The sequence below is a fragment of the Bidens hawaiensis genome, unplaced genomic scaffold, assembly GCF_021521415.1.
Source record: "Bidens hawaiensis isolate Kalapana, Puna unplaced genomic scaffold, B.hawaiensis_p1.1 tig00010199_1, whole genome shotgun sequence".
NCBI classification, from domain to species: Eukaryota; Viridiplantae; Streptophyta; class Magnoliopsida; order Asterales; family Asteraceae; genus Bidens; species Bidens hawaiensis.
The window spans coordinates 215,587-287,675 of NW_027491774.1; the positions used below are offsets into that span (position 1 = coordinate 215,587).

Here is a 72,089-nt window from a genome sequence, read left to right on the forward strand (position 1 = left end):
CACACGCAACGACTTCTTCACACTTATTTATGCGGTGAAGACCGGCATATCAGTGTGGAAAGTTCATAAGTATAAATGTAGATTATCAGCGTCAATGTGATAAGGAGAATCATTTCCATTAAAAGTGGCTCTGGGCCTTTTCTTTTACAAGTTTGGAATTGATCTACATGCACTGTGTAATTGAGCTCCCTTCCATGTTGTTTGGATGGGAGTGCCATCGAGCCGATATGCAGTTGGTTCGGAATCTCGTTGTTTACGCAGTATGTAGTCTCCAACATTGTAGCTGTAGTTTCGTGTTTTTCCCAACTGGGGTTCTACACGCGTTGGCCTGCTCAGCATCCTTTACGCCACGAGGTGTGCGAGTTCTCCATCTCTGACGAATGTCTCGATGATGTCTTTCAAGTCTATGCATTCGTCGGTGTTGTGGCCTTTTGTCCTGTGGAAGTCACAGAATTTGCTCTGATCAGCGTTGTGACGCTCTCGGATTATCGGAGCCTTTGGCCATGGGAGCCTTTCGGTGTCGAAAATCTCGGTGACGCTTTTGGTGAGCGGCGTCCACCGGGGGTTCCGGTTCGACGACTGCCTGTTGTCCTTTCCGCCTAACCGAGGGTGCGAGCCGGATGAGGTGTCGAAGTTTACCCTTGACTGCCAAATACCCAACTTCCTCTTTTTGTTTAGTCGGGCGGTAAGGACGTTATTTTCTCTTGTTTTCTGGGTGTAGAGGTTTGTGCTTTGGGGAATATCTCTACCTAGTTGCTTTTCCGTTTCCGCGAAGCGTTTAGCTGCTGTCATGATGGCATCCCATGTGGATGGCATGCCATCTTTACCCGTTAAGGTGCGGATGAGCTCTGGGTCTTTCGCGCCCTGGATGAAAGCAGCGCGAACAAGATCTTCGCTAATACTGCCCAGACTTAGCTTTTTTGAATTGAAGCGCGTGATGAAGTCTAGTAAAGACTCATCTTCCTCTCGGATGCAGTTGAGGATTGTCCATTGCTCTTCAGTGTACTTTCTTTGTTGACTGAAGTGTTGGCTGAACTTCTGTTGGAAGTCTGCCCAATCGTAGATGTGGTGGACCGGTAGACGGTCGAACCACGCTCTGGCTGCTCCAACCAACGTCATCTGGAACATATAACACCACGTGGGTTCCGTCCAGTTGCTGACGGTTGCCCCCGTTATGAATCTGTTCAAATGATCGTCTGGGTCGGATATACCATCATAGGTGCCGATGTTGGACATCTGTTTGGCACTTCTTGGGGCGATTGCTTCCACAATGTCCCTTGCAAACTTGGAGGTTCCCGCATTTGCAGCGGTTGGTCTGAAGGTTTTAGAGAAGTCACGTGGGTTTCCACCCGCGTTTTTTGGTTTGAAGGTTTCTCCAAATTTCCTTCTTGGTTGGAAGTCCGTTTCCTTACGCTTCCCTTTCGCCTTATGGCGAGGGTTTACGTCGGTGTCGGATTCCTCCGAATTATCGTCCAAGTACTCGCACTCATTGCTCATGTTGAGCTGTTGTCGAGTGCTTCCGAATTCGTCAGCCTGTTGGAGTGAACGTAAGCGTTCATCCAACTCAGCTTGGAATTCCCTTTGACGTTTTTCCGCCCACGCTTTAACTTGTTCAAGTGTTTGGCGGGGGGGGCCTCGTCTGTTGTCTTTCCACCTGGGTATCAATGAATCCCAGGGGAGGATTGTTTACTGCATTTGCCCCGGCTCGGGTAACCGGGGTAGTGTTTGTAAAATTTACTGCACTTGCCCCAGCTTGGGTAACCGGGGTAGTGTTCGTAAAATGTGTATATTCGCCGGTGTTCCCCCCAGTAGCTGGGGTTGTGGTTACCGGGGTTTCTTGGTTACTCCCTGGCCTGGGGACCGGAGTAACGTTAACCATCTTTTCGGAGGTTTTGAAAAAACTGAGAGAATTAGTTCTGGCTTTTATGCACGGATGGCGCCAATGAAGAAACACTAATTGACCCCGGGCAGATTACGGATAATCTGGGGGTTAAATAGATGTTTCCCACGAGGGGTTAGGTCCGGCAAAGATGGTTCTTCTGATGACCTGCAAAACAGACACCGTGAGCTCGTCACTGAGAAGGGGGGGTACCTCCTTGTGACCACCCTCCGGCGTGAGAATCAGACTAGATTGCTCTTGAATATAAGTGTATATTAAGAGATTGCTAGAGAAGATAAGATAATGAGATATCAGATAATGTAAGATAATGTAATGTCCATACCATTCCAAGGTGTTGGAGTATTTATAGCCGAAGGTAGGTTTCCAAGAAGGTACAGCCGGCTGAATAGTATTCCTGTTCTGCCAACTGTGGGCTACGCACATGCCATGCAAGTAGTTGGTGGGTAGGCAGCGGCTGATAGTGACCAGGCCGGCTGTGTACTATTCTTTTCCACCAACTGCAGGCTATGCACGTGCTACGACAGGTTGGTGAGTAGGCAGCGGCTAATAGTGACAGGGGTTGGTGAGTAGGTAGCGGCTGATAGTGACCAGGCCGGCTGTGTACTATTCCTTTGTCACAGTGAGCTGTCGCTGCTTTGGTCAGACCTTTTGTCCATACCTCGTCAGGTACAGTACAAAAGGTCCTCCAGTAGCGTACGGACTGGCTCATTTGGGCGGGAGTATTCCCGGCTTTGGGCGGGAGTGTTCCCGGCTTGCTCACTCCTTCAGGTGACATTACTGAATTATTTAAGAGTTAAGTGCCTTGTGCGTGTAGCCTTGCTGCGCGGGTAGCCTTCCCTGATGGCTAGTATCCGTTACTGCGGGAACAGGCGGAGTACGTCGACCATTGGGAGGCTTTTCCTGCGAGAACAGCTTGCGTACTGCGCGTAAGGACGTCACGTCTCTGAGCATGGTGGGTCCTGCGGATCCAGTTGGTTTCTGCGCAGACGTCTCTCTTCAAGGTGAGTCTTGCGAGTTTAGCCTTTGCGCAGACGTCCCTGTTGAAGGTGAGTCTTGCGGTTTCAACTGCGCAGACGTCCCTCTTTGAGGTGAGCCTTGCGGGTCCAACTGGGCTCTGCTGGGACCTACCTCTTCAAACATAAAAAATTATACCAACGCATTAATAATATTTATACAAATACATAATAAAAAAACAAAAATACAACTACAATATTTAGATTTAGTATTTGAAGTATTAGCAAAAACTAAACTAAATGTTAAACGAAAATTGAGAAACATATATATATATATATATATATATATATATTTGAATTTTTTTTTTTCGAGTTGTAACTATTTTATATAATTTACTATAAAACGATTACAATAAAGTGGCAGGCAAACGGGCAACAAGCTGTGTCGTATGTTAAATTGTTCAATGAGCACATGACCCGTATTTTTATTCTTGTAAAAAACATCAGCTCTAATCTACACACAATTAAAGTCATGCATCTTAAAAACAACACGTTTAACCCATATATCGAAACGAGTTGACGGGTAAGAATCAAGTTGTAAAACATGTTAACATGGTTAGCAGGCTATAAAAATGAGTTAAACACTTAAACGGGTCATAAATGCGTTAATGGCCGGTGAACCATTTGACTAAATAGATCTGACATGTTAAAGAAAATAGGTTAAATACGTTAACCTGAACACAAACCGTTAAATAAACAGGTTAACATGAACACATTCGTTTTATATATGGGTTAAATATGTTGACAGTTTAGAGAACAGCCGATCACCACCTAGTTCATGACGAAGTGCTGAAATGTCAACTATAATATGGGTTGGAACCAGGTTGGGCCTTACCAAACAAAAATACAGTAATTAATTAAGAATTGAGAAACTAAAACGCGTAGTAATTACATAAATATTCGTAATAATTCATGAATTTAAAAAAAAACTTATTCTAATTTAAAGAATGAGCTCGAAATAAGTAACTTTCGACGTAATAAGCAATATATTATAATATCAATTAACTAGTTTTAGAGCCCGTATAACACACGGATTATCCAAATAATAAAATTACAAGTAAAGAAAATAATTATATAACGTATATGAAAAAATGTATTGCATCTATATTTGTATCTATACTATGTGTGTATAAGTTGATTTTATTTATATTACAAAATGATTTTTTTTAAATGAACTTAATAAAAAAATACACGTGCAAAAGCGTACCCGATAATGCTCCTTTTATTGAAACTTTCATTGTCAGTATCATATGTGTATAATTGAAAGAATTTAGGAAGAATACTTCTTATACAATAGTCATACAATAGTAGTTCTAGCCACTCAGCCTAAATACTCAATGAGCGTTACCTTTATTGATATATTAATCAATTTACAACCTATAAAAGGAAAAAAGAACATTAAATTATAATGACGAATGTTATTCAAAAACTATGTTTTTCTGATCTAAACCATGAAAACGATTTTGATAAGTTTGACAACATGAATAATAACATGTTAACTCATTCAATTTTGTGAATATATTGCTTCATTTGAGCATAATTTTGCATAACATGTTTCCTATGCAACGTTCGGATCACCATTGAAGGAAAAGTTAATGGTGACACAAATGTTTATAACTTGATACAAGTTAGAAACATTGATAGGTTTAGGGTGGCATGTCGCAAGTGTTCACCATCTATCCTTAAATTTTAATAGTCGAGAGAAAATTAGTCAATTTATTAAATCCCGAACCTTTTGAGTTTTTCCAAAAATGTCTTTGAAAATAAATTTGAAACCCAAATCATGTTTAAAATTATAACTTTCATCCATTTGACATTTTCAAGTCAACACTTTGAACCCATAATAATTTTGACGATAAATCTATTTGTATTCTCAAACTTATAAAAATACTCATATTTCTCATTTTTTACCCATAACAAATTTTGAAAGTTTGTACCAAACAATCTATTTACCAATTTTTTATTGTAAAAATCAAATTTAAGTTTCACAAAACCCGAAATAATCCTTGATAAAAAATCAAAAAATTAAATATGATAAACTTTGTTATATATTAAAGTGATTGGTATATATATATACTAAATTAACCAAGAAAATATATACTTTACTAAATTAACCAAAAAAATAAATTAATAGATTTAACGCATATTTTATAATTTATAAATTTATATGATAATTTACAATAATAATAATAATAATAGGTAAATGGATTGATTTAAAAAAATGGATCACTTTTAAGCATAGATTTATTAATTTAATAATAAAAGAAATAACTTTGTAAAATGTAAGCATATTCGAGTTTTGTTTTTCTTTATAATCTTCAACAATAGACATAGTAGATGATACCATTTTAAATTACATGTTCTTTTCAATCTTTAATAAACATGGTTTGTTGTTAATTTTTGGATTTCACAAAGTATTTTAGAATATATAGTGAAATAATATGTTAATATTTATTTTTTTTCAATCTTTAACAAACATGATTTGTTGTTAATTTTTGGATTCACCAAATATTTTGGAATATATAGTAAAATAATATGTTAATATTTATTTATATAAAAATGTATAAATATAATATAAATAAAATATAAAAGGAAAGTGAATATAAATATATATTATGGTGAATTAAGATTTGGAGAAAAAAAATTTGTGAGTATTAAACATAAACTTACATGTGTCACAATTATTTTACTTTATTAGAATAGGTAGATGGAGAAACTAAAAGGTGTTTAATTAAAAAATTATAGAGCAAATAAAAACAAATTCTTTTGAATAGTTTAAAATTTCAAATTATGAAATAGGTCATTTATAAATTGGATGTGGTTAAATGATAGAGCACTCACTTTACTAGTTTACTATTACTAGTGAGAGGTAGAATGATCAAATCTCACTACAACCAATTTATATGGGAGATATGAGGGATGACCCTAGCTTGCCAGGGTTCGAGTCCTGATCTCACCCGGTTTTACCGGCTCCTCATTGTCGTGCCGTTTGGCGGGCGTGTGGGTCGGGTTTTATCCAGGGAATCCCTCAATAGGTGGACCGTTGGGGCTCCGTCCGTCCGGACTCGTGGTCGGCTCAGGCTACCTTAAGCCAATGAGATCCGCGTATAGAGTAGTGGAGTACCCAGCATTAATTAGTTGGTCGTTCCAAAAAAATAAAATTGGTCATTTATGAAAAAAATTTTCTCCATCAATCCTTTTACATATATTGTTGTTTCGCTTTTATTCCTTTATACTAAAAAATATTAATTTACTAAGTTTTTCAGTTAAATCACATGAGCCTTTTAGACTTTATCCTTTAAAGACTATTTGTGTAATAACTTAAATATTAGGATCATTGATATAACTATGATTAAATATAATTTAATTAATATTAAATAAAAACTAAATAAATATGTTGATCTATAAAGCACAAATGGTTTTAAACTTTTAATGCTATTTTAAAAGATAGATCCAATCCAAGTGGTAATGGGCATGGCTCAAATTAGTCCAGTCCAGTTTCTTTTTGGGCACAGACAACTAATTATTAAGGCTTAAATGAATGTTTAAATGCTTAAGAACTGGGCTAATGTTCAAGATAACAAACACTCTCATTACATATTGGACTTATTGGACACTTTTAGAGTGTGTTTTATAGCTCCAGTGGGTTGTAGACTTGTAGTGGGTTCAAGAAAGATGCCCCCCCCCCCCCCTGTTAAATTTAAGTAGGTAAAAACCATCACGTTGCGCGATGGAACAAGTGGCGACAGGAATTCGACTAGTATCGGTTCAATTCGTTACAACACTTGTACTAAATAAAACTATTAAATCTGTAAACACCCGGAACGGTATCAACACAAGTACAACTTATGACCAAAAGGACATAAATTCGTCGGTATCGGTTAGGCTCGCTATGCTACTGGCAAATGAAAATACACCCAAAAATAAATTAGTAAACGACCAGAATAGCATGACACAAAAACAACATATTTAAAAATCAGTCGGTAAAACCGAGTGTCATGGCGGTAAGTAGTAGGGGCGAATATCGAATTTTCAAGTTAATCGAATCGAATAATCCGAATAATTTATTTTTTTGCTAGTATTCGTATTCGAATAAAATTTGAACTATTCGATTTGAATTCGTATCATATACCATATTTGAAATTCGATTATATACGTATTTGAAACTTGAATTCGAATAAATTTGATTGGATTCAAGTTTTGTTAAAAATTTCAAAAACCAAAATCATAATAAACACACAAATATTAGTTTAAAGTTGCTACAACACCGTTCAAAACTGAAATACAAATAGTATGGGGTAAAAACTAATATTTGTGCTGTAGAGTTTAAATATTTTGTAATTGACATTTATTATTTATAGATTTGACTAAAACAAAAGAAAATTATATATGTGTATATATTAATTTGAATTCGAATTTTGAATCGAAACGAATAAAAAATCATAAATTCGTATTTGATTACTATACTCGAATACGAATTGAATTGAATTCAAATAACAAATTCGAAACTTAATAATCGAATTCGAATCAAATTTTGAATGTTCCGAATCCAAATCAAATTATGAACACTCCTAGTAAGTAGGGATGAGCTATCGATCCCGAAAATTTGAAATATTTGATACCGGTACCGATACCAAAATGTTTGGTTCGGTAGCCGTATTTCATGCAAAATTCGGGAAATACCAATATCGTACTGAATTGTACTGATGCCGAAAACTAAAAACTTGGTACCGAAAATGCTTACCCCTAGCGGTAAGTCGACGCGAATTCAGTCAGTATCAATTACGTTTGTTAAGGAACCATAACTAAATCCCGAAAACTAAAGTCGTCAAATTAACATATTTAAAATAGAAAGGAAACAAAAAAAAGGAGAAACCTATTTAAAAAAAACAATAAAATAATAAAAAAATGAATTATGGCACATACTTCTCCTTTAAATTTACAAAAATATTTAAACATAATTAACGTTCTATTATTATAAAAATAATTAAACTTTATTTTTTTAAGATAGTCCAGTGATAATATGATTAAAACAAGTTTTCCTTGTTCCATGATAATTCATAGTATTCCACCTACTCCATGAAAAAAAAACTCTCTAAAATAAAACCCAGAGATAGAAACACACACACATATATATATACAAAAATTTATATATCTATATATAGATACATATACCATATCTAACCTTCATGTGTTTGTGAAACAACACAACACAACCACTGAAACAGCTATTATTTGAACGGTTATATTCAAACCTCTTTTATTATTATTATTATTAATATTATTATTTAACCGCTATCTTTCAGTTATTTTTTGCACCACATATTCCTTCATATGCGCACGAACCGTCGCATTTGATCAGGGTTTTTACGACGACGAGTTAGCCGTCAGGATTGTGGAGGAAGGAAGGCTCAAATCTTAATATTGTTAATTGTTGATTTGAGCCTTCGTTCGTCATGCCTGCTGATGGTTATTCATCTTCTAAGAAGAAAGATGACAATTTGGACGACGATGTTTGTAGTCAGGTAATATTAATATTATTATTATTATTATTATTATTATTATGGGTGTTGTTTGATTATGGGGATTTTAATGGATTATTATTCATGTGAATGTTAATGTTGGATTTAAGCCTAATGGTTTTAGGATTAAACTTAGAAACTTAGAACTAGAACATTGATGTTGATGGATTCGAGATCGGCTCGTTTTGAGTTTTTCTTTTTTTAAGGTCGAGCTAGGCTCGTGAGTTGTTTTTTTTAAACGCAGGCTAGGCTTGTTTATTATTTTTAATTAGTTTAATACATATTTAAGTATTTTTATATATTTTGAGAAAACCTTAACGAGCCTAAGCTCGGCTCGAGCTCGTGTCGAGTACATTAAACGCGCCAAAGTTCGGTTAATGCTCGAAAACTAAACGAGCTTTATTTGAGGCTCAGACTCGATAACGCTCGGCTCGTTTTGAGCTTTTTATTGATTCGATCTCAAGTAGCTCGTGAGTATCTCGAGCTCGTGTTTGATACCATAAACGAGTCGAACCTTGGCTCTGGCTCAAAAACTAAAAGAGCTTTATCTGAGACTCGGTTTAGAAAAACAAGCTTTATTTGAAGCTCAGGCTTGAAAACGGACGAGCTTTATTTAAGGATCATTCTCAATAAGACTCAACTCGTTTCAAACTTTTTATTAATCCGATCTCGAGCAGCTTAGCTCGTTTACACTCCTACCTAGCAGATACTTAAATTTGGGGTGTCAATATGTGCATTTCATGACTAGTTATTGTAATTTAAATAATAATCATCATAAGATGATACATTCATACATTTTCTTTATTATTGCCACTTAAAGTCATATTTGTGTTATTACTTATTAGATTATTCAAGTTATAAGTTTTTTTATCATCAAACTACACTTTCATCTAATGCTTATAAGTTTCACTTACTACTTTGTAGGATGCAAGCCGAATGACCCGAATTCATTGCATGATGCAAACCTTACTCGACACACGATCATTCGTAATATTAATCCTAGTCATTCCAATCGGTTTCATGTTCGCATACTTCCACGGACAAAAGATCACATACTTTCTAAGACCATTATGGCAATCACCCCCTAAACCATTCACACACATCCCACATTATTATCACGAAAACGTCTCAATGGATTCGCTATGCAAACTCCACGGGTGGACGTTAAGAGACTACCCACGAAAAGTATACGACGCGGTTTTGTTTAATAATGAAATCGATATGTTAACGATTAGATGGAAGGAACTTAACCCGTATATTACTCAGTTTGTGCTTCTTGAAACTAATTCTACTTTCACAAGTATCCCAAAACCGCATTACTTTGCTATAAACCGTGAACGGTTAGAGTTTGTCGAGCCACGTTTAACGTATGGGACGATTGGTGGACGGTTCAAGAAAGGGGAGAACCCGTTTGTGGAAGAAGCGTATCAACGAGTTGCACTCGATCATCTTTTGAAGATTGCGGGTATAGAAGACGGTGATTTGTTGATAATGTCGGATGTTGATGAAATCCCGAGTGCGCATACGATTGATTTGTTGAGATGGTGTGACGGGCCGCCCCCGATTATTCATTTAAACTTGAATAATTATTTATACTCGTTCGAGTTTAATGTCGATCACGGTAGTTGGAGGGCTTCAGTGCATCGATACCAAAAGGGGAAAACGCGATATGCGCATTACCGACAGACGGATTACTTGTTGGCCGAGTCAGGGTGGCATTGTAGCTTTTGTTTTAGGAGAATTACGGATTTTGTGTTTAAAATGAAAGCGTATAGTCACACGGATCGTGTTCGGTTTTCTCACTTTCTTGACCCGAAAAGGATCCAGAATGTGATATGTAACGGGGATGACTTGTACGATATGTTTCCCGAGGAGTACACGTTTAAGGAAATTATAGCGAAGATGGGTCCGATTCCTCATTCTTATTCAGCGGTTCATCTTCCGTCGCATCTGTTAAATAATGCTGATGAATACGGGTATCTTTTGCCCGGTAATTGTATTCGAAAAGCGGGTTAAATTTTGGTTTAGTGTAAGTTTTCATGATATAAACATAGTTTTGTTGATTAGGGGGTGATTAAGTATTTAAGTTGTACATTATTTTTTCATCCTATGTAATGTACATCAACAGATATTTAAGTTTTTGTTACAAATCTTTTTTTCATGCGGTATGACTTGTACTGTACAAGTAGTCAATGGGGGGTGATTTTATATTTTTATGATATATGTTGAGTATATTGTTGATGGGGTTTTAGTGGTAAAAGCATGTTTGAGGTCAACTGGTGCATGGTGTGTTGATTGAAAGGTAAGTGCATGATAAATAAAGGTTGGTGCTTTTTGGAATTTTGTATGGAAATTTAAGAATTGTTATTATTATTATATGTGATGGGTGGACTTAGGAAAAGACTTTTTATAGAGGTGTATCTTGATTTTCCACCATATAATTAGCTTTTTTTGTGTGGTTTGTGTGATGTTGATGTTACAGTTATATTATGTTGTTATTTCTTAATATGCTCTATGCATTTGAGAAGCTAATAAAAAATAGCAAAAATTAAAATAAATGATTTAACAAGGTGGTTTAGGGTTTAATCAACCAATTAGATTTGGTTTGATTGTATACTCTGCTTCTTGACTAGCATTAATTTTCTTATCTATAATGAGGTTTTAAATATAAGATTTATTCGGATTTGCTTAGGGATGGGAATAAACCCGAACTTGGTCACCCTGGTCCCCATTATATTTTGCCTTTGCTTTAACTTTATCAAATCAATTACCATTTACGTTTAATATTATTTACATACGTATTAGTTTCTTTAACATTTTGTTTAATTTAATAGTCTCCACTAAATATGTCAAATTAAAAATATTTTGTTATTATTAATTATTTTGATTATATTATTGTTAATATTATATTTTTTAAAAATTATGATCAAGTACAATAAACACAAAACAAGAGAAACAAAATAAATATAAAACATTATAGAAATAAAAATAAAAATAAAACTTTTAAAAATATACTATAAAATATAAAAATGTTAGAGGGTAATAATATGTCAAATAAAATTGTTGAAGGAAAACAAAGTTCAAGGGAGTGTATGACAAGTAAGGGAGAGCGTATGTTTATCCTAACCCTTGATTAATAGTTACCCAATATAATTGATATTTTATCAAAAACCCGATATTTTGCGTTGTGTATACCTAACAGGTAATAATCAGATTGTAACTCAACGAGTTTAGGACGAAATTGTGACATGATTTTATAATCAAGTATTGGGTTGGGATTACATAACCATTCTCACACCCAACCCATTATCACCAAGGGTGTACTCACATTAAGAGATCACAGGCATTTGCGTTTCATAAAAAAATCAGTGTTATTTGTAACGGAAAATCCTAATTGTCACCCCGTAAAACTTTAGTTAACCTCTCGACCGCCCTCATGAAAAGAAATACTAAGTCCATCACTTTGGTCACACGAAATCGTTGCTAAGTTAGCACAATTTGATAGAATATTCTCATTTCACAAAATGACTTTTTAGCAAGAAAGTCTTTTTCTTTTTGTGGTTTTATCATTCAACTATTTTCTAGTTATTACAACTTTAAATAACATAAGCACGTAGTCAATACCATAAGAAGTTTATATGGTCCATACCAGATGTGGATTAGATGTGCAACTAGGTGGGTGGTCCTGTAATGTATATGTTTGTGATCTTGTTGGTTCATGGGGTCTAAAAATCTTATTACATGACAAACTCGGAGAATACGAGCAACGTATAACATGAGGTAAGGGCACGAGCCGTGAAACGGCTTTTCATTCGTAGATTATTTATCGGATAAATTACATAATTATGTATGTTTTTTTCTTAATTATAAATTTCCTTACTCGTCACACTTATCAGTCCATCTATACTCATATTGTTACTTTTGTTAATTCTTTTTCTTAAAATAACATGTGTAATTGTTGAAAACGATAACACGGGAATAAAAGAAGAAATGAAGCGGCGAAGAAAACTTTATTATCTTATAATGAAAAATTACACAAACAAGAAACCTATATATATAGACTAAACATATACGGCGTATATATATATACACACATATACGTTCACAACATATAACTAGTTGTTAGCTTTCGACCATTTTTTATTTTCTTTAAAGTACTTCGCTTTTTTTAATATAAAGTATATAGGAAGCACTCAATTAATAAGTAATAACCATATCTTATTAACTTGAGAATAGTGAAATTGCTTAATGCTTCAATTATTAGTAAATAGACATGGTGAAATCCCTGTTTGTGTCTAGTGATAGGAGTCATGGATTATCTAGTGTAGATTCAAGTTTGATATTTATTTGTTGTATTTTTTATGGATATTGACAATGAATAATTTGAGCTAGGTCTTGTGAGATTGTCAGTTTGAATCCCGAGCCTACCCGGGTTTTAGTCCCACAATCTGTTACGCTAGAAAGTTTTGCTCTTGTTGTCACACAACGACTGTCAAGTGGCAGTCGGCAGTATGGTTTCCGGGGTACAACCAAGCCAAACTATGAAGCCAGCGGTGGCATAACAGACAAGACAAGAAAGTCGTCGTTTAAAAATGTTTCAATTATAGTAACCGAATTATAAAAGTGTAGGATAGTAACTTTGTAAAATAGTAACCGAATTATAAAAGTGTTTCAATTAAGTCACTCAAGCTTAAAAGATGTTTCAATTAATTCACTCAATTTTTATATTTTATTTAAATTATAGGTTTTAGCATATTTTTTTTGTTTCACTGAGGACATCTTTTTATCTTTTTTTTAAATTGATGTGCAGTGATAACATGGATTTTGTTTATATATTTTTAATATACTTAACGTTTTTTATGTATAACTATATATATTGTAATCCGGTGAGGCTTAATTTAAAGATTTAGTGAGCCGGTTTAAACATAAATAGCATGAGTGACCTAATTCAAATAATTTTGAAACATGATTACTATATTGTACATTTTCCTTGAGTTTTCTAATGTGTAGGTCTAAAGTAGGGATGAGCACGGTACCATACCGGTACCGATACCGAAAATACCGATCCTGAAAATTGCTAATTCTTAGTACCGGTACCGAAATATTCGGTTCGGTACCGGGATTATACCGGTACCGAAGGTAAAAAATCGGGAAATACCGGTACCGTACCGGTACCAAAACTTAAAACTTTGGTACCGATTCGGTACCGATTTCGATGCCGGTACCAATCGGTACCCATTTTACTCTTCACCATTCCCCAGTCTAAAGTATCATCCTATCCGAGTGATATATCATGGGATAGAATACCTTCAGATTTTTCACAATAAATTCAAGAGAATAAGAGTATATCCACACATGTGTAACTAAAAAGAAAGTACACATAAAATAAATCTTTAGTGTCATTTTTGTTATTGTGGTTTGGCAAATAATATGAATTTAGTCTAAAAAGTTTATTTTTTTGCATATAGACCATTCACGTTTCCCAGTTCTTGTCAATTACATCCAAATCACTAACCCCGTTAAATTTAATCGTTAAGTTAAGGGTAGACATGTCTTTTCACCATTTCTATATTATAATACTTATTTTAGTGAACTGCGGTTTTCGTCCCTCTAGTTTGTCAAAATCTGCGGTTTTAGTCCAGTAGTTTCAAATTTGCAATTTTCTTCCATATGGTTTCATTTCACTTGCAATTAAACCCGAATTCCCTAATATCGTTAAGTCTGATCGTTAAACCCATCAGTGTGCCCTTCACGTGAGGGGCAGTTTTGTTTCTTGTTTTTTTTTCATTTTCCCCCAAATACACTCCAACCCCTCACGTGAGGGAGCTTGCGAATTAAGACTAAAGTTTATTTAGTGAGAGAAACGACAAAACTGGTCACCACGTGAGGGGCACGCAAATGGGTTAACGACCAAAATTAACGAGGTTAATAAACTCGAGTTTAATTGCAAGTGATCAAATGAAATTACAAGTATGAAAATTGCTAACTTAAAACTATTGGACTAAAACCGCATATTTGGACAAACCATAAGGACGAAAACCGCAGTTCACTAAAATAAATATTATAATAAAGAAAGGGTAAAAAGACATGTCTACCCCTGACTTAACGATTAAATTTAACGGGGTTAGTGATTTGAACGTAATTGGCAAGAACTGGAAACCGTAGAGGGTTCATATGCAAAAAATAAACTTTTTGAACTAAATTCGTATTATTTGACAAACCACAAGAACGAAAATGACACTTTACTTTAAATCTTAAAAGCCCCGCATATCGGAAATGTAATTTATTTTATATGTTTTTGGCATTAAGATAGGTTGAAAAATTTTTCAAAATTATCTGATGTACATATTTTTTTTCCTGATTTTATCAAATGTGGGTTAATGGGTTACCAAAATTTTATCAAACAATTTGTATCACCTAAAACTAGAAGAATAAATTTCTTTAAAAGAATTACAAAAAAGTTGTGCAAAATATAAATCCTCTTATAGGCCTGAAATAGGTCAAGCCGTTGATGTTAATCGATTCATATGTACGTATGTCGGTATGTGCATGAAGGGCAAGCCGAGAGAGTCAAATATCAAGAGCGTGATTCGTTTACGAAATGTTTGCGAATAAGATTCATAGGACGTTTTCTCTTTGTAGTTCACATGCAACATTTCTTTCATATTAAGTGTTAGCGCTAGTGAGGGAACTGGATACTGTTAGCTCTAGGTTTTGAAGAGTTGAAGCAATCCAAAAGCGATGTTTGTTAGCCTACAAAACAGAATACCGATTAGGCTCATCGAATCTTCGAAGAGAGAGAGAGAGAAGTGTTGAACAAAGAGAATTTAGTGAATAGGTGAAAATTTTTTATAAATAAGAAAAATGAAATAGATAAAATGGTTTATAGAAGAGAAAATTTTTCTGGGTTTCTAGGCGTTTCACCATTTGATATGGCGGAACCCACAATGATTACAGAGCGTGTCATAAATTGTCTGATGAGATTGAGGTTTTTCTGGTGTTTCGCCATTTCAAAGGGCGGAAGTGACTTATTTATCTTGTGCTCCGCCATTTCAAATGGCGGAACACCACTTTTACCCCTTTATAGCCTGCCCCTCTACATTTGTCCTACATCCACCATTTGAAATGGCTGAAGTGAATAGTATATATTTCTAAGACATTGCTGACCACACTATTCACTTCCATCATTTCAAATGACATAAGTGAACAATAATGACATTACACTTACCTCATTTTGCCATGCAAGGGTGTTTATACCCTTTATGATGTTGGGTTGGACCATCTGTGGTCTCCTTCCAGACTAGTCGCTATCATGGTCCGTTATAAAGTATATCACTTGAAGAATATTTACTTACACTTGCCGTTATTATGTAAGTCCCATTCCGTTGAAATCTAAATAGTTCATCGGTCATGCCTTGCACGTAACTAGCTTCGTTCGACCTTGAGCCCTGCACTTTTATGGATTTTGTATCATTGGTTCATACCTTTGGGATGTAACCTATTCAACCTTCAAATTCATTCAATCATAAAATCCTTCCTCATATGTATTTCGAAAAAGAAATTTAGATATTAACTAGTGTTAGTGTTAATATGAGCTTATTAACAACCTATATAAGCATACCTTGGCTGGTCATATGAAGAAAATAATTGAAAAGCCATGTTACAATTACCACAAGACCAAATATATATATGTATGTATATCTCTAAACTCACCAAAATAATAAAATCCTATTAGCAAATGATATGACACTTCTATTTTCATCACAAATCAGTAAAACAAAAAGGAAAATTGGTTTTTATTGGTCCAAACTATTTTATTTTTGCCGGCACTGGTCCCAACTATCATTTTGGCTGGCAACGGTCCCAACTTTCACATACGTTGATTCCACCAGTCCGCGACTAACGAAGTACTAACTCCGTTAGGTAATTGTTGATGTGTCCGTCCTAGTTGTCAAAATCAGCTGACATGGGCATCCTACGTGGACCGACTGTGTATTATACTTAATCCCCAAATCTATCCCAACGTTCGATTACTTCAAAATCCCTAAATTATAGTCAAACCCTAATTGAATCAATTTCAATCTCAAGCCTTAATCACACTAAAAGCCGCAAAGAAGTGTCCCATCGCCAAACCCTAATTGAATCAATGCTAGAGTACTCTTCAACGAGCTTCATCCCATCGTCTAACAAGCCGCGGAGCATTGTCCTCTCTTCAACAGGACGATTCGAGAGTTTGTCAATATCAACGAATGATGGTTCGATCGACTTCAGGGTTCTTTTGAAGCCTGTGAGTGGTGGTTCGAATTCGGCGATTTGTTGAATCGTGTCGATGACTAGTTCCAGCAACTTACCAAACATCAAAGGCTCCATTAGTGTGGAAAGAAACCCGTATTTGATTATCCATTGTTAAATATTAGGGCTTGTTGCTTGTTCGTCTTTCAATCGACTTGAAGGTGCAATTAGGGTTCTTGAGTTGAGAGAATTTGGGGATTTAGGGTGGTGTATAATTGGGAATTTATGTTTGTAAAATGTTTAAGTATAAAATGTTAGTAATAATACACAGCCGGTCCACGTAGGATGCCCATGTCATGATTTTGACAACTAGGACGGACACATCAGCAATTACCTAACGGAGTTAGTACTCCGTTAGTCGCGGGCTGGTGGAATCAACGTATGTGAAAGTTGGGACCGTTGCCAGCCAAAATGATAGTTGGGACCAGCGCCGACAATAATAAAATAGTATGGACCAATAAAAACCAATTTTCCAAACAAAAAACATACATGGATGGTTACCATATAAATTGGATAACACTAACTCATGCTCAAATAAATGCACTCCTTTTGTACAAACTCATAGTACCACCAGATTAATGCATAAAACAGTAAGACATCATATTTAATTTAACCAGTTTAATTTTTATAAAAAAATATTGTAAGACATGCATGAGAACTCCCTACACAGTTCATGGTACTAAACCAATACAAATTCAAATTTTAGATTCACTCAATAAATGCAGCAACCATCTCAAATGCTCCATCCTGCATATTTTACTCGGAACGTTGCCTTCATCGCAGTTCAAGATCTCAATCATATTGCACCACGATTTCTTCGTTACATCGTCAGATTATTTCAGTTGTACCGCATCAAAATGAACAAACAATTTATCCTGCATCAACACAAAAAATGTGACCCATAGAGTTGAATGAGTTGTATTAAAATATATATAATGGGTCAGAATGGGTTAGACTAAAAAAAGAAAATGACTGAAACGGGTCAAAACGGGTTGAAATTTCTCGAGTTTTTTTTATTTTTTTATTGGAACAAGATAAACGGAGGAAACTTTTGAACTCTTTTACTTTTTTAAAAATCCCTCACTAAAAAATTCAAAAAAAAATAATTAAAAAGTCATAAAAATCATAACTCGAAATATAAATCAAAAACTAAAAAAGTAAAAGTACTAAAAAGTTTCTTCCATTTTTCTCGTTCCAAAAAAAAAAACAAACTTGAGAAATTTCAACCCCTTTTGACCCGTTTCAATCATTTTATTTTTTTAGTTTGACCCATTCTGACTTATTATATACATTTTAATGGGTCATATTTGCCACCCCTACTAATAACCAACTTTTGTTAATTAAATGCTACCTCCACACTAATCGCTTTCCCAATCTTCATCGGCATTTTTTGTTGTTTTCACTTCATTGTCATAATTTGCAGCGTTAAAAGACGATCTCGGTTCATTTTCTTCATCAGATTCAAACATAACATTCTCCAAATCATCCAACAACTCTTCCGACTCAGACTCTTCTACATCTCGTCTGTTAAACCTCCCACCAGTATCACCTTTTCCATTTTTACCCCTCTTCCATCTTTCAACTTTCGGAACATCATAAACCTGACCATCATCCGAGTCAGCCTCGTCACCATCATCCACGTCATCGTTACTCCTCTGTGGGGCCATCCTACCCATTCCCGGTTTCGTATACCTACAATCGTAATCTTCTTTATACAAATACCGAATTCTGGTAGCTTCTTCTTTCTCTGCAGCTTCTTCAATTTCCCATTCTTTATCGGCTGCGTCTTCTATCTCCGCTATAAACTTATCAAGCTCTTCTTGATCACTGTCTTCACTTGCTTCCTCGTCTTCGTATTTAACCGTCACACCACCGGGCCCACCAGGGTTTTCACCGTGAAACACATACAGGCTTCCTTCTTTCTTGTCTATCGCATTAAAGAAAGTGGACGCCACTCGTTGTATACTCGCCATTGCAACCGGATCATCGGGGTTTATACTCATTCTCCTAAGTTGCTGCTCTATTTTCTTTATGTTTTCTGTGAATCGAGCGCTTGTTCAAATCTAGCTTTAAATAACGCCTGCATATTATTAATATTGTTATTATGGGTCAAGTTATTTACAAAGGGGAACAAAAATGAGAAGTATGAGAAGGATTTGTAGCCACACAAAAAAACACCTAAAAAACTATAAAAAAATAAAAAAATCATAACTCAAAATATAATAAAAAAACGAAAAAAGTAAAAACACAAAAATGTTTCCACTGTCTTTCTCGTTCTCATAATAAAAAACACAATGGTAAGTGAAAAAAGTCGTGTCTTTTTGTTTATTTTTGTCATTGATTGTGTCTTTTTTCCTTAACATTGTGTCTTTTTTACTTTATATTGTGTTATATTATTTAACATTATGCTATATTTTGTTCGGCATTGTGTTATATTTTGTGATCTAGTGTCTTTTTTTAGCTATAATTGTGTCTTTTGTTCATTTTCGTCATTGTGTCTTTGATATCGCCACTATGTCCTTTCGTCAATTTTTTTTATTTTTTTTAACAGGAATGATGTCGGAAACATTTTAGCTTTTTAATTTTTTTCGTTTTTTATTTATATTTTGAGTTATGATTTCTTTTTTTTTTTTTGAATTTATTTTTAAGGGGTTTTTTGTGTGGTCACAACTCCTTCTCACACTTCTCATTTTTGTCTCCCTTTGTATTTTAACTTTATTATTATTATTATTATTATTATTATTATTATTATTATTATTATTACTACTACTATTACTACTACTATTACTACTACTATTACTATTACTATTACTATTACTATTACTATTATTATTATAAGTTCAAAAAAACAGTGATGAAATAAGAAAAAAATCAAACCTTTCGTTTGGTAAGAGTATTGATCGGTATCAAATTCTTCGGCTGTCTATAATTTCTACCACGAAACATGATAATTGTTTTGACATTATGTATATTGACCACAATGCCCCCGCTTAATCTCGCAAGCATGGTCGCCATTTCCTTAATCTTTTCTTTCGGGAAATTATCACAGCAAACCTGCACGGTTTCATGAAACTTCCAATGCATGTGCATGTTTTGAACCATGCCTCCAAACACTCCACGAACACCAACCGGCACATAATTCCGATTTCTGAAACCGATCTTCCTTAACGCCTGTATTTGCTCAGCGGTCAGTAGCTCGGGATCATGCCTCGGAGGTGGTAACTCCGGGAGCTCGTATTTCTTCAGCTTTTGAAGAAGTAATGCCACTTTCTTCTTGGCCTGCATCAGTCACAATTAGGGGTGAGCAATACCCTGAACCGTTAACTGAAACCAAACCAAAAACCGACAAATCTGAACCGAATTAAACAAAAATCGGTTATTGTTTTTTTTGTACCCTCGGTTCCAGTTAATCGAGATTAAGCGAACCGAACCATTCATATTTACATATAATTTTAGCTTTTATACATCCATTTCATGTATTTATATCTAGGCATGTACACGAACTGAACGTTCAGTGCACTGTTCGTGAACCGTTAAGCGGGAAGTTCATTTATGTTCGTCCATTTAATAAATGAACGAACATGAACAAAAATTTTGTGTTCATTTGATTAAACGAACGAACATGAACATGTTTTCGTTCGTTCGTTTATTTATGTACATTTGTGTTTTTTTACGTTTATTCATACATGTTCATTTAACTCTGTTCAATTATGTCTGTTTATGTTCATGAACTATTTGTTTAGATATTAAACGAACAAACCTAAACGGACTAACCTAAACGAACACAAACATGTTCATTATTAAGAACAAACACGAACACATAAATTTTTCCAGTTAAGTGTCCGTGTTCTTGTTCGTTTAAAGTTAAATGAGCAAACACCAACACGCCCTTGCTCGCGCTCGTTCGGTTCATTTACAGTTATACCTTCATTTCATGTATTTATGCATCCATTTTATGCATTTCTAAGCAAGAATTATAGCCCAAGTTTGATTTTGTTATCAACCAACCCGATTAATCGAAAACCGATTGGTTAATTCAGTTGACGCTAATAACCGCGCGCACACAATAATATTGAAATTTTCCTAGAGATATCTAGGGCACCTAATTCCTAATTACAAACACAATAAAGAGAAATCATACTCTTTTGAGATTATAAATAAGTCGTTCTTCATCGGTCATCAGCTTCTTCTGAATCTTCTTAGCTCTCCTGATCTCCCGTAACGTTTTACCGGACTCTTTCTTCATCCTCATCTCCACTTTACTCCTCATACTCCGCCCTCTAGACGTCGAATACGCCCGAAAACCATATACCCAATTCCACAACCCAATTGAACTATAACTATTATTATTATTATTATTATTGTTTCCGGGTACCAATTTGGACCCGGTTGAATACCCAGGTTTGAAATTGGGCGTAGTGTATGGTAACAGCTTCACATCCCTGAAATGATACATAATTAGATTAGTTTTAATTTCAATTTTAAAAAATAATTATATGGGATATGGGTTATGTGTAAAGATACGTACTTGGAGTAATTGGTGATGAAACGAGATGTGAGAGATTGAAAGCAATGCTTTTGAAGGTTCTTTGTTGTTGAAAACATTGAGAATTTGAGTTTGTTAAGGTTTAGCTTCCATGAATGAAGCTGTGATTTGATGAAGGTGTACGGCGGTTATGGGTGAAGGTATTCAGGGGTTTCATTCAGGGTTTTAAGTATTGAGATTTTTATAAAAGAAAAAAATTCAAGTTTCTTTTAGACTTTAATTTATGTTTACGATTTAGTGACGTGACCGATGATACTGACCCCGAATTTACGTCAGTTAGCCATCATATTTTGTGTTCTTTTAACCGTTGATGCTTGATACCGATCAAATTCGAGTCGGTTTGCCACCACAACGTGCGTCTTTTATTTTATGTTAATTTGTTATATATGGGCGTTGGCGAATCTATTTTTTGGTTTAGTTTCGGTGTCGTAACTAAATACCGACAAAATTCGCGTCGACTCGCAGCCGCACCGTGGCGGCTTTATCAACCGGCAACACGCCGTTTTAAAAGTGTTCTTTTTCCATAAGTATACAAGTGAAAATTCTATATTGAGTATTTACTTTTTTGAGTTTATTTTCATTACCGTAACGAATCTAAGCAATACCAACCAAATTCGCGTCGAAACACCACTGCAACGCGACGGGTTTTGTTACCTAGTTAACATGTAAAAGATAAAAGAGTGTCGGGTTAAATGTCTCTTTTTTTCATGTAAGCTATCAAACCATGATATCATGTTTGGGTTCATGTATCAAACATTGTTTTCGGGTTTGATACGCCAACATGCCCATTTAACACCATTTTTCTATAAAGTTATTTGAATTAAAATGATTACTTGGTTTTGTTTAGCTTCTATAGTTTTGGCAATAACTTACAACATGAACTACTTTGGAGATGTAATAACTAATAAACATTTAAATGAAAGAAAATAAAAAAATAACACAAAAACAAATAACTACATGTCTACAAAGATAGCCATAGTCCACTTGGTTTGTAGAAAAGCATACCAAATAGAACAACATACAACATATCACTCATACTACTTGATACAGTGCCAAGTCAAAAACCATGAACCAATCTTATGGAAGTTGATATATACATGTCACAAGGCAATAAGTCTATTTGTCTTGTATGATTCATATCCAACAAAACTTGTGGTTAAAAGTTAAAAAACTTCATCTTTATAATTACCAATCTAACCACCCTGAGAAGCTATCTTCATCACATGGAAAATACAAGTCCTGCATTCACATATATTAATGAAGCAATTGCATTAGCTTTCAAGGATCAACAATAATTCAAGTTTTCCCGCGCTATTTTACGAAAATCATCATCATCATCATCATCGTACTCAGTATATCCCACCAATAACAAAACTATGGTAGGGTCTGAAGAGGGTAAGATGTAGACAACCTTACCTCTACCCCGTAGGAATAGAGAGGCTGCTTCCGGTGAGACCCCCGGCTCGATAGTAGTTTTGAATCAAGCCTTGGACATAAGACACATAACACTCAACCATCGGGACATCGGCTAATTGGCGCATGTACCCTTGTCTTTCGGCTATCAACGCCACCACATGATGCCTGATTAACCTTCCGCCACTTTTAACGTTATTTTCACAAGATTAGTAAAATAACGTCAAAATTAGCGCAATTTCACTTTTGCCTACCCGAGAGTTCACACAGATCTTATTTTACGAAAATAAGATAGAATATTAGTGAAAGGCTAAACGTACCGCAAGGTTGACATAAGACGGACTACCCAAGTCCAAATTCTCAAGATAGTCTGTAGCGGCTCCTGCAACATTGTTGGTACACAATTTCGAACCGGATGGATCATCCACATTGTCTTCCCTAGAGAACGATTTAGAATCATCCCCGCCAGCCGGTATGTTTAGTTCATCCTTAAGTTTTCATATGCAAAAGAAATATAGTCAGTACCATATAACAACAGGACCAGGTAAATTACAGCTACAGCTTTTGCTGGACAAGTGGATTAACTGTAAAAATATCCGGTTACCAACCTGTGCTGGTGACTCAACAACATTATCGACAACATTATCACATGCAACATCTTCATATAAAGGAGTCTTTTCCGGCCCAAGCGGATCACAAGCGTTGATCATTGGAGTTCTAGGATCCAAATCTTGATCGTCTACAACACGAACATTAATATTCTCATGAGTCTCCTTTTGTACCTGATAATATACCTTAGCAACCACATATTCATCATCCTTTTCATCTTCATTGGTTCCTAGATGATATTGATGCATAATCCAGTTCGTTTTACACGGTTTCGATCCGCCAACAACAGTCCCATAAAGAACCAGTATCTTTTTGCATCCAACTTGAACTCCATTCTTGAATATAGCCTTAGTCTTACCGGTCTTATGCCAACGAACATTGTTTTCTAAGCTAGATATGTCACAGATTTTCCTACGCTTTTGATGGCCTTTCGCGTACGCATTTGTGGTACGATAGAATAAATGAAATGTGATTCCATCTTTTCTCGCGCCTGCAAAATCACAAGATCGAATATACTTGTCAACGATTACTTATTTGATATGTTTTGGATGACAAGTTAACCTTTTTAACAAAAGGTATATTGGTTTTTATTAATCCTAACTATTGTCTTGTGGTCATTGCTGGTCCCAAATAACAAATTGGCTACTGACGGTCCCAACTTTTAACGTATTTGTTCATAACGGTCTGCGACTAACAGAATCCTAACGTCGTTAGTTTCAGGTCGCCGGAAAAAACGTTTTTGGCCCAAAAAGACAATTTTTTTGCCGTAAAACACCACTTGAACACCGCCGCCACCACCAATTGACTCACCCGCCAACCAACCACCACCACTTGAGCACCATCAACCGATTCCAACGATGGTTCTTGGGTTCCGACGACCTCAATAATTGGGACTTTTACTAGAAAAAGGTTCCTAACGGTCCGATACAAAGTTACCAAGATGTTTGGGACGAAAATGTTGATTTTTCCGACAAAAGAATTAACTTTTCCGAGCAAAAACGTTTTTCCAGCGACCTGAAACTAACGGCGTTAGGATTCTGTTAGTTGCGGGCCACTAGGAACAAATGCGTTAAAAGTTGGGACCGTCAGTGGCCAATTCGTTAGTTGGGACCGGCAGTGTCCACAAGACAATAGTTAAGATTAATAAAAACCAATATATCTTAACAAAAAGGTTATTTTAAACAAATGTAATGCTATATAAGTTATAAATGGTAAAGATGTGACATGAACATAAACTACTAACCAGGAAGATGTTCAGGATGCTTGTAACATATTCCTTGCTCAGCGTCGATTGTAGGGATGAAAACGTCGATATGCTCATGTGGCCTTTCGTTCCCGACTCCACATTTTGCTGCTAAGTAATCCAACAGCTCAATATCACTTGGATCAAATTTCACTCCACTGGGGAGTCCAGGCCACTCCGTCAAACATAAATATAAATTCTTAGTGTTACATACTTAAATAAGTATTATATTTACAAGTCTAAAGTAGGGCTCGGCCTCGTGATGCTCGAAGTTAAATGAGCCAGCTCAGCCTCGCTTGTTTAACTTAATGAACATAAATGTTGAGCTCGAGTTTAGCTTGTATAAAGCTCGATCCAGCTTATGTGTTTTTAAATTCTATAATAATATATTTTTTCCACATTTTGTTATATACAAAAAAAATTGCATTATGTAATCTAGAAACTACATAAATTACAAATTTACAAATATTAAAATTTGGGTTAAAACTTAGTTTTAATTTAAACAAACCAAATGAGCTGGCAAACGAGCGAGCTATTGGCTCAGGCTCAGCTCGGCTTGTTTACCGAAATAGTCAATTTCAAGCGAGTTTTTTGAAAAGCCGTAATTAAAAGCCGCAAGCTTTTTAAACTCATCATCATTATCATCGTACTCAGTATATCCCACCAATAGCAAAGCTATGGTAGGGTCTGAGGAGAGTAAGATGTAGACAGCCTTACCTCTACCCCATAGGGATAGAGAGGCTGCTTCCGGTGAGACCCCCGGCTCGATAGTAGTTTTGCATCAAGCCTTGGACATAAAGCACATAGCACTCAATCATCGGGATACCGGCTGATTGGTGCATGTACCCTCGTCTTTCGGCTATCAGCGCCACCACATGATGCCTGATTAACCTTCCGCCACTTTTAGCGTTATTTTCACGAGATTAGTAAAATAACGTCAAAATTAGTGCAATTTCACTTTTGCACACCCAAGGGTTTACACATATATACATAATATGCGCGCACCTCAAGCAAGCTTTTTAAACTAATTCCTTTAATTAACACCAATAATGAACTTAAATTTGACATCTTACATTACATATATCTATTCTGTAATTGCATTGTGGGCATTCCCAGTAATTTGCTCCATTGTCCTTAATGTCTTCATGTACATAAGGAAGACCACATGTCTTTATTCTCTTCGCCAATGTTCTACCATCAACTACCCAAAACCTGCAATAACATTTAGGTGTCAAGAGTTAATAATAAAATTATTGACTATCATTGAAGAAATATGACATATATAACACAACTACAAATATTTCTAATTTTGTATTAAAAAAACAAGAATGGGTTAACATTTAGCTATAGTAGATCCTTTCAACTGAAATCACTAGTTATAACTTATAACTACTTTCTTGTTTAACACAAATCAAGTACACATAAATATCATATATATCATCAACATAAAGTTATAAAAACATGATAAAATGCAGTGGCGTCTCTGAGAATTCACGTGCATATATATGTCCTTAAGCCTTAATAAACAGCTTAATGAACTGAATAATGTAAGCTAATTATTTTTAAACGACAGTTACAATTATAGCAATAAACATAACAACGATCAAAAGCATGGTTTTATAACGAGTTTCTCGAGTATTCTAAAAAATATATATGTAATATCAGGATGTTTTTTAAATTGTGTGCCCTAGAAAAAAAAACATGCCCCGGCCAAGTGTCACATTTCCTACCCTCAAAGCCTCCCCTAATAAAATGGTTGCAAAAGTCACTATACAGTACTCGGCCTAGGCGGCGGGGAGTACTCAGGGATTACTCATTAGTCGTCGCCTTAGCGCGATTTTTGCACCCATATATAAACAATAAAAAAATCATGGTATTATAATGAGCTTTTCAAGTATTCTAAAAATTTATATATATGTAAATATCAGCGTATTTTAAAAAAAATGTGTGCCCTGGAAAATGCATGTCCCCCATTGCCCACCCTCAAAACCTCGCGGATAAAATGCTTGCAGAAGTCTCTAGGCGAAACCGAGACGGTCGAGTAAGCAGTTACAAACACTCGGGATTACTCGCCGAGTACTCGGCCTAGGTGGGAGTACCCATGGATTACTCTATGCCTTGGCGCGATTTTTGCACCCATATATGTAAAGAATAATTAAACAAAAAAGAGTGTATATATGATAACAAGCACTAACTTTGCCATTAATGGAAGATGAAATGAAGATTAATAATTCATTGAACAAGCGATGGATCATATAGCTTAAACCATGTTAACTTATCCACCTGGTTAAGTTATAAGTAAACCAGTGAGAGAGTAGTGTTAGTGTGTGTGAAACCTGATACTAGATAAAGAAAAAAACATATATTATGAATACGCGTTTTATAACAACGTTAACCGAGCCTCAGGTTCGGTAACTGTTGCGGAGATCGATGTCTGTCTAATGTTGTACGATGTGATCCGAGCCTAGATCCAAAGCTAGCTAATATTAATAAACTGGAAATACGGAGCCTGTGTAAGGCTTGCGCCCCAAGTAACTTACATCGCAAAATAAAACATTTGTCAAAATTAACCCCTCATCTTTATATAAATGATATTTTAGCACTCATATTTTTTTTAGTATTTCTTTTGTGATATTCTTTATGGAACAAAAGTATAGAGATTTTGTCATACTAATGTTATAAGGCGCGGGGTGGATTATGAAAATGAATGACTTAAGTTAATTCTTATGTAAGGTTGTCAGTTCGAAGACCAAGCTCACTCGGGTTTTCGTCTCACTGTATGTTATGCTAGAGAGTTTTATTATTATGGTGGTACAACGACTGCAAGTCGGTGGTGTGGTTTCCCAGAGGAACGTCCAAACCAAACTTTGAAGCCAGCATGGGCAGTGACGAAGCTTGGACTAACACACTGGGAGGGGGGGACTCAAAATGTATACAAAATTTCACAAACAATAGGGGTCGGGCTCAAATTTCGACCGAAAACGACTAAATTTACATTATTTCAAACGAAGAGTATATTTAAAGTAATTAAATAGTAATAAAACATATGTCATACATAGTCATAATTAGTTTGATTGAACTAATTAATAAATTTACATAGTAATAAATGCATTAATTGTTATATCATTTAACATAAAAATTTGTTAAATTGAAGAAATGGTAAATAAAATACTAGTTAATTAGGTGAAATATGTATAAATAAAAATTGATTAGTTGGCGTCTCATGTGAATGTCATATTTGAAGGCCATGTGTAAAACATGTTATGCTTTAATAGATTAGTTAGATTATAGTTAGATTATAATTGATACATAATATTTTATAAAATTTTGAAATATCGTTACGACGTGCATATTTTTACCTATAAATTTCATTTTAAACTGAGTAAGGTGAAACATCTTAAAATACTATTTTTTTGGCATTGGCTTTTTCACTAAGTAAGAGTTTGATGAAAAATTCATAATTATAAAAGTATTTTCAGTGAAAAAAAGTATAGAGTTTATAAAAATTTCGTCTTTTAATGACCAATCCATAAAAGATAAGATATTTTAGCTCACATGAGCCTAGCTAGGTCAAGCTAACTTGAATCACCGTGTCGTATTAATACAATGGAGCTATAAAAACTCGATGCTAATGACTGTTTAACATTCGTTACAAACTGTTACGATTGAACCCTCCTACAATTGGCAATTACAAAACAAACCCAAACTATATTAGAATAACATTTGACAACTTTAGTTCTACATTATTACTTATTTAAAATTATGGTGGTTGGATTGCTTATGAGATCCAAAACAGAAGGTGACTAGGTGAGTTTGGTGCTAACCATCTATAGAGTTATGCAAAAGAAGGAAGTGTTAGCTTTGATGCGAGTCAGCTTGCATCGGCTTAAAATACATCACCTAGCTGAAAATTGGAGCCTCAACATTACATGTGTACAACAGTGTATCCGTGCATGTGGATGAGTGACAATGTTAAGCAACAAAGGGGTGAATGAGACGCGATAAAAATAGTGAGAAATGAGAAGAAAGTAGCAACACTAAAAGCATCCACAACAACAAACATTTACAAACCGCCACATCAGCACCACGTCAAATTCCAAACTTTTTTTCAAAAACCCACACTTTCTTTCACAACACCAAACCTCCACAAATTCTATTAAAAAATTATTATATTTGCATATAATATATATATATATATGTGAGTTGGGGACCCACAAACCAAGTCCTTTGTAGGTTCTTAGACACAGACTTGAAGGACAAACTTGGAGGAAAAACTGGAGCCACAATGCTTGGAATTAAAATGTTGAAGTTTGTGGATTGCCACATCAGACGGACCACACCCACAACCATTGTGTTTTGGGTGCTCTAACTAGGCTAAAAATATATATAGAATTATTATAAATTTAAACTAATCATGTGAGCAAATGAGTTAGCCTACCGCGTTTCGAGCTTATTTTGAAATTTAAACGAGTTAGGCTTTGCTTAGTTCGAAATTTAAATGTTTGTCCGAATGAATTTTAAGTAGTAAGCTATTGCAAGTTGCAACTCTATTATTGATAACATCATCAACTTTGTTGCTTGTCACGTATAGGAATATAGAAACCATAATATATTCACTTATTTATTTATTTATTACGAAACATACCAAAGTCAATATTGACTTTATAAGTAGTATATTAAACTATGAAAACATTATAATTCGTAATAACTTTTCAAATATTGCATACAAATTAAAATAGTTTGTGATTTTTTGACTAGTAGTATATCAAGTTATCAACTATGTATATATTATAATTTTTTTAGCTGCCTTTGCAACCACCTTCAATACACGATACCCGGGTGGGTCTTTCTAAAACAGATTGTCAATCTTCCATACTGATTTTAACGTTTTAGACTTAACACACCTATAAACATTATGAATGAGGAAACTCTCAAATTTCGAACCTAATTATAATTATATGAGATCTTAATATCTCGTGCAATTGAGCCAGAAGGCCAATTGCATACATTATAGTTCTTCAAATAGTTTTTAGATATTTATGATTTTTCGTTTGAATGCCCTTGTTCTTGAGATCATAGAAAGGTCATCTGACAAGTTATTTGACATTAAGAACTGCCCGTGGTCCAACCTTGTGTCATATACCATCCAAGTGGACCAAGGGTTTGACTAATTGACTAGAAACAAATTCTAACATAAAATAATTTTTTTTTCAACGAACAACTAACTAACGCCGGGTACTTCGTACGTGGCCCCCATTGGCTAAAGGTAACCCGAGCCGGCGACTATTCCGGACAGACGGAGCCCCTAGCGGTCCATATATTGAGGGATTCACCGGATAAAGCCCGACCCCCACGCCCGCCAAATGGCACGACAGCGAGGAGCCGGTAAAACCGGGGTGAGATCAGGACTCGAACCCTGGCAAGCCAGGGTCATCCCTCATATCTTCCATATAAATTGGTGATAGTCAGGTACAAACCCCATACCTCTCACTAGTAAAGTGAGTACTCGAGAATCATGTCAAGTACTTAGACTCAGACATGACACACTTATTCGTAGTTTGATACAAACATAACTCATTTAATCTGAAAATAATATATTAGTACTCTAAAGTAACTAATTTACAACTAAAACATAAATGTACATAAAACGTGTTTAAACTTTAAACTATAAAAAAATTTACATAAAAAGTTGTGAAATGCCAAAAACGTAACATTTCATTTTGAACTATCTAGTGATAAATTGTAGTTCGAGTCTAATCAAAACCACACTTTCATAAACATGTATAGTCATCTGACCGTTAAAAATTGAAGAAATCATACTTTCAAAAAAAATATATATATAAGACTGGTAAAAGGACTATTTAATATATGATTTTCAAAAAGAAAAGTAAAGATTTATACATTATAACTTAATTAATAAAAAGGAGCCAATAAAAGAGCCTTTGGATGCACATTATTTTTTACAACTACACCATCACATCAAGCTACATACTTTTAAACAAATTCAAACTCAAATGAATAACAACAATAACAACACTCAATTCATCTCTCTCCATCAAAATCTAAACCACCATTTCTTACCACTTTTATTTTGTGATCACCAACACCGCGAAAAGCACGAAAACGGACCTCCAGGTCGGTTTTCCATGGGCATTTTTGGCGTTTCGTCTCTATCTTCAATCAACGTGCTTGTGCCAGGAGACGGTGGTAAAAAAACAGCATTTTGGGGATCAAAAATCCGAGGTGGGATGGATGTGGGAGAAGACGCGTTAAGTGATAGATAATGAAGAAGCATTTGTATAATTTGAGTGAAATTTGGGCGCTCGTTTGGATCCTCTTGCCAACAAGAGGTCACAATTCGAGCCAAATCTTCCGGAAGGTCATCTGCGCTCGGTCTCACATTCTGTGAACCAAAACAAGATAATAATCATAATGATCATATCATTTATGAAGTTCATAAAGCTTTCCAATTTGCTTCATTTCATTACAAATATTTGACTTTATAAAGCACAAAAGTATGTTAATTCTAAAAACTACAAACAATGGAGTAACTCCGTAAAGTATGCTAATTTTTAGGGAAAATTCCCAAAATAGCGAATTTTGACCATCATTTTCCAACTTTACCCAAGGTTTTGAAAAAAAAATACCCAAAATAACCTTTTTTTTCCGTCGGATCCAATGGAATTTCATCAACCGCCCACGGAAAAACATTGACCTATAAAATCTCGCCACATGTTAACGTATTAACGGATCCGACGGAATTCGTTAAAGAACCGTCGGACATGAAAAAATATTTAATGGATCCGACGGAATTTGAGGGGTAGGAGATAAAAAATTCTGTCGGGTCCGATGGTTTTTTTAACGAATTCCGTCAGATCCATTAATACAATGAAACATGGCATGATTTAACAGGTCAACGAGTTCTTTAACGAATTCCGTCAGATCCATTAAAAATTCCGTCGGACGACGTTTTTAGAGTGGCTATTTTGCGGTTTTTTTTTTTCAAAATCATGGCAAAAGTTGGAAAATGACGGTCAAAATTGGCTATTTGGGGATTTTCCGTAATTTTTAATGCAAATAACTATTTCAAAAAGAAGGTTGGTTGTATTGTAGCACAAGAGGGCCCTATGTGAGCAGTAAAAGTTGACCCACATTATTGACTTATTCAATGATGTTATTGGCCCATATACATATGATCATCATCATGAAAGGTAGTTATAAATTATAATCAACTGAAATGTTCTCTGAACCCATATTCAACCTTTTTTGAACAAATATCTTCTAAATTAATAATTAATTATGATTGAGTGAGTTTCAAGATTTGAAATTTGAGTGGCTTGCTTGCTTATATTCCACCTATCAATGAGTAACAAAATCTTGTTTTAGTTGGAGTTGGTTTCGAATTTTCGATTACAATTTCTTCGTGTTTTTTCGTAAATAATCAATATTGAGTTGACCCAGTTTGACCCGGCCTGTTTTAACCCGTTAAAAATCTCGAGCCCACGCATACCTTGAAAGCAGCTGCATATGCAGCCTGCAGGTTTGACATGCCCTCAAATGGTAACTTGTTGTGTATAAGCTCCCATAATACGATTGCGAAACTGTACGCGTCTACTTTGTGGTTATAATGCTTCTTTTCACCCTGCCTCAGTGTAACTGTGCTGTAAAGCTGCATAAAAGACCATTACTTTTTTTAGTATTCATTGCAGAATTTCAACTTATTTTACATAAAAATGCGTTTGATTTGGGTTATAATTTTTTTTATTTTTAAAGTAGCTAAAAATGATGGTATATTGTTTTATCCAAAAAGAAGGTATTTTTTTTTAAAAGATGGTTTTTTTTACATGTATATTGTTTTATCAAATGTATATTTTTTTTTAAAAAAGTAGCTAAAAATGATGGTATATTGTTTTATCAAATGAGTTAAACATGTTGACAATCAACCCAAATGTATCTAAATTCTTGCATATTGTTTTAACCAAAAAGATAGGATTTTTTTTAAAATGTAGCTTCAAATGGAATAAATAATGTTACTTAATTATAGATTAAAAATTATAAATTATAATAAATAGTATTATCCACATATTTAGCAAATGTATAATAACAAACTAATTATCAGTTAGCAAAAAGATTTAGGCCCAAATTCATTATTTTGGGCCAATATTTTCCAGCCCAAACAAATTCAAATGGTAAAACAAAATAAAAAACCATCCGAAAACCAAAACCGGACACTTTTCAAAAACTCAAAAACCGACTTTTCGGTTTTCGCCTTTCGGTTTTAGCCCAAAACCGACGGCCCGTTTTGACCCAATCTTATTTTGACATGTTAACCGTGTGTACTACTACTAGTTACCTCGGGAGCCATCCAGCGGTAAGTTCCGGTTTCTGCAGTCATCATCTCGGTCAACGATTCTTCTCTCGCCAAACCGAAATCAGCAAGTTTAACCGATTTATGATCAGCTGTAAGCAGCAAGTTTTCTGAAAACATAAACATAAATAACCATAAGTTTCCAATGATCAATTACATATTTAAAAAATAGTAAATTTACCCGGTTTTAAGTCTCGGTGGATAATCCCATGCGCGTGCAAACACTCCATTGCACGCGCAATATCAAGCGCAAACCCTATCGCGACATGTGTATCCAATCCGTTCGGTCTCATATTCACCAAATATTTCCTTAAAGTCCCACCGGTTAAAAGCTCGGTTACTATAACCATCACAGGGTCCTTGCAAGCTCCAATAAACTGATAAAAAAATTCAAAAATTATTCAAATTTGATGATAAAATATGTTAAAAAAACAACCTTTACTAAATTCTTATGCTGCACTTTAGACAACATTGCAACTTCTCTCGCAAACCGGCTTTCAATCTTCGCTTTCTCTTCAACCGTATCGCCTTTATTCACAAGCTTAATCGCAACAATCTTATTTTTATACCTAAATCAATAACAACATCATTGAGGACTTTCATCAAACACCTTATATGCACAATCCTAAAACTACAATCAACTTACTTTCCCTCATAAACTTTAGCATGTGCACCCTCACCGATTTTCGGGCCGACGAATAAAACCTTAGGATCAATCAACCACTTAGTTTCTAAACTAAACTCACCTGAAAAAAACTCATTTCTAGATCCCATTTTCTCTGAGGACTTTTATCAAACACCTTATATGCACTATCTTAAACAACACATTTTGAACTCAAAAACCCATAATTAAAGAAGCTAACTTGAGCAATAATATTAATAATAATAAAGACCCATACATCAAGATTTGATATACAAGCAATTAAAAAGCTTTAAAAAGCTGCAATTAGATTGCTTATGTTAAGGAGACAAAAGGATAAAACATCCATGTTCATCAAGACAAGAAATGAACACCACAATATTAATATAAACTTAAAGACATGTTGTTATTATTATTATTATTATTATTATTATTATTACATAAGGGTGGTAATAAGATTGATGGGTTGTTGAAAAGATTTAATATTGTGGAGAATTTGATGGGGTTTTGATGGAGGGTTGATGCAGCATTTTATAGTTGGACTATCATCCTCAAATATTACTTTTTAATTTAAATGTTTTATTATTATTATTATTATTATTTTATTATATGAATTTTAGGACAAGGTTGATGTACTTTGTATTTTAATAATATTTAAAAAAATGTTAAATAATATGTGTGTTTGAAGTAATTTTGAAAGTTAATAAAAGTTTAATAAATTTAATTAATATTACAAATTTACAATTATTTTAGAGGTAATAAATTGTTGAAATTATCTTAAAGAGTGAACTGTGATTTTGTTCATGTGGCTTGTTCAAATCTGCGATTTTATTTCCTTTGATTTATTCAAATATGTGTACTAGTTACCTTACGTGAGGGGACTTGCGAATTAAGACTCAGTTTATTTGAGGAAAAAAAGGACAAAATTGTCCCTTACGTGAGGGGCACACTGATGAGTTTAACGACCAGACTTAACAGGGTTAATGATATTGGATATAATTGCAAGTGAAATGAAACGATAGACAAAAATCGCAAGTTTAAAACTATTTGACTAAAACTACGTATTTGGACAAACCGCAAAGACGAAATCAACACTTTACTCTATCTTAAGCAATGTATGTTGAATTATCAGAAAAATAAGTCTTAAAAAATATTTAGCCTTTATATCCTACTAACATTGGTTTACATGTAAATTAACAATGGTAAAATAATGTTAAATCTTTTGTATAAATTCATGTGTAAAATAGATATTGATTAAAATGGGAAACAACTGTTATAGTTTAATTTATATAGTTCGGTTTGTGTTATATATAAAAGAATTTATGGAATTAAAAAAAATTATGAGTTATTGATCTAGTGGTATGGTCACTATAATGTCTTTACCTATGAACATGAGAGTTTAGTTCAAATCCTTATAAGTACGAGATAAATATGAAATTTTGCTTTTAAACAAAATTATATTTGAATTTACATTGGGTTTCAATCATATATAAATATAAAAATAACTATAATAGTCAAGTTTATTATAATAGTTCACGTATGATATGGGTCAATGTTAGTTTCAACCAAATACCAAATGTAAAAGTCATATAATAATAAAATAATTAAGTTTACTTTGTGTTCAATATTTTATGTCTCCGTGGGTTACACCCTATCGTGTTATATACAAACGAATGGTTAAACGTTTATAAAGTATTTATAAACAGCAACAACATAGTAACAAAAATTTACTTATTTATATAGCTTTTTGAAACTTTTATATGTATTTGTGGCTTTATATATTCATGTGCTATGACTTTTTTTATAAGAGGTCGTGAGTTTAAGTCTCGTTTGTGAGTTTTTTCCTTGATAATTGGGTATGTAATCCCGAATGTCCGTCCTTTGTTAAGAAAATATAAATAAAATAAAATGAGGGTTTCATAATCTTTCTAGAACACACAATTAAAATTTGTACAAGAGTAACTGTTTTTGTTTATGTGGTTTGTCCAAATCTACGATTTTAGTCTAATAAATTCAAATATGTGATTTTCGTCTATGTGGTTTCATTTCACTTGTAACTGAATCCGACCTCACTAACTCCGTTAAGTCTGGTCGTTAAACTCATCAACGTATCCCTCACGTGAGGGGCATTTTTGTCCTCTTTCCACCCAAATAAGGCCAAAGCCTAATTTACAAGCCATCCCATGTGAGGGGCTGAGGTGTATTTAGGGGGAAGACAAAATTGCCCTCACGTGAGTGACACGTTGATTGGTTTAACAATCATACTTAGCAAGGTTAGTGAGGTATGGCTTAATTACAAATAAAATAAAACCACAGAAACAAAAATCACATATTTAAAACTACCGAACAAAAATCACATATTTAGACAAACTATCCCAAATAAAAAAGGAAAATTCCCAAAATAAGAGAGAGAAAAAAAAATGATCCGAAAGAATCCAAATTCTTAAAATAACCTATGAAATTTGTATTGAGCCGACACATTGGTAATATAACCGACAATATTGATTAACCATTAAATGCTGACACGTGGCAAGAATCTGACAAATCTGTCCATATTTTTGAAAATCTTGGGGTTTTCGTCCAAATATGTTCTTTAAATCTTTTTGTAAAAAGTAGTCTCTCCGGACGGTTTTTTTATGTTTCTTACCTGGTCCGTTTAAATTATTATAAATTCCCAACTTTTTCTTCATCTTCATCTTCTTCATCTTTATCTTCCATCTTCATCTTCATCTTCTTTCATTGAAACAAACTACAATATTATCAAATTTTATTGTAGGTTTCAGGTCTAATAACGGACCGTAGGGGTTTTTAGGTTGGTTTGGAGCTATAAACGGGTGATGCATGTGCGGTGGAAAGTGGTGGTTCCGAGTGATGGTTCAAGTGACGAAATTCTTGTTCCAGTGGGTTTGTTAATTTTTGTTCCGGTGGAAAGTGGTGGTTCCGAATTCTTGTTCTTACTTGAGTGGTGGAGTTAATTTGTTGATTATAAAAGAACAATGGTTTATTGTTATATGGAATATGAATATGAAGATGAAGAAGATGAAGATGAAGATGAAGAAAAAGTTAGGAATAATAATAATTTGAGCGGAACATATAGGAAACATAAAAAAACCGTCTGGAGAGACTGTTTTTTACAAAATGCTTTAAATTATAAATATGGATGAAAACCCCAAGATTTTTAAAAATCTCGTCGGAAATGTCAGAAACTTTCCAAGTGTCAAGTTTTAATTGGTTGGAAAATCATGTCGGTTATATTACCAATGTGTCGGCTCAGTACAAATTTATGGATTATTTTTGGAATTTGGATTCTTTTTTAATTATTTTTTTTCTCTCCCCTATTTTAGGTTATTTTGGGAATTTAACGCAATTCGTGCTTTGGTCAATTCTAAGGGGGTGTTTGTTTTTTCTTCAAACATCTTCAAGGGAGCTAATGTCTGCACGCGCGCAGACATTACCCTTGAAGACTGTTTGTTTTTTTTCTTAAAACAGATCTTAAGTTATCTTCTTTCATCTTAAAAGAAAAGCAAAGAAATCTTGCTTAAAACATCTTCGCAAAAAAATCATACTCTTATCCCTTTGAAGCCACCCTCTCATCCACTCCTCCCACCACCGTCCGCCACCACCACCCACCGTACGCCACCACCACCATCCCCCACTGCCACCGTCCACCACCATCCACCGCCACTACCCACCGTCCGCCGCCACTACCAGCATCCACCACCACTACCCATCGTCCGCCACCACCACCACCACCACCACCATCCATCACAGCCACCGCCAATCACCACCGTCCACCACCCACCACAACCGTTCATCACCACCACCACCCACTGTCGGACGCCATCACCGTCAACTACCACCGTCCACCACCCACCAAAACCGTCCATTACCACCACCCACTGTCCACCACCACCATCCATCGCCACTACCCACCGTCCGCCGCCACAATTTTATTATTATATTTTCTATGTAACTTGAATAAATGACTTCTATCTTGTGAGATAAGTTTGACAGTTATGCAGACAGTATCAGCTTATAAAAACAAACAGTCTTATATTTTCAGCTTGCAGATCTTCAGACCACATCTTCAGTTGCAGACATGAAAACAGATGAAATCAGCTTGCAGACAGTTTATGTCTGCAAAAACAAACAGCACCTAAATGGCCCAAAAACAGTGTCCAGTTCCAAACATCACCCAATTTTTGCCATCTGTCACTAATTCGTATATAGATCTTTAAAGCATAAAACCTAGGGAACATATCCTATAGCCGACAACTAGTGTCCTCCATCTCAAAAGTCTTGTTTGTCTCCCGGTTTTCTGACTATTCAATTCAGTATTTGGGTACGGTATATGGTATATTGTCGGTATTTCATTTTTAAATATCGATTAATATATGTAGAGTTTTTTTTAAATATAAGGTACCGGTAACTGTATATTTCTTTCTTATTTTTCTATAAAAATTGGGACGGTTTTTTGGGGCATTTTGTAAGTTTTGGTATAATGGTTTCTTGATTACGAATAAATTTGATACGATTTTTGTTTCTCGATTAACCAAGCTTACAAATTAATTTGATAAAAACCCAAATTAGGTATTGTTCTGGAATACTGGTATCGTATTGGTACCAAGCCAATACATTCAGTATAATATGTGACACCTGATCTTGTTTAAATTCGGTATCTGTATATTCGATGTCGGTACCGATCTCATTCTTGATTAGGAACATGTACGTATTAAAAGCATGCGTGTTTTTATCTCTACAAGGTAAAATGATAAACCATCTAAACAAGGATTACGGGTTGATTATATGATAAATTAAGGGTTGATATATGATAATGATTTCTATGAAATTGATTCTTGAGAATTATAATAGATGAAGAAATTAAGGGTTGAAATTGATTTCTATTTTTTTTTGAACGCTAATAAACATTGAATGACTATCCTAATAGCAAAAGGCCACCGCCAGCTGGCTTAACCCTGCCGTACGGAGCTCTTAAGCACCTTCAAATTATCTTCAATTTCGGAAAAAAAACTCACCGCTCGAAGGCCCACAAATGGTAAAACCCGGATGCCCTCAGGATTGAACTCGAGAACACAAAGATCCAAGTATTTCTTCATTGAGCCACTCATGTCGCCCAAAAGTGTTGTAAGAGATGATTGAATTTGGGTCTTTATTGAATAACCCAAGATTCCTATCACTACGCCGCATTGAAAAGTACATGAAGAAATATAAATAAAGGGTTATAGGATTTTGTTCAACTAATAACAACACGGGTCTTGCTAACCATATCCCACACCACTCAAACCGTCGCTTATAGTTCTATCCGCGGCATATAAGAATATTTTCTAAAAAGGTTTTTTTTTGTCTTTTTGTGTTAAATTTATTTTACTTTTAATTTAATTTTATTTATTTTATTTATTGTTTTTCTTTTTGTTGTTTTATTAAAAATAGATTTTGTTTTATTTTCTTTATCAACAATTACAAAAATTATAACGAAACAATGTAAATAAACGATATATACATACGAGTGTGTACAAATAATAATAAAAATCTATCTTAATGGCAGTGTCATGAATGGCATCGTTGTCGTCGTGCTATCAAACCTACATCTGAATCCCGGTCTATCGTCGTCCTCGCGGCCACGCCTGACGCCCGATGTGCTCGCTTAATGGTCAGAACGTGATGGTGGTTCGTAAATCCTAAGATTTAATTATCTTTCGTTAATACGCTAATGACGTTGTCATTTATATATATACTAGCTTTAGAACCCGTGTAATACACGGGATGATCCAAATAATAAAAATATAATAAATTTAAGCAATAAGTATATAATGTGCTATATGTGAAAAAATGAATTAGATATCACTTTAAAATACGATTCACTTTGTTAAGATGCTCTCCATCCGAACTCGGTAACATAGCTTACATTTTCGTTTATGATATTTCACATCAGTTATTTTATACTTTCAATACATGAAACACTGTAAATCTAGCAGAAGACAACTACGGAAATAGAGATTCATTACCTGGAGATGTTTAATCGAGACAGAGAGAAAAAAGAAAGAAAAATCAATCGGTACATCATTGAGGATACCGATTCAAGGAAGACGATTCTTAGAGATTAAAGTCAATCAGAATATTGATTAACTAGCTTTAAAGTTGTTATGTGCAATCGCTGATTAGAGAATTGGAATCCTTAGGAGCAGAGAACGGCGGGTTGAGTTGATTAATTGTTTTAACAGATTAAATAGGATCCGGCAACTAAATGAATACGGATACAAAACGGGTTAAGAACGGCGAGAGAACAAAAGTGATCCAATAAAATTTAGGCGTGACACGTGTCCCAGTTATTTTACTTTATTAGAATATGTAGATTTCTACATTTTGTTATTATTTGTACAAACTCGTTTTAATGGTGGTGGTTTTCGTGTTTTTTATTGTACAACGTCGTCGTTGTCCTCGCGACCACACCTAATGCTCGATGTGCTCGCTTCAAGGTCAGAACGCGGTGGTGGTTTTTTGTGTTTTTTATCGTCACATAATTCTACGATTTAAGCATCGCCAGCTAACACACCAGTGACGCTGCCATTTAGATAGATTTCTACATTTTGTTATTATTTATACAAATTTGTTGTAATGGTTGTGTGTGTGTGTGCGTGTATCGTTATTTACATTGCTTCGTTATAGTTGGTGTAATTCTTGATAAAGAAATTCAATAATTTTTTTTAATAAAACAACACAATAAAAAAATAATAATCAATTAAATTAAATTAAAACTAATATACATTAAACATAAAAAGACAAAAAAAACACGTTTTTTTAAAAAAACACATATGCCACATATAGAGCTATAAGGCGTGGTTAAACAAAAGACAAAAAAACACGTCTTTTTAGAAACTACATATAAGCCGTGGATAGAGCTATAAGCGGCGGTTTTAAACGGTTTTCTAACCACACCTCCGGTGTGATTAGAAAAGCCCTAACAACATTGACTTAGTATATCTAAACGACTAAAGTTGGCATAAATGAATCTGACTTTCTACTTTTCTTTCTGTATTCAAACATAAGAGTATTTGGGAATAAAATTTTAGTTATTACATATTGTCATTCATATGATTTGATTTCTCATTGTTTGAAAAACAAAGTTTTGTTCAACAACTTAATACCGCTAAGTGTATGAATGACCACAAACTAATACATGTATTAGGGCGAGTGTATAAGTCATTGTCAATAAGTCATTTATGCTTATACATACACTTTGTAGAATTTGAACCTTCGATATCTATCTTAAATAGAGGGAGACAACTTACCATCATGATATCCCTTTGAGACAACTCTTGCATAATTTATTATATTAATTAATTAACTTGAGACAACTCTTGTATCATTTATTTTGTAAATAAATTAATTAGAATGCTTGTAGATTTCAATACTTTTTAAATATATATATATATATATATATATATATATATATATATATATATATATATTAATAATCTTTTATCTAAATGAATGCATATGCATATACACATTTATGTGCATATGTTTTATATATTTTAAAAAGTTAAGAGAGAAAGAGCGGGAGATAAATAACCGTCTTTATTTCATTTTAACTTATTTTATCAAAACGAAATACACACGAGCACTCGACTTATGTGGTTCTTATGGTTGTCCACGTACCATTGGCTACAAAACGAATGTGTTCATATATGTGTATGTATAAGTTAAATTTGAAACTCAAAAGCAGTTATTCAAACCATATGACAATTTTTACATTGGCGACTGGAAACAACAAGTTTGACAAAACAAAACAGGTTGGTTTGAAAAGGCATGTCGGTGCTTATTAAATCTATTTATATTTCTCTTTTCACACTAACAATATAAAAAAACCTATGTTTGTTTATGTTTTGGACTTTTATGACTTTTCCAACTCAATCATTGACTTACAAGTTACAAACGGGTCAAACGATATCCTTAAAATCCTTAATAAGTTAATATAGTATATAAAAAGAAGGTGTGTGTCACTAGCTAGAGCATAGAGGTGCATAAAACGGGTTTTTCAGAAACCCGGTTTCAAATATGAAACCGGGTTCGGGTATGATCGGGTATTAAAAAATGGAAAAATTACAAAAATAGACAAGTTTGACCAATAATTTACCAAAATAGATATGTCTGTTTAGCCTACATCTCTCCAATCATTGGTTTTTTAACCAATAAACAACTTACACGTCACCGAAGCCGGCTAAGGCGGCTAAGCCTTAGCCTCCAATTTATGGACACAGAATTTTATAAAAAGTAAACGGGTCCCACCTTTAACCAATAAAAATTCGACACGTGTCAAAAGCGGCTAAACTTAGCCTACATCTATGGTTATTTAGCCGGCATCTTTGACTCTTAGCCGGCTTCGGGATACGTGTTTATTTAGTTAGTCGGCTCCAAATATTCCTTCTTAGCCGGCTCCAACTCGGCTTGTAGGCTAAGGCTTCACTTAGCCGTCTTCAATTTTTTCATTTAGCCGTCTAATTTTAGCCGCCAAAATTGAATATTTTACCAACCTTATTAAATATTTAGCCGGCTTCACTAGCCGTCTTCTTAGTTGGTGTAAATTTAGCCGCCAAAATTGAATATTTTACCAACCTTACCAACTCTATTAAATATTTAGCTGGCTTCACTTAGCCGTCTTCTTAGCCTGTGTAAATTTAGCCCCCAAAATTAAATATTTTACCTACTCACTTAATTATTTAGCCGGCTATTGGAAATAACCGGGTCGGGTTTGGGTCCGGGTATTGTCTCTAAAAACCGTATCCTATGCATCAGGTTCGGGTCGGGTATAGAACCGGGTATTCTAAAACCGGGTATTTGAATACCCTATTTTCGGGTATTGAAAAGACCCTATTTTCAGGGTTTTTTGGGTTTTTTTCGGGTATTTTTTGGGTATAGATTGAGTTTTTTACGAGAGTTACACTTTCTAGGGGTATTTATGGGTCTTTTTAAGGTATTTTTCGGGTATAGATCGGATATTTGATAAATCCGGTTTCGGGTTTTGGAAAACCCGGTTTCGGGTATGGAACCGGTTCCGGTTTTCGGGTATTACCCGGTACAAATCGGGTCGGTTCCGGGTACGGGTTTTGGTACTGAAATGCATACATATCCGTACCCTACGTGTAGGGTCGGGTACAGGTTCAGGTATTAAAAACCCGGCTATAAGAAAAACCTATTCCAGGTTTTCGGGTCCGGTTCTGGGTTCGGGTTTTTTATGCACCTCTATCACTAGCTAGGTATCTAATTGAATTACATTATTGTCACTTGACATCTTAAAGTTCAAAAGAAAATTATATCTCTTTTTTTTATATAATTAAAATTTCATTATAATTTATTATAAAATGATTACAATAGAGTGGTAGGCAAACGGGCAACAAGCTTCGACGCAATTCCCTTTTGAATAGCAAAGCCAATCCTGCTAAAACGAAGTTTTGGGACCTAGAAGCTGAAGAGGTTCCGTGTACGACGCTCTGAACCCTACTCAAAAATTTCACAGCCTCTGGGGTCAGGAAACCAAATGTATCAAAGGCAAATGGTAGAAAGACATGTTGATTATCTAAACAAGCTTTCTCATGTTTAACAACTTTTCCCGATTCAGCCTTCAACACAGCCTGACCCACAACAAACCCACGGTCCCTGAGCCCAACAAGAGGAGACACTCCTGTAAGATCCACACAGGCGTGTTTCCCCCATGTCCACCCGAACACAAGAATATCAGCTGGTCGTAAAGTGGACCTCCCTTCAAGAGGATCCGTGAGAAAGTTAACAGGGACCTCATTTTTAGCAGAAATCCCTGACCGTTTAAGAACATCACACAGAACATCCCTAACCAAATCATGTCTGTATTTAAAGCCAGACAATTCTTTACAAATAAAAAGCCAACAATTATAAAAGACATTGCATCAAACTTATTATTTAGCAATGCATGATTGTTGTGTTCAGCGTTACAGTTTAAACTTTTTTTAATGTTTGTCGGTTAAAAGCAGGTTTTACCGATTTGCGAATAACTAGTAGGTTTATTTATTTTTGGTTTATTTGCATGTAACTGGACTGGTGGCTTTGGCGGTTCTCGGTTGGACCGGATGGTTCGGTCCGATTTTTAAAACACTGATTTTATCTCAAATAGGTTAAATATGTTGAATTTTGTTTGTATAAAAGATCAAAGCCGATGCACTATAATTTATAAATCAAATAACAAGAAAAAAGTGATTTCACGTCAACTTGATTGGCCAACCAACCCATTTCGAAACTTATTAAAAATGGTGTGCTTTAATCTAGATATAACATACTAAAATAGATTATATAAAACCGCTTTTAAAATAATCTTTTCTCATTGATTAAATCACTTTGAAGATTATAAATTTGTTAACACTTTGGGAATTATGTCCTCGTTTGAATAAATTCATTTATTTAAATTCGTGTTGCACATGATACTTAACCCATTTGCTAGCAAAATAAGAAAACCTAAGTAATCACTATCTTCTAATAAATCTGAAAGTTGTTATTCCATATTGGTTTTGAAAAAGGTGTAAGCTTAAAAAATTTAAAGGATTTTGTTAATCTTATATTGATAAGGTCATGAGAAGAAAGTGAAGTAAAACAAATTGTATTTTAAAGAACTTTGAACCCAACCTCAACGCCTAGTTTTGTGCTTTTAAACTGTTGCTGTCCCTTTAAACTAGGGCGTAAATCGTGTCAAGTTGACGGGTTAAAGAATTTCATATTGACAGATTGAATAAGGGAAATCAAACTAGATGCTTGTATTTATTTCTAGAACAAGGTGATAACCGAAAGGAATTACTAAATAACTTAATAAAATTGATATGACTGCTATAGATGGTCCAATACTAAATAAACGAGTATCTCCTCTAGATGGAAGAAGATTCTCTTTGAAAAGTAATTTGGTACCATCTGCTAAAGCTTGAAGAATTCCCAAAGGTCCCGCATATTCAGGACAAATACGTAATTTTATGTTCGTGTCAGACACACTTAAAATCAAGTCGTGTTATATCAATTAATCATCAAAATCAAAATGTGAAGCTTTTAAAAACCCTTATACGGGTTAACATATTTACGAGTCGTGACCAAGAACCTAGTTGTGAAATAATGAGTAATATTCGTGTTAACATGTTTATCAACGTAGCTTTTAAATATTAGAATTGTTAAGGTTACAATATGGTTAAACTACATCAATGTCGGTGTAATAACCTCTATTATTATTATTATTATTATTATTATTATTATTATTATTATTATTATTATTATTATTATTATTATGTGTAGACACTTTTGACCGTGGGTGGATGAAAGTGTGGGCCTTCCACTTTTGACATTTTACCATTTTTTTCAGATATTTTAGCAGCCTCGTTTTATTCATGGATATGGTGGTTGAACAATTTTATTTACCTTTATACGGTTATATTAACAATATTATTGTAAAAAACTATACTATGGGTCAATTAATCCCTGACTGTTAATCGCTAGTCGTCGTCTTACCGATAGTCGTCGTCTTACCGACTTGTATGCGATTAATCCCCGTGTGTTCAAAAAATAATCAAAATTAAAAAATTTATACATGAAATTTGTAATATATATGTATATCTGAATTTACATATAAATTTCAATAAGATTAATCACTAGTCTCTAACCCACCATCCGACTAGCGATTTTTACAACAATGGTTATATATAACAAAGAAAGAGCATTATATAAATGTAGATAGTTTAGTGTTGCGATACTATAAAATAGAGGAAGGTTCATGTACATTTTGATCTTAACATGAGTACGTAGGAAATAATGCCACTTTATTTAAAAATACGAACGTAAGAAACAATACAAACTACAAAACCAATCTACATAAACAATGACTTATAATAACAAAGAAAAGAACTTAAAAACTACAACAAAAGAATCAAAATCAAGAACAAAATAATAACAGCATATACCAACAAATACTTATAACAGCAAAAGAAAACATCTAATAATAACAACAAAATATAAATAAGCAAATGCTTATAACGTCTCATAATCAAAAATTAGCAAATACGAACAAAAAATAGCAGCAAACACCTATAAAAATAAACCTAATCATAACAACAAATTGTTTTTCACCGTTTTCATGTTAAGAATAAAATGTATTTGATCCTGTTTCCCATAAAATAAGCATTTATTGGTGAAAATTAACGTACAAACTAATAAAACGTGCTAACTATGCGAATCAAGTAAGTAATTACACTATGTTTTAATTACTTCACACTATAATTACACTACTTAATTCACACAGTTAGCACGTTAATTTAATTTATATTTATCCAAACACAACATTTATTTACGTTTATATTTTGTTTAAAATGAAAAACCTAAACAACTAGATATTAACTTAAGATTTTTAATTTAAAAGCATATATAAAATATTAAAAGTACTTTTTATATAAAGTAGTCAACTTTGTTGTTTTATAAGATGTCAATTCACATTTGGCAAGTAAAATATTGTTTGGAAGACTTAAAATGGTTAAAATGTGAAAAAGACGGGGTGTTTTTAAGGGGTTTTCTAAGAACACCGCCCCTTTTTATTAAAAAAAAACCACCAATACGTATAGAGCTATACGAGCGTTTACCCCCTTTCTTATATATGCCCCGTATAATCCTATACGGGGGCGTATAAGGGGTGTGGGGTGTCCCTAGTAGGACCCGTTTTAAAATGTGAGCGGTTAGACCATAGTCCATAGATGAATTGAAACATTTAAGCACTTATGAAACAACATTTGTAACGAAACCAAAATAACTATCGATTTTGTAAAGCTAGCTGTAATTATTTCATGGCAACTGTACTAGAGACTGCAACAAGACGTGTCGCTCTTACATAACCGAAGAAGACGAATATTATGAACAAAGTTTGAATAACATTTGAGGATTTAATGTCATGAACATATTGCACAAAACAATAATAAGATGATCTAATGAAACCAGCTGGTGACAAAAATGCAACATTCATTTATCCCTCTATATATTTGGAAAAATAACGATGAAATTAGCGTAAGCCGTGAAGAACCTTTTGGGGATCGAGCTGGCCGCTGAAATAACTAGAAGACACGATGGAAAGTTCTTGGCGACCTTTCCATTCTTCACCCGGTTTTAAGGTTATTGCGTTTTCGATTGATGCAGCATCCAGACATAACATGCTTTTGTAGTCTTCGTCGCCCAAATCCACTATTGCCTTTGCCTTTTTGTCCCAAGGATTCCACACAACTGATAAAATATGCAACATTTTCATTTTAAATACATGAAAACCGGCTTATTTCTTTTATGAAAATCAGTGTTGGATTTAGAAGGGCCAGGCCGTACGCACACATACGTATAGAAATAAAAATAAAATAAGGTTTTATACAAATCGTTTAAGGTGGTTTGCAAAAGTTATACAGCCCGCATAACTTTATACAACCTGTATAACTATATTGAAACTGACTGATATGACAGTAGTCTCTCGTGATAGAGGTTATAAGGCTGCCCGTAGTGGGCGACATTGGAGGGGCGATGATTCAAGGGAACACCCCCCCCCCCCGGCCCGACAATAGGGCCGATAAGGGGGGGGGGGGGCGATGACTATTTGTCATCGGATGTGTTTGTTGATTTATTATTATAATAATAATAATATGTGTGTGTAATATATGTGTGTGTGTACATATATATATATATACATATACATATATATATATATAGAAAAGGGTTCAAATATAAAGAAGTAGTTTCCTAGGAATGGTAAGAACCAATAGAATTTTGACATTTGACATTAAAACCTATGGTGAAAGAATAATTTTAAGAAACTATGTCGGTTATAATGATAAAAGAGTAATTCTAGGAAACTATGGCGGTTTTTAGTAATTTTAAATCTCAACCATTGATTGATATGATACAATGGCTATGATTTATTTCTAGTCTTCCTAGGAAACTACTTGTTTTTAGGTTAACCCTCCCCTATATATATATTTATATATATAGGGTTGGTATATATATATATATATATATATAATTTAACAGTTCTATAATGATACTCATCCTATATATATATATATATATATATATATATTGAGCTACAACACCATTACACCCCTAAAACAAAAACCCACTCTTTGCTGACTGGGCGTCACATTGCACAAATCGCCCCATTTTGTAGCCCCTCCACTACACATAGCCTAAGAGCCATATAACTTTACAAAACTGATTGTGTCAGAGGTTATAAGATCCGTGTAACCTTATACGGCTCGTATAACTTTACTGAAACTGACTAATATGACAGTAGTGTGTTATGCTAGAAGTTATACGTTCCATATGACATTATACAACTCGTATAACTTTACTGAAACTGAATGATATGACAGTGGTGTGTTATGACAAAATGTTATACGGCCCGTATGACCTTTTACGTCTCGTTTAACTTGACTGAAACTAACTGATATGACACTGGTGTGTTATGCCAAAAGTCATACGGCCCGTTTAACAAGTGGGGTGGTGTATCTATAGTAGCACCCAATTAGAATACGAGAAAAACCTGCATCCACCATGCCTTCTTTACGTAGCACAATCGTTCTCTTTCTCTCATGGTCTATCACAGCAATCTTAGTAGGCGTGCTCAAGTACACTCGGTCAATCTAAAAGTAGAACACGTTACAGTTAAAACATTGTGAAATATGATTACAACCCGTTTGACCCATGAAAGATTTCATCATCATCATCATCATCATCGTACTCAGTATATCCCACCAATAGCAAAGCTATGGTAGGGTCTGAGGAGGGTAAGATGTAGACAGCCTTACCTCTACCCCATAGGGATAGAGAGGCTGCTTCCGGTGAGACCCCCAGCTCGATAGTGGTTTTGCATCAAGCCTTGGACATAAGGCACATAGCACTCAAATCATCGGGACACCGGCTGATTGGTGCATGTACCCTTGTCTTTCGACTATCAACGCCACCACATGATGCTTGATTAACCTTCCGCCACTTTTAACGTTATTTTCACGAGATTAGTAAAATAACGTCAAAATTAGTGCAATTTCACTTTTGCCCACCCGAGGGTTCACACATATATACATTATATGCGCGCACCGCAATAAGTAAAACCGACCCATTTGTAAAAATGCAAAGATATCTTACCTCGCCATCGAAGGTAATGCAATCTGCTTGCTCTGTGTACCTCTCTCTATTTAACAGATTGTCAAAATAGTCGAGTGTCTCCAAGCCCTCAACGCGTACTTCACTGCAAATTAAAATTGCATCCCGAAACCAATTTGAAGAGATTAATAATTATCAATTGATGCCACTACATTTGATGGTCAGTTTAAAATAGTAACAGTTGAAAGTTGACTTAGTCAAACCTGACATCCGACACAGAAAAGTAATTACGCAGTGCGATAGTAAACGAAAATGCCTTGCTGTCAACGTTTCTCACACGAGGGATTATAGTAAGCTTCTCATGACCGACACAGATACGAAGCCTCAACTCAAATCTAAAAGAAATCCATGTAGAAACAAGTATTTAACTCCCAAATTTAATCAAATATTACAAGTAATCATGTAAAGTACCTATAAGGCCACGTATGCAGATCTTCTTCTGTCGATTTCAGTACAATATCTACCATTGATTGGTTGTTAGCTGGAGGCAAAGGTGAAGGGTCTTCATCTAATGACCATAACCTGTTCCTTGCAAAGCCATGCTGCTCCAGTGTACCGAAATTTGCAACCTTTGCAGATGTGAATTAAGGTTAATAACTAGATTATCTAGACGGTTGGTATAATGTTCGGTTAAATGCAAACCTGCGGAAAACAAATAGGTATGCCTCCTCTAATGGGCTTTGGCGGTTTAGCAATAGCCTGCAAACAGTAATTTTCAGTAGTTAATATTAAACGATATCCAGAGAAGATTTGTGTAGGAGAAATAGTCAAAAACAATACTTAATATGCAGTAGCCGGTTACTTACAATTTCTTGCACATAGTCAGAAATTCAGGGGACGCTCGAAGGGTGTGCGAGCCACACCATTGGCCGGGGAACATAAGTTTCGGGGGCACAAACTTTTTTATACATATTACATACATATGTTTTTTTGTGTTAAAAATAAGGTTATTTGCAATGGTTTATGAGATAATTACATGCTCAGAATGGTTTATGGTTATAATAAATCGGTTGATAAAAGTTTTATTCATGTACATTAGCGAATAAAAAATTTTCGTTAAGGCCTACAGGCCTTTTTATTTTGGCTCGACGAGGTATTTAAATTCTCGGAGACGGCCCCGAGTCAGATCTTTTGAATATTAATCATGAAAGTGCAGCTTAAATGTGTGATTCATTCTCTTAAAACATGTATAAAACTGTTTATAATATCTATCTCAGTCGTTAATTCATGTATCTCGATTCATTACAGATTTTTGCTGTTTAATAACTAACATGATCCATTTGTTGAGTGATTACTATGCCCTAAGTTACACAAATATGTAATTTGTGAGTTTTATTTATAAGATGTGGTGAATTGTAAAGATACAAATGCACATTTACAATAATGATACGAGTGAAACATACATATTAATAGAGTACTGAAACATAGCTACATAAATTATTCACCTTACTGCTCATGAAAAGTAGCTCTTCTCGGCGTTGATTCTTCCAAGAAACAACTTGACCTCCATACAAGAGCACCTAAATGATAAAAAAAACATAAATATCCAAATCATTAACCAGAGTAGAGTATCTTCCAATTTCATCTAAGAAACAAACTATGATGTAAATTTTAATGATGATGCTTTGCAAATACTTGTTCTCCAATAAAGTATAAATGTGGTATATTACATGTAAAGCTATGGAATACTGGTAAAGAAGTAAATACAAAGTAAGGCATCCATCCAGCCTTTCATTATCGTACTCAATATGCCCTAGAACTTTGAATTTAACAAGTTTCATAAACAAACATTTTTTTAACACTTCAAGTAATCATGTACTTTTTAATTAAAAACAAATAAAATGATCCAATTACAATAGAGAGGTAGGTAAGCGGGCAACAAGCTGCGCCGCCACCCCCTTTTGAATGGTGAAATCGATCCTACTGAAAACAAACTTATCGTTCTTCGGAGTCGTTTACTTACAAACACACATTGTCATTGCAAAGTATACATAGATGCAGATCCATTTCTGTTAGGTATCAAGTGGCGCAACGGAAACAAACAGAAACACACAATCCAGCACACAATATCACACAGAACAGAAATATATAATAACGATAAACACGACACAAGAATTCTACAGCGTTGGGTATAGTGTGGGACCTACGTCCACAAGCTACGACCAGGTTATATTTATTTCATTATTCATCATGCGAACTAAAATAAACGACCAAAGGCTTCACAAATCCTAACAACAACATAAACACACAATTGAGCACACGATATACACACTACAGAAAATAAATAACCACGAATCCACGATAAACACGACACAAGAATTTTACGGTACATCCACCAACTGCAACTAGGTTATTTCATTATTCATCATGTGAACTAAAATAGACCAAAGACCAGAGGCTTCACAAATCCTAACAATGATATCACACAGTACAGAAAATAAATAATCATGACACAAGAATTTTACGGTACGTCCACTGGCTGCAACCAGGTTATTTATTACATTATTCATCATGTGAACTAAAATAGACCAAAGGCTTCACAAATCCTAACAATAACATAAACACACAAACAATCGAGCACACACTACAGAAAATAATAATCACGACACAACAATTTTACAATACGTCCACCGGCTGCAACCAGGTTATTTATTACATTATTCATAATCATAACGTGAAGTAAAATAAACGAAACACCAAAGGCTTCACCAATCCTACCAATAAAATAGCACGCAGTACGGAAAATATATAATAACGATAAACACAACACAACAATTTTACAATACGTCCACCGGCTGCAACCAGGTTATCTATTAGTTATAACATTATTCATAACATGAACTAAAATAAACGAAACACCAAAGGCTTCACCAATCCTAACAATAAAATATCACGCAGTACGGAAAACATATAATAACGATAAACACAGCACAACAATTTTACACGTAGCTGCAACGAGGTTATTTCATTAATCATCAATTATTCATCAAACACGTGAATTAAAATTTAAAATAAACCGAAACACCAAAACTTCTTCACCAATCCTAACAATAACATATTACGATCGTGTTCATCATAATCAAATTCAAACCCAAAACAACAATGCTAACTGAAAACATCTCATTCAATCAAATTTTGCATAAACAGTTATAACGTAACAAATTCAGTTATAACAAAAACGCGTTATCGGAGAATATATAATAACGAACGAACCTCGGTGGTTGATCCGGTAGGTTCACGTAAGAGAATACGTGGCGATCGATCTCCGTCGTTGATGATATTAACAGCCATCGATGGATCAGAGTAATAATAATAAACGAAGAATTGAGAGGAAATGGAATGAATAATAATAATAATAATAATAAAACGAAAGAAAATGAGGAGGAATTTGAAAACGGTAGAGGAATAAATAGAATAGAATCAATGGAACAACACCGCGTATTTCATGATTTCGACCATCGATTAAATAAGTTACAAATGTATATATAATAACAAAATGGGATGAAAGAAAAGGTGTCACCATCGAAAAGAGTTATGTTAATTATAAATGTTAGGATTAATAATAATAATAATAATAATAATAATAATAATAATAATAATAATTTGATTTGGTTATTTTAATGTTAATTAACGGAATCGATCAGCTTCGTGTTTGGAGAATAGGCCACCAACTCTGACACTGTGGCTTTTAATTCCTTTTTTTAAATAAACGGTTCTCATAAACTAGCGATGACGGATGGGCAAATGATACCGAATATCGGTATCAAACTGGGTGTTGTCATTCAATTCGGTACCTGTTTTTTAGGTTTCAGGACGGTACGGAACCAATATTTTATCAATTTTTAAATAGTACCTGTTTTGCCGATTTTCGGTATCGATATTTTTAGTACCGGTACCGAGCTCATCCCTATCAACTTTTTTCAGGTGAGGTATGGTCAAAGTGTCAAACTTTGTGTCCTTCACGTGATTTTTCGAACATTATTGAATTGTTGTCAGGTTTAATAGAGGTAATCAAGCTCAAATTGACTCAAATCCTTATCGGATTTGGATTCTTATCAAACATGTTGTCGATGTAATCAAATTTATTGAACGAGCTCATAACGACTAAACTTGAACTCTTATGAGGTCTTGAAAATATGTATTTGAGACTAGGGACGAGAAACTTATATTGAGTCAAGCATAAGCATGCAATTCAAGTACGATTTTCAACCTAAGACGATTAATGAGAGTGTTGAGGCAATTAATGAACACGATAACATACAAGGTATTTGCTAATTTGCTATATGTCACTGGCAAATAGAAGTGGTCCTCTCATTAGGTTATAACCGTTTTCCTTTAATATGATTGGTGGTTGCTTGAGCATGCACTCCACACCACCTGTCATGTATAAAAGGTTCATGTGCGTCTCTTACGATCCCAATTCCAAATGTTCGGGATTGTTGTCTTCTACCCGACCTGATTCCATTTTTTTAGGATCATCTCTCTTCACTATGTATTAATGCAAAACAATTTGGCTAAATCACAGGCAAGAACATGGATTAAAATAAGATTTCAATCACAACATATAAATAAAATTGATGAAAACATATAAAATACTGTACACAACGGAAAATACATGACATGTGGTCGTTGGTACTTACTTCCAGTAGTACATTCGTTTAAAGTTTGTTTTACTTTTACCCTTGTGATTATATACACAAATATATATAATCAAATCCAATCAAACCAATAAGAGACTGAAAACCACATCTCATCTTAACCTTTTAAAAAAGCTATAGGCCAATGCAACAGACACCACAGCTCCAACCACAGCAGCAGCTGTAAAAACCTCATGCTTTTCCCATTTTCTTGTAAAGATATCGAATTTAGTCATTATTTTATTTCCTTTCTCGGTTTCGGTTTCGGTTTCGGTTTCGGTTTTGTCTCTTTCGTATCTGCAGCATGAGAACCCGTTGGCGCCTTGACAACACCCGCCGTTGTTTTCTTTCTCTTCTACGGTGCGGCTTGCCTGCTGGTCCCGGTCCCAGTCCTCGACCTGGACCTGGTCAATCATTTTTAAGTCGTTTCCGTTTGGAGTAGACGGTTCACTTTTGTTTTGACTTTTCTTGGCCGAAGAAACACCCATCTGGCCCCTGCAATTGATTAAAGTGAATATCTACAAACATTAGGCTATCCGTAGTGGCGCGAATTTGAGGGGCGATATGGGGGGGAGGGGGGAGGAATATTTGTCGCCCTCCATCTTTTTATTTTATTATTATTATATTCAAATGTGTTTGTGATATATATACATTATATACATACATATATACGGGCTACAACACCACTACACCCCTATAACAAAAACCCACAATTTGCTGACTGGGCGCCACATGACACAAAACGCCCCATTTTGTAGCCCCTCCACTACACATAGCCTAAATAACTAAAAGAAAACAAGACAATAAGATTGTACCTCCAAATCCTATCAATGATTTCACCTTTTCCAATGTGATTATCGAGCAATTCAGGCACGTCGCTCGGGGTAACATAACCATACCTAAAACGAATAAAAAATCCTTAAAATGCATACAAACAAACAAATAAACGAATCCAGGGAAACAAATTTATCTTACCAATGACCACAAACTTTGTTATCTCGAACATTACAAATTATTAAGTTTCCTGCATACTTGTGGCCACCGACATGTGAACAAGCAGTCACAGACACTTTATCCAGTCCCCGTAATTCAATCTCCTCTTTGAACTTACTGATTAAAATTGGCCCACAAAAGCCACACCGTTTATCTCGACTGCTATGCGCACATACGAATACGTGTGTACCCATCATTGTTTCCTGAACTCCCGCGGACCAAAGTTTTCTATTCACAATGACTTCATCCACAAAGCTGTTAATGTCCGGTTCTTTTAACCCCCTTTAATCACAGAAAGTTCAATAAGTTATCCGCTTAATCACTTTAGAATTACAGAACAATCATCATATCAGTATATCACACGCCCCACGTTTCCGTTTCCTAAAAGCATGTGGTATGTCATATAATGGTCCACCTGGTACTATTTTTTTTCACTTATTAAAGCTTGCAGAAGATGTTTGTTAGTGTTTGTTTCTATATATCTTATCAGTTATCACTTTATAGTTTTGGGACAACTTTTGTTAGATGCCCCATCCCGTCTTTTATGTTTCTTTAACATACTTACTCTGAAGATGTTTGTTAGTGTTTGTTTTTATGCACCGTCTCACTTTATAGTCTTTTATGTTTCTTTTAACATACTTACTCTGTCCCACAAAAAGGATTGGTTTCCTTTTAGGATGTCACATAATCTTCTTTTTGTTTTTTCGATGGTAACCATTGCTAATAATTGATTGAGTTGATCCGTCGAAGAGTACTTTCGTATATTTGGCAAAAAGTCAAAAAAACATTCCAAACTACAATAGTCAAACACTTCCTTTGGATTATGTAAGAAGTCATGTGTTGCACAACTTGCAAGTTCCATGAGACAAAGTCAGAAAATATATTTGTTTAAAGTTTAGACTAAGATACTCTTTTAGGATTACCAATTTACCATGATCCATAGACTGGTATTACAAGATCCAATGTCCACATAGTTTTTAGATTATTGTATACCAATTTATAACCTATGATATCATTATATTAAGAACACTCTTATTATAACATGATCAAGTATAGTTTACAAACTAGAATAACAGCAATTTGCAATAAAAATCAATGATAATTATCTTACACATGAACATCATAACAGATACAAGCTATATTAAGAAGTAATTCCTATCAGCAGACTGGGAAACCGAAAGAAACAAGCAAAGTTTTAATCTCTTCACATGTCATGATAACATAGATCAAGTATAAATATATCATAGCGGAAAGTCTCCAAACAGATACCTACACAAGTTTTGATGCTTAATCCTAGGGGGTGAGCAGTAACTGAGCCATAAACCGAGGAAACCGGCACGAAATTAACCGAATATCGATTATCGCTTTTTTTTTGTACCCTCAATTAACCGAACCGAATCATTCATATTTTCATATATTTCTGGCTTTTATACCTCCATTTCAAGTATTTTGAGTTTTATACCTCCATTTCATGTATACTTGATCATGCTATAATCAGAGTGTTTTATACCTTCATTTTCATGTATTTATGTGTCCATGACAAGTATTTCTAACCAAAAACTTTAGCCACAGTTTGGTTTTGGTTATTAACCGATGACTTTAGTTTCGGTTGTGGTTTCGGTTTAGGCTAATAACTGAACCTTACACTCCTATCCTACTTAATCCTATTTATACTGAAAGCAAATTATCAGACATAAACCTAACTATTCATTATTCAATTACCTGTACTTAATCATTTCAGGAAACAGCAACACATCTCCATCCGATAACTCCGTACCGTCACGTCCTTCACATATCGTCAACAAATCTACAAAATCCAGATCACGATCACAAAACACATCAACACTTGACAAATTCACATACGTATAACGAAATTAAACACATATACAGAACAATAACACTAACTGAAGAGGTAGGTCCCAGCAGAGCCCAGTTGGACCCGCAAGACTCATCTCAAAGAGGGACGTCTGCGCAGTTGAACCCGCAAGACTCACCTTCAACAGGGACGTCTGCGCAAAGGCTAAACTCGCAAGACTCACCTTGAAGAGAGACGTCTGCGCAGAAACCAACTGGATCCGCAGGACCCACCATGCTCAGAGACGTGACGTCCTTACTCGCAGTACGCAAGCTGTTCCCGCAGGAAAAGCCTCCCAATGGTCGACGTACTCCGCCTGTTCCCGCAGTAACGGATACTAGCCATCAGGGAAGGCTACCCGCGCAGCAAGGCTACACGCACAAGGCACTTAACTCTTAAATAATTCAGTAATGTCACCTGAAGAAGGAGTGAGCAAGCCGGGAATACTCCCGCACAAAGCCGGGAAAACTCCCGCCCAAATGAGCCAGTCCGTACGCTACTGGAGGATCTTTTGTACTGTACCTGACGAGGTATGGACAAAAGATCTGACCAAAGTTGCGACAGCTCACTGACAACAGTACAACGAGCAGCATGCTCTATCACTTAATGTCACTATCAGCCGCTGCCTACTCACCAACCTGTCGTAGCACGTGCATAGCCTGCAGTTGGTGGAAAAGGAATAGTACACAGCCGGCCTGGTCACTATCAGCCGCTGCCTACCCACCAACCACCAGCATGGCATGTGCGTAGCCCACAGTTGGCAGAACAGGAATACTATTCAGCCGGCTGTACCTTCTTGGAAACCTACCTTCGGCTATAAATACTCCAACACCTTGGAATGGTATGATCATCTGATATCTCCATATATTATCTTATCTTCTCTAGCAATCTCTTAATATACACTTATATTCAAGAGCAATCTAGTCTGATTCTCACGCCGGAGGGTGGTCACAAGGAGGTACCCCCCCCCCTTCCCAGTGACGAGCTCACGGTGTCTGTTTTGCAGGTCATAAGAAGAACCATCTTTGCCGGATCTAACCCCTCGTGGGAAACATCTATTTAACCCCCAGATTATCCGTAATCTGCCCGGGGTCAATTAGTGTTTCTTCATTGGCGCCATCCGTGCATAAAAGCTAGAACTACTTCTTTTTCAGTTTTTTCAAACTTCTGGAAAGATGGTTAAGGTTACTCCGTTGCCAAAGCCAGCGAGTGACCAAGAAATCCCGGTAATCACAACCCCAGCTACTGGGAAGAACACCGGCGATCACACAAATTTTACGAACACTACCCCGGTTACTCAAGCCGGAGCAAGTGCAGTAAATTTTACGAACACTACCCCGGTTACCCGAGCCGGGGCAAGTGCAGTAAACAATCATCCCTTGGGATTCATTGATACCCAGGCGGAAAGACGACAGACGAGGTTCCCCCACCAAACACTTGATCAAGTTAAAGCGTGGGCGGAAGCACGTCAGAAAGAATTCCAAGCTGAGTTGGACGAACGCTTACGTTCACTCCAACAGGCTGACGAATTCGGAAGCACTCGACAACAGCTCAACATGAGCAATGAGTGCGAGTACTTGGACGATGATTCGGAGGAATCCGAAACCGACGTAAACCCTCGCCATAAGGCAAAAGGGAAGCGTAAGGAAACGGACTTCCAACCAAGAAGGAATTTTGGAGAAACCTTCAAACCAAAAAACGCGGGTGGAAACCCACGTGACTTCTCTAAAACCTTCAGACCAACCGCTGCAAATGCGGGAACCTCCAAGTTTGCAAGGGACATTGCAGAAGCAATCGCCCCAAGAAGTGCCAAACAGATGTCCAACATCGGCACTTATGATGGTATATCCGACCCAGACGATCATTTGAACAGATTCATAGCGGGGGCAACCGTCAGCAACTGGACGGAACCCACGTGGTGTTATATGTTCCAGATGACGCTGGTTGGAGCAGCCAGAGCGTGGTTCGACCGTCTACCGGTCCACCACATCTACGATTGGGCAAACTTCCAACAGAAGTTCAGCCAACACTTCAGTCAACAAAGAAAGTACACTGAAGAGCAATGGACAATCCTCAACTGCATCCGAGAGGAAGATGAGTCTTTACTAGACTTCATCACGCGCTTCAATTCAAAGAAGCTAAGTCTGGGCAGTATTAGCGAAGATCTTGTTCGCGCTGCTTTCATCCAGGGCTCGAAAGACCCTGAGCTTATCCGCACCTTAACGGGTAAAGATGGCATGCCATCCACATGGGATGCCATCATGACAGCAGCTAAACGCTTCGCGGAAACGGAAAAACAACTGGGTAGAGATCTTCCCCAAAGCACAAACCTCTACACCCAGAAAACAAGAGAAAATAACGTCCTTACCGCCCGACTAAACAAAAAGAGGAAGCTAGGTATTTGGCAGTCAAGGGTAAACTTCGACACCTCATCCGGCTCGCACCCTCGGTTAGGAGGAAAGGACAACAGGAAGTCGTCGAACCGGAACCCCCGGTGGACGCCGCTCACCAAAAGCGTCACCGAGATTTTCGACACCGAGAGGCTCCTATGGCCAAAGGCTCCGATAATCCGAGAGCGTCACAACGCTGATCAGAGCAAATTCTGTGACTTCCACAGGACAAAAGGCCACACCACCGACGAATGCATAGACTTGAAGGACATCATCGAGACATTCGTCAGAGATGGAGAACTCGCACACCTCGTGGCGTAAAGGATGCTGAGCAGGCCAACGCGTGTAGAACCCCAGTTGGGAAAAACACAAAACTGCAGCTACAATGTTGGAGACTACATACTGCGTAAACAACGAGATTACGAACCAAGTGCATATCGGCTCGAAATGCTCGATGACACTCCCATCCCAAGAACATGGAAGGGAGCTCAATTACACAGGTTGCATGTAGATCAATTCCAAACTTGTAAAGAAAAGGCCCAGAGCCACTTCTAATGGAAATGATTCTCCTTATCACATTGACGCTGATAATCTTACATTTATACTTATGAACTTTCCACACTGATATGCCGGTCTTCACCGTATACATAAGTGGGGAAGTAAGTCGTTGCGTGTGGAAGGCGGCAAAACCCGCATAAACACAAAAAACGGCCAACCTTCACGCAGGTCAGTTATAGGTAAAGTTGGGTCATCCCACTAAATGAAAGTGCCGGTCCTACCCGCAAAAATCATGATAGAGGAAACCGAACTAACCTATTGACAACCGCGCGTCGAACGGTTAATTTATTCAAAACACTGATATGCCGGTTTTCACCGCATAAATAAGTGTGAAGAAATCGTTGCGTGTGGAAGGCGGCAAAACCCGCATAAACACAAAAAACGGCCAACCTTCACGCAGGTCAGTTATAGGTAAAGTTAGGTCATCCCACTAAATGAAAGTGCCGGTCCTACCCGCACAAATCATGATAGAGGAAACTGAACTTTAACCTATTGACAACCGCGCGTCGAACGGTTAACTTATCCAAAACACTAATATGCCGGTATTCACCGCATAAATAAGTGTGAAAATAAGTCGTTGCGTGTGGAAGGCGGCAAAACCCGCATAAACACAAAAAACGGCAAGAATTTCTAAGGAAAAGATGAGGAAAACCTTCACGCAGGTCAGTCATAGGTAAAGTTTGGTCATCCTACTAAATGAAAGTGACGGTCCTACCCGCACAATCATGATAGAGGAAACTGAACATTAACCTATTGACAACCGCGCGTCGAAAGGTTAACTTATTCAGAACACTTAGAAAATCTCTTAAGGAAAAAATGAGGAAAACCTCCACGCAGGTCAGATATAGGTAAAGTTTAGCCATCCTACTAAGTGAAAGTGACGGTCTCACCCGCACAATCACGAAAGAGGAAGCAAACCTTTAACCTATTATCTGCCACGTTGAAATGTTAACTTATCCAAAGTACTTAAGAAATTGCTAAGTTAAACTAAAGTATGCACAAGCGAATCATATATTGTTTATGCGGCAAAACAAGTGCCAAATTAAACTATAATATGCATGAGCAAGTCGTATAACGTTTATAAAGCAAGAGTGACGGTCCTACCCGCACAAAAGATTTATATTCCATAAAAATTCAACTGTTACAAGAATGGCCGGGTATCTACCCGCCTACAAGAATATAAATCTATACAAAGACGTAAATCTATCCTAACAGTGGGAAGGGATTTAAAAGATCAAGCTTCAGGGCCACTCCCTCCAAACCCACTTGTACCCGCACCATCAGTTGGCTATGGCGGTTCAAGGAAGGTCTTGAGAATGGTTAGCCCATCATCAGCAGCAGCAACTTCGTTCACCTTCTCCACCACCGGGTACGGGAAGGCGGCATACTGGTTCACTGCTTGGTCATATACAGCTTCAGTATCCACATCATATAAAGGGAAGTTGGAAGGCGGGATGCCCTTCTCAACGAACCCTAGACCAAGCAGGAAGCCAGCCTTTTCCCCATCCTCATGAGAAGCGTTGAGGGCTGCGCTCATGGCATCATCATATGATGTGTCCGTGAAGACCCGATGCACAACCTACAAAACAAAAATACAAGTATCAAAACCTTTTCTAAGTACAAAGAAAAGCGTAAAAATATTATGAAGCTATGCATACCTACGACAACGCTTCTCGTAGAAGCCATTCCTTGGTAACCAGAGCCTCCTGGAGGGCAGCTTGAGCTTCATTACGGGCGCGTTCGGCTTCGTTCTTTGTAAGGTTGGCAAGCAACACATCTTTGGCTGGAGCCTCTTCGACGCCCTTTAGCTTACGCTCAGTGTGGTCAAGCACCCCCCTCTGGTCTAAGATCTCTTGGAGCTTCTTGGTATCTTCCATGGCCAAGGCATCATGAGCCTGCTGGAGCCTCTCTAATTTGGCTTTGAGCTCCTCATTCTCAGTGCGTAGAGGCTCAGCAACAGCTTCAGCCTTGGTGGCCCTCTCAGTTGCGTTCCGTGCAGTTTCCTTAGCCAACTGAAGCTGTTCATTAACAGCTTGGGTAGCCTTGAAACGGGCCTCGAGACGGGCCTGAACTTCAACCTCGAGGGCCTTGAAGGCCTTCTCCTTCTCCGCAGCAACGGCGGAGAGTCTCCTGTTCTCCTCCCGGATAGCCCGCGCCTGAGCTACTTCTTGGATACGAGCCGCCTTTAACTTGTCGTTTTCACGACAAAGCAGCTTGACGCTGGCTGCATCCGGGCAAGGAGAATTCGAAGCTCGTTTGTCAGCCTACCCTCGTGGTAGCTCGACATAGCTTCTCCCAGTGCACCACTGGGGGCGGCGTGGCGCGCCCACTCGACGCAATCCACAGCCGTCCGAAGGGTGGTTCCCCGGCGGATGTTCCACCGCGGAACAAACACCTCATTCGAATCCGACACTGCAAAAACAAAAAGCAGTTAGGAAAAGATGATAAAAAACAAAAATATATATATAAAGGCCAAAATAACCCTACGCACCTGTAGGGTCGACAGTAGGCCGGTAGCCGCCAAACCCATCACCCGAACCTAACGGATATCCATCCAAGAGGTCAGGCAGATGGGAAGGAGGCAGAGATTGGCTAGAAGCCCCGAACATACCTGCTGAACCGGCGGGGGACGAGGTAGTCGCCGGCGCCGGAGGCACGGTCGAAGCCGCTGCGGTAGAGACCATCGGAGGTGAACTCACTGGAGGTGAACTCACAACCGTGGCCGCCGCTGCGGAAGAACCCGCAGAAAATATCACCGCCGGCTCAGTGAAGGATTCCGTGAAGATCGCACTGACAGCCGGCGGGGATGATGTTACAGTTGGAACAGTTGCCTCAACCGAGTGAGCAACTGAACCAACACTTGAAGCAGGCGCAGCCGCCTGGGTCATCGCCTCGGGTAGGTTGACTAAACCTACCGTCATGGGTCCAGAGGTGCTCCTCCCTGGAATGCGGTTGCATCCACGCCTGCATGAAGACAACATATTTAAATATAATGGCGGAAAGATATGAAGTTAAAGTTAAAGTTTACACTTACGAGTCCTCTTGAGCTTGAAGGTGCGAATAGGCGGGGACGAACCCGATGGAGCCGGCCTCTTCACGCCGGTCACCGTCGTTGTACTAGGTTGCCCGGAGGTGACAGCTGTCTCAACCTCCGAAACAGTGGTCTCATCACCACCAGGGTTCCCCGCCACCTCTTCACTCTCGGTCTCCGACTCTGACCGATTCCACTGATCGGCAGTGGAGGCAACCTTCACTTTACCCTTCCCGCCAGCAGCCTTCTTCTTCCGCGTGAAGAAAGGACCATCTGCGGATTCCTCATCAGAAGATGACAAAATTAGAGGAATTCCAGCAGAGGTTTGAGCATTGACAGGACGAGGGTTAAATAACTCCTTACCTGGCCGCGTGGCGCTCAGAATCGGGTGGCCCGGCGGGTAGACCTCCACAAACCGATCCGCCGTTTGCTCCAAGATGGGCAACTCGTTCTCATCAAGAGCACGGGTACCCATCCGAGCGGGACCACCAGCTTCCCGCGGATACAGGAGCGATTGTAGGTCGTTTCCCTCTGAAAACAAAAGAAAAACAGTTAGAAGAAAACTTTAAATCAGCAAAGAAGATGAAGCATACCGTAAGGAATAGAGTTCAAACCGTATTCAAGGACGATGGGAACCTGTGGCGCCTCCGCCCCAGCATCCTTCCACACCCGGCTCATACCGAGCATCACCATCCCGGACTCCGCAAAGCGGTAAACCGAAGACTGGACCCGGGAAATCTTGGAGAACCATTCCGCCTCCTGGTAGTTGGAGGCGTGAAGGTTCGGGAGAGCTCTCCCGTTCTTGAACGTCATCGCTATGGGGACGACGCGAGCGGAGATGTAAAAGAACTCCCGCTTCCAAGACCGAAGACTGCGCTCGGTAGCGCAGATCTTCAAACCCTTGATCCGAGTGACCAATGTATACCACCCCTGGATGCACCTCCAGGAATAGAAGGTCATCAGGCGGTCGACATGGGGCTCCACGCCCAGAATGAGGCACACCCATTCAAAATGGCGAATCTTGGCGATCGCCATTGGGTGTACCTCCGTCAGATGTACACCGTGTCTCTCCAAAACACGGTACACAAACTTCGTCAATGGGAACCTGAGATTCCCATAAACGAAGAATGCGGCATACACCCCTATCTTGCCCTTGGGGGCATCGTACACCGTCTGATGAGGCTTAGGAAACTCAGGCTCGAAAGGCTCGAGCATGAACTTCCTAACAATGTACTGGTACAGGTCGACGGTAAGAGCACACTGGCACTCACTAGCAGTACTCTTATCGTCCTTATCAGAAGTAGACGACGGATTCTCGGCATACACGTCAGACTCCTCGGCGGTAGCCTCAAGATCATGAACGGAAGACATGTTTTGAATGTAAAGAAGAACGATTTCAGGAGAATGCTCGACAGAAAAGTTAGAGTATTCGCCTGAAATCGTTTAGAAGAAGAAGAGAGGTGAAACTGTGAGTTGAGATGTAACCTCTCCTCCCTTTATATACTCATCGCAATGAATGCGATGAATTTAATGCGGAAGAGAGAGGAAAACGCTGGTGCAATGAAACTATGACACGTGGAAAAAGCAAGCTGGCAACAGCTGTTGACAGGACGCGTGCCGTAAACTTCGCGGCCACGCGCCTGAAAACTCGCGCCCACGCGCCTGAAAAAGCGTCTGGAATGACCATATACTGTCACGTCGCCATAACTTCCTGCACGTCCTGACACTGTCAGAAGAAAACCGTCAGACGACGTTTCAACAGTTTGGACTGTTCTTATCCTTTCACCAACTCTTCGAATTTCAAAAAGATTCAAAAAGATTCAAAAGTAAGCGGGACTATACCCCTTACCTTGGCAACCAAGTAACTATAAGACAGGTGCGAGTACAGTGTTAAGGCAAAACCCTTCACATACTTAGCACCTGCAGTGAATTGAAGCCAAGAATACCTCAGCAACCAAGTAACTATAAGACGGGTGCGGGTACAGTGTCAAGGCAAAACCCTTCACATACTTAGCACCCGCAGGGAATTGAAGCCAGGAATACCTTGGAAGTAAAGTAACTATAAGACGAGTGCGGGTACAGTGTCAAGGCGAAACCCTTCACATACCTAGCACTCCGCAGGGAATTGAAACCAAGAAGGATCTTCTGGGCCATGCTTGCGGAAACGGGAATAACATCCCCGCATAGCGGGAACGTCGAGAACTAGATTGTTTGAAGCTCCAAGATGGAATTGGTTGTTTAACATAATTGATCACTATGTTCAAAACTACCAAAACCTCATGGAGAATCTACACAAGTGGAACTCAACGCTCCTGACTTGCGAGGAGGTTACAGACCTACCCGCATCATACCCAAAGATCAAGCAGAAAAGTCGGGAATTTCTGCATGTGACATTAGGACTTCCGCGGGAAGAATCCCTATGGAAAACCTTAAAACTAAACCCTTTTCAAAACCCTTTGCTTAAGTCCAAAAGTTCACCTCACTTATTAACAATTCATGAGAAGAACATTGGACTGGGGGGACTTGAAGAGGTAGGTCCCAGCAGAGCCCAGTTGGACCCGCAAGACTCATCTCAAAGAGGGACGTCTGCGCAGTTGAACCCGCAAGACTCACCTTCAACAGGGACGTCTGCTCAAAGGCTAAACTCGCAAGACTCACCTTGAAGAGAGACGTCTGCGCAGAAACCAACTGGATCCGCAGGACCCACCATGCTCAGAGACGTGACGTCCTTACGCGCAGTACGCAAGCTGTTCCCGCAGGAAAAGCCTCCCAATGGTCGACGTACTCCGCCTGTTCCCGCAGTAACGGATACTAGCCATCAGGGAAGGCTACCCGCGCAGCAAGGCTACACGCATAAGGCACTTAACTCTTAAATAATTCAGTAATGTCACCTGAAGAAGGAGTGAGCAAGCCGGGAATACTCCCGCACAAAGCCGGGAAAACTCCCGCCCAAATGAGCCAGTCCGTACGCTACTGGAGGATCTTTTGTACTGTACCTGACGAGGTATGGACAAAAGATCTGACCAAAGCTGCGACAGCTCACTGACAACAGTACAACGAGCAGCATGCTCTATCACTTAATGTCACTATCAGCCGCTGCCTACTCACCAACCTGTCGTAGCACGTGCATAGCCTGCAGTTGGTGGAAAAGGAATAGTACACAGCCGGCCTGGTCACTATCAGCCGCTGCCTACCCACCAACCACCAGCATGGCATGTGCGTAGCCCACAGTTGGCAGAACAGGAATACTATTCAGCCGGCTGTACCTTCTTGGAAACCTACCTTCGGCTATAAATACTCCAACACCTTGGAATGGTATGATCATCTGATATCTCCATATATTATCTTATCTTCTCTAGCAATCTCTTAATATACACTTATATTCAAGAGCAATCTAGTCTGATTCTCACGCCGGAGGGTGGTCACAAAGAGGTACCCCCCCCCCTTCCCAGTGACGATCTCACGGTGTCTGTTTTGCAGGTCATCAGAAGAACCATCTTTGCCGGATCTAACCCCTCGTGGGAAACATCTATTTAACCCCCAGATTATCCCTAATCTGCCCGGGGTCAATTAGTGTTTCTTCGCTAACCTTCACCGGAATGTCACTCTTACGAGCCTTAAGCGCTCCAGCTAAAACCTTCGGCAACGGATGAGCATCCGACGATTCAACTCGCGAAGGCCACAGCTCGTGAGTCTTATAACACAGAATCACATGCCGGTCGTACGCAATAGCTGTTCCGGTAAGCTTCTCGGCGTACATATCCGGCCGTTTGAATCCGAACTTGTCATTGTCCGGTACGGCGGTAGTGACAGTGGTGGTGCCGTTGTCCGGTACGGCGGCCATACAGGTGGAATGAAAGCGAGAGGATGCAGAGAGATAGGAGGAGTATGAGAAGATAGCAAATTGAATGGCGGGAAATGTTTTAGGGTTTGTTTGCATTTGCGGTTGAGTGAATAATAATTGAATTGATTTTGGTCGTTATTGATGAGTACTGCGTGTGGACTCACTTCCACCTTGTGTTTTTGGATCGTGAGTTATAATATTTGGAAGCACGCGGTATGTTTTTGGATATAGTGGCTAGTGAGTTAATATCTGATAAAATGGCATTTTGAGGATAAATAATTGAAAACAGGATCAAATACATTTTATTCTTAATATAAAAACGGTGAGAACCAATTTGTTGTTGTAATTAGGTTTATTTTTATAGGTGTTTGCTGCTATTTTTTGTTCGTATTTGTTAATTTTCGATTATGAGACGTTATAAGTATTTGATTATTTATATTTTGTTGTTATTATTAGATGTTTTCTTTTGTTGTTATAAGTATTTGCTGGTATATGCTGTTATTATTTTGTTCTTGATTTGATTCTTTTGTTGTAGTTTTTAGGTTCTTTTCTTTGTTATTATAAGTCATTGTTTATGTATATTGGTATTGTAGTTGTTAAGAACGTTCGCATTTTTAAATAAATTGACATTATTTCCTACGTACTCATGTTAAGATCAAAATGTACATGAACCTTCACCTAAATAATTGTATCAAAGGATTTTTAAAGACAGGGATAATGAACAAAATGACATTGTTTTTTACTAATAACATTTCTTTAACTAACTCTCTTAAACCAAAAATACTTAAAATGGTCACGTTTTAAACTGTCGGATCTATCTGGCACACTTCTATTTTTAAACCAACCACGTCTAAAGATGTATGCATTTAAAGGGTCGATCATTGATCTATATTGTCAGACTTCATATCTATTCTGTCGGACCTCTAGGGCTTCATATCTATTATGTCGTGCCTGGCGGAATAATAATATGAAAATGAAGCCCGGCGAAATAGATACGGAAGCCCAACATATAAAGCCTGGCGGAATAGATCCTTGTCCAACCGTTTAAGTGTATATGTGTCGAGATGTGGATGGTTTAAAAACAGATGAGTGAGATACATGCATCGGATGTCAGTTCTAATTTATTGGTTCCGACAATTTAGAAAGTGGCTATTTTGAGTATTTTTGGTTTTGGGGGAGTCAAATAAAGTTGTAGGTAAAAGGGGTCATGCTCTTCGTTATCCCTTTTAGATATGGTTTGGGGTGTTTATAAACTGTTAAAATCGAGCAAATCGTTTAAGCTAAACTACCCAATAAGTTTCAGATACATGTAGTTTCGTTCACAAGTCATTTAAGTTGTTTACTAACGACATCTAAAACTTAAAACTTGTCGGGTAAAGAAAAGTAGTTGTTAAAACCTATATCTTTATTTTATTTTTTAAAAAATAATTATCATATAACGAATCATCGTTTTCAACTAAAAGATTTTAATACGAACTTATGTTTAAAAGAAAAGGTTTAAATCGGACAATCTAGCGACTCACCCAAGACTACTGGTTTGACTAGTCGTTTTGTAAAACGGTAGGCGTTCACCTATAATTTTTATCAAAACCGACAGAATCAAACCGTCAACAATTTTTTTATAGTAACTATATATTTAACCGGTTAAAAGAAATTACTACAGTATTAATAAAAAGATGCCTCGTATAGCTCTATACGGGGCATATTGAAGGGTTTTTTAGAAAACCCCACCATTTTTTGTCCTATTATGTTTTTTATTTTATTTATTTTATGTTTTTCATTTTTCTTTTTATGTTTTAAGTTTTAGTTTTGTGTTTAAATTTTGTTTTCTTTTTTTTTATATAATAACTTTGTTTAAAAATTTGTGTTTTTATGACAAAATTTTTTTAACAAAACAATAAACACGTATATACATCAAACCAAAACATTATCATAACATTATCATACACAAAAGATCGAGTTTGTACAAAATAAAACAAAATATATACAAACTATAAAAACGGCGCGTCGTCGATGCCAGAGGCCGTAAACGCCGCATCGTGAACATCAACATGGTCGTCCACGTCGTCACCCAGTCCTCGTCGAACGCCCGACGTGCTCGCCTTGTGGTCAAAAGTAGGTGGAGGTGGTACCTCGTACCTCTCACCACGCTGAGTAGTGCCGACGTAACTGACGACTCAGCCAATCTGACGCTGGGTCTGTAGCGTCGACCGCTGCATCTCCAGCTGCACTCGCTGCATCTCCAGCTGCGCCCCGCTGCATCTCCAGTTGCGCCAGCTGCATCTCCAGCATCCCCCGCTCCATGCGCTGTAACCTGGCGTTAGTGCCGGCATCCAAACGCACTGCCCGATAAGTACGAGGGACGTGCTGCGGCGGTGGCTAATATAAAAAAAATAACTAATTAATAAAATAAACGAATTAAAAGTAAACTTTAAACAATAATGCAATAAGCGTACCTCATGTGCGTCGACACCAGCATCTGTGTCCCAACCTGCATCCTCCACCTCGTTGACAGGCTGGTCGACAACCTGAACCTCCGCTGCTGCTATCGGAATATGCTCGACTAAAGGCACATGGACGTAAGGGGCGCGCGCCGACTGCCCGGTCACGAGACGGTATATCTGGGCACCGTCAGGTCCTATAAACGACTTCACGATATGCATTCTCGAGCAGCGGGATTGTTCCATCGGGCGCGGATCGATCGCGGGGATAAGTACATTAGCTACCTGCTCTCCGTACCCCAACCAAATCGCAAGCTGGGTGACGTACGGGCCACCCATCAACGACCTAGTCTTTTTTCGGTGGTAGTAACTAGCAAAATAATCTGCAAAACATCGCGCAAGGTTGCAGTGTATGTGGATCAGTAGGCACCGCACAAAAAATAGATCACGGAGATTGCAGTGCTCCGTGCCCTCTTTACGACCCGTGACAGACTTGGCAATAAAGCGATGAAGATACCTGTATATAATATAATATTTAAATACAATACAATATAATATAAATGATAATATATAACGTACCTGTGCAACGGGTCCCTGATATCGGAGACCCTGACTTTCGTAGCCTTTTTCCCGAAAGGCTTATCGCTAATCGCCCTCCACCAAACCCGCAAATAGTCGTCGGGTAAATGGTGGATGCTATCCGTGTAAAGCGGAAGTCGTACCTCCTCCGACGTGTATAAACCGAGTGCAACGACAAACTCCTTCATAGAAAGGTGAATGTCGTTCCCGAACATACGGAAAAAAATCTCAGAATGACTAGTATCGGCATCTGGCTTCCTCATCGGAATCTCAACCGCACTCGCCCCTCTCGGCCTATATCAATAATAATATAATAATAATACAATACAATACAATATAATATATATTATATAATATATAACTTTAAAAAAATACTTACCTAACACGTATAGTAGAGTACACCTCCAATGTGAGCTCTCGATGCGCTGAGTGAAGCATACTAAAGCATCGACTCCACGGTGTATCCGCGCCAACATACTCGGCCGCTCGATCTTCTGCGCCACAAGTCCTTAAAAATGGCAAACTTATGACCGTGTTGTAATGCGGTGTCAGCTTTCGAGGGCGCATATACCTTTTTGAATGTTCGCTATCGGCCTGAAACTGTAGATATTGGTACCCAGCTAGTATATCGTCACCCTCTACCGGCCTCGGCACCTAGCCCTGCTCCTGCGCCTGCTCATGCTCAATCTCCATCTCCACCTCGTCCTCCATCTTTAACAATTAAATAATAATAAATTAAATTATAATATTTATAATAATTAACTAACAATAATATATAACAGTAGTAATAATAATGATAATAATGATAATATAATATACTAATAATGCTAGTAATAATAATACAATTAATAATAATAATAAGATATAACACTAATAATAATAACAATAATAACAACCCGACAATAACAACCATTCACACTTTGTAAACCAACAATAATAACAACTCGACAATAACAAAAACCTGATAAATAACAAACTACCCGACAATCTTATCCATTCACACTTTGTAAACCAACAATAATAACAACTCGACAATAGCATAAACCCGATAAATAACAAACTACCCGACAATATTAACCATTCACACTTTGTAAACCAACAATAATAACAACCCGACAATAACAAAAACCCGACAATCACAACCATTCACACTTTGTAGACCAATAATAATAACAACCCGAAAATAACAATAACCCGATAATCACAACCCGACAATAACAAACTAAAATTGAATAACAATTAAACCCGAATAAAAATCATTCGATCTAAGTTAATAACGAAAACGTACCTTTTAATACTAACGGCGTGTTGACGGGAATGGTGCCGGAGACGGAGACAGGGGATGAGGGTGGTGGTGTTGAAAGCCGGCGATAGGGGTGGGGTGTTGGTGTTGAACGACGGCGACGACGAATGGGTGGGTGTTGGTGTTGAACGACGGCGAATGGGTGTTGAACGACGGCGACGGTGTGGTGGTGTTGAAAGACGGCGATGATTTGGTGATGTTGAATGCCGGTGATAGTGGCTGGACGGCGACGGGAGGGTGGTGGTTATGAATCCCGACGATAGTGGCTGGGTTATTGATATCAGTTTCGAGAAAATACTTTTCTTTTGATGACGGTTGGTTATTGACGAAAGTGTTTTCTTGATATTTTCTACCCCTGCTTCATAGTCCGGTTCTTAATTTTGCGGATACGCTGGATCAAAATTTAACCGTCGCCATAATGAGTCTACATCCTGCAGTCGAATACATCTGTTTCACCTATGTATCCCTCCAATCGACAAGCACACGGCAAACCCATGGACGTAAACAAATGGTGGCCGCACGAAGCTCCCCCGTCACACATCCTCTCTATCAAATGGTACTCGTTTACAATCAGTTGAAGAGCCTTAATCGACACCCTATTAATTAACTTTTTTAACCAGCCGTGTCGTCGATGTTCTTCCATGACCTTAGAACAGGACTCTTCAAACGTTCCACCGATTTCCGCCATTTGACTATTAACCAGTTTAAGGACATCCCTCGCAACTGTGTCGAGCGTGTTGTTGGTTCCATGGAGGTACCTTTTCAAGTTTGCGTGCTGACCCTCAACACGGTTTGTTGTGTGCTCGTCGTAGTTTCGGCGGTCGTCAATCCAACAAGCTACAAACTTGCGTTTGTACGGCTCCAGCCAGTTGTTAAAAATATAATACCATACCTCTGGCAAAATAAAAGGAAAATGTAAATAAAATGTTTATCCACTGTATTAGAAATTGTATACGCATGAAACACTTACCGCGTCTGTCCATTTCTTCTAAATGGCGTTGCATCTGAGTGCAATTGTAGTCGAAAATATCGATCGTCGGAGACGGATACATAAACTATCACACCCCGACCAAAGGCGGCGGAACATGCCGAGGTGTAACGATTGCCCATAAGCGCATGACACTATTTAAAGCGACAATATTTAACAAACTCATTTCATTTCACAACATCGAAAATGTCACATAACCAAATATTCATAAGTCAAATACAACAAAATATAGCAAATCAAATATTGTTCATTTTTGCTAATATCCTAACGGTATTTGTGTCATTTTCTTCACCGAACTCCATAATCAACCTAGATGCAAACCTGTAACATTTCATAAAATAAAGTTGTCAATACAAAGGTTGGTGAGCAATTCATAAGTTTGAACAATAAATATATAGTATGAAAAGCCACAAAACTAGTATACAAAACCATAAATAATAGCTATAAACTTGGATAAATTGACAATCGCTAATAGAATTACGTTAGCGCCACCTAGCTACAAGGGATTGCCAAGTAGTCTAGGATTTAATAGAATATCGTTAATTGCATTATGTTAACGACACCTTGCTACAAGGGGATGCCAAGTAGTCTAGGATTTATAGATTCCACCAACCGAAAGCGATAAACACATAGGCATATAAGCATAGAACACCAAATCGAGCAAGTATTCAAGTAAAGTATACAACAACGTTTGTGGTTTAAGACTCAAGTATT

The 72,089-nt window shown here is 36.9% G+C and overlaps 5 protein-coding genes and 1 pseudogene across 6 annotated transcripts; 1 reads left to right on the plus strand and 5 right to left on the minus strand.

Moving 5' to 3' along the window:
* Positions 1-8,001: 8,001 nt before the first annotated feature.
* LOC143534546 (uncharacterized) lies at positions 8,002-10,588 on the plus strand. Its single transcript, XM_077029009.1, has 2 exons — positions 8,002-8,438; positions 9,360-10,588. The coding sequence occupies exons 1-2, from the start codon at positions 8,370-8,372 to the stop codon at positions 10,449-10,451; spliced, it is 1,161 nt and encodes a 386-aa protein (XP_076885124.1). The 5' UTR covers positions 8,002-8,369; the 3' UTR covers positions 10,452-10,588.
* Positions 10,589-18,032: 7,444 nt separating this feature from the next.
* LOC143534548 (CRM-domain containing factor CFM9, mitochondrial-like) lies at positions 18,033-21,332 on the minus strand (annotated as a pseudogene). Its single transcript, XR_013135568.1, has 4 exons — positions 21,256-21,332; positions 20,869-21,169; positions 19,605-20,006; positions 18,033-18,807 (listed from the first exon to the last, which is right to left on the minus strand). The product of XR_013135568.1 is annotated as a CRM-domain containing factor CFM9, mitochondrial-like (transcript).
* Positions 21,333-22,458: 1,126 nt separating this feature from the next.
* On the minus strand, positions 22,459-26,741 carry LOC143534556 (NAC domain-containing protein 73-like). The gene is made up of 6 exons (XM_077029018.1): positions 26,734-26,741; positions 25,612-25,750; positions 24,539-24,713; positions 23,295-23,785; positions 23,007-23,174; positions 22,459-22,512 (listed from the first exon to the last, which is right to left on the minus strand). The coding sequence occupies exons 1-6, from the start codon at positions 26,739-26,741 to the stop codon at positions 22,459-22,461; spliced, it is 1,035 nt and encodes a 344-aa protein (XP_076885133.1).
* A 3,804-nt stretch (positions 26,742-30,545) lies between these two features.
* On the minus strand, positions 30,546-33,922 carry LOC143534563 (serine/threonine-protein kinase STY13-like). Its single transcript, XM_077029025.1, has 6 exons — positions 33,553-33,922; positions 33,343-33,475; positions 33,088-33,283; positions 32,892-33,016; positions 32,049-32,207; positions 30,546-30,941 (listed from the first exon to the last, which is right to left on the minus strand). Exons 1-6 carry the CDS (start codon positions 33,678-33,680, stop codon positions 30,636-30,638), a joined length of 1,047 nt encoding a protein of 348 aa, XP_076885140.1. The 5' UTR covers positions 33,681-33,922; the 3' UTR covers positions 30,546-30,635.
* Positions 33,923-46,443: 12,521 nt separating this feature from the next.
* Positions 46,444-52,101, minus strand: LOC143534549 (putative glucose-6-phosphate 1-epimerase). The gene is made up of 8 exons (XM_077029010.1): positions 51,970-52,101; positions 50,202-50,276; positions 49,399-49,455; positions 49,168-49,325; positions 48,960-49,091; positions 48,739-48,841; positions 48,137-48,236; positions 46,444-46,836 (listed from the first exon to the last, which is right to left on the minus strand). The coding sequence occupies exons 1-8, from the start codon at positions 52,045-52,047 to the stop codon at positions 46,619-46,621; spliced, it is 921 nt and encodes a 306-aa protein (XP_076885125.1). The 5' UTR covers positions 52,048-52,101; the 3' UTR covers positions 46,444-46,618.
* A 1,244-nt stretch (positions 52,102-53,345) lies between these two features.
* On the minus strand, positions 53,346-66,064 carry LOC143534557 (altered inheritance of mitochondria protein 32-like). The gene is made up of 5 exons (XM_077029019.1): positions 65,833-66,064; positions 56,109-56,193; positions 54,369-54,668; positions 54,209-54,292; positions 53,346-53,888 (listed from the first exon to the last, which is right to left on the minus strand). The coding sequence occupies exons 1-5, from the start codon at positions 66,062-66,064 to the stop codon at positions 53,507-53,509; spliced, it is 1,083 nt and encodes a 360-aa protein (XP_076885134.1). The 3' UTR covers positions 53,346-53,506.
* Positions 66,065-72,089: the final 6,025 nt, after the last annotated feature.

Coding starts and splice junctions, on each gene's coding strand:
- LOC143534546 (XM_077029009.1), top strand. CDS start 8,370: ATGCCTGCTGATGGTTATTCATCTTCTAAGAAGAAAGATGACAATTTG. Junction 8,439..9,359: donor ACGACGATGTTTGTAGTCAG/GTAATATTAATA, acceptor ACTACTTTGTAG/GATGCAAGCCGAATGACCCG.
- LOC143534556 (XM_077029018.1), bottom strand. Junction 24,714..25,611: donor ACAGAATAGATATATGTAAT/GTAAGATGTCAA, acceptor TGTTTGACGGAG/TGGCCTGGACTCCCCAGTGG. Junction 23,786..24,538: donor GCATCCTGAACATCTTCCTG/GTTAGTAGTTTA, acceptor GTGATTTTGCAG/GCGCGAGAAAAGATGGAATC.
- LOC143534563 (XM_077029025.1), bottom strand. CDS start 33,680: ATGGGATCTAGAAATGAGTTTTTTTCAGGTGAGTTTAGTTTAGAAACT. Junction 33,284..33,342: donor AGCATAAGAATTTAGTAAAG/GTTGTTTTTTTA, acceptor TTTTTTTATCAG/TTTATTGGAGCTTGCAAGGA. Junction 33,017..33,087: donor CCACCGAGACTTAAAACCGG/GTAAATTTACTA, acceptor TTATGTTTTCAG/AAAACTTGCTGCTTACAGCT.
- LOC143534549 (XM_077029010.1), bottom strand. CDS start 52,047: ATGGCTGTTAATATCATCAACGACGGAGATCGATCGCCACGTATTCTC. Junction 50,277..51,969: donor CTACCGGATCAACCACCGAG/GTTCGTTCGTTA, acceptor TTTATCATTTAG/GTGCTCTTGTATGGAGGTCA. Junction 49,326..49,398: donor TACCTATTTGTTTTCCGCAG/GTTTGCATTTAA, acceptor ACATCTGCAAAG/GTTGCAAATTTCGGTACACT.
- LOC143534557 (XM_077029019.1), bottom strand. CDS start 66,064: ATGGCCGCCGTACCGGACAACGGCACCACCACTGTCACTACCGCCGTA. Junction 54,669..56,108: donor CCTGAAATGATTAAGTACAG/GTAATTGAATAA, acceptor CTGTGATTAAAG/GGGGTTAAAAGAACCGGACA. Junction 54,293..54,368: donor AACAAAGTTTGTGGTCATTG/GTAAGATAAATT, acceptor TATTCGTTTTAG/GTATGGTTATGTTACCCCGA.